Genomic DNA, 67,539 nt, shown 5'->3' on the forward strand with positions numbered 1-67,539 from the left:
TTTGAATTCCTTTGGCCTTGTGATGCGGTTGTAGGCTACATCAACGTGTCTCTTGTCGTTCTCTTCATGTGTTCTATCACAACTTTGTCTGCCCTCATTGACATGCAGTAGCTCCGTGATGTCTGCGTCTTTCCAGGTTGGAGATTTTCTGGACAGCACTATGCCACTCCATCATGACACTGGCATTTAAGCAGAGACTTTCTAATGAGGAGACACAGCACTCAAAAAATCCTCCATAGAAATGCATGGGGTTAGTTTGTAACGCCAATATGGCCGCTGTCTACACATATCACACCCCTTCCTCTGCAAAACATCGACATGTGAATACATTGAGCCAATCATGTGGTGTGATGTGAATACATTGAGCCAATCATATGGTGTGTTGTGAAGGCATCGTGTCAATCATGTGTTGTGAACTCGCAGCTGGAGCAAGATTGGTGTCGTGAAGCCTTGCTCACGCGCATTTCTGCCGAAGAGGATGCCCGATGAGTGCCCAAAAAGCGTTGCTATATGGCCGCCGAGTGGAGGGACTTGCCTAAAAGGACTTTGATTTAAGTCAGATTTAAGTGCCCCCGCCACAGGATGCACGAAAGAAACGTCATCGACACAAGGCTGAGCCGGACGCCGGACGCCGGACTGGGCGTTTAAAATCCGGACTGTCCGGCCAAAATCCGGATGTATGGCCACCCTATCTACAATCTAGCCTACAGCCTATGACGCAAATTGAATAGCCATGTCTGCTTTAGTTGACAGCATGGTAACTAGATTTTAACCGGCCAAGTTGAAGAGCTGGTGTCCGTTAATGTTCGTACAAAAAGGCTGATTCATGTCCCTTGTATTCATAAATTGGGCCTATAACATAAATTGTGCTGGCGACCCACCCTTTGGGAACCAATGCCCTAATAGGCTAGTGAATGGCCCCAAATTTTTCAGATACCCCTCATCTCTAAGGTCTCCCATATATGAAATAGATTCTTGGCTAAAAATATTTGTCACATATCAGCCTTTGTGTCGTGATGTCTTTGGTGTTATGAAATGTATGTTTCTGTGTAAGCTATGATTGGGGTGGGCTGAACTCTGAACGAAGCGTCTGAATGCTGATTTTTGGGGATAGGAACTCTGCACTGATTACACGGACTAATGGACTGGTGTTGGGGTTAATTGAATGATTGGGACATGGGCGGGGATAAGTGCTTTTATACAGGCCCACGAAGACAGAGGAGGGAGAGGAATTGGCTTCCCAACTGGCAACGGAGGGGGACGCGATCCGAGATGCAGCAGCAAGCAGATCGACGGGTGTCTGCAGGATGAATGCATGCGTACATGCCACAGAACCACAGAAAGTGGACGGATCGCCCCTTCTCTCAACTTCGGTTCGTGATTGGCCTAGAGGGACTGAGTGCTTTGTGGGATTTATGTGTTTTGGTCGGCGAGGACAACCGCCGACCAAGTTGTTTTTTTCTCTCTTTATGCGGGTTGCGCACGCGCCCATCTAGCGGACAGCTGTGTACTGAGCCTCTCTTATTGGGGTGACTTGAGTGGCAGAACAGACAATACCCTTATGAATGGACTACCATTGATTAAGAAACTTCCATAGTGAGTGTTGGGTGTGATTAGTAGTGTTCAGTGCTGTGTGAACATATTTGTGTGAATTGATTCAATGAATTGTGGGCTGCTGTGGCAACTTTATCTGCATGTCATATTCTTATGGGGTGTTAATGCTACTTATTTTTCTCATTGACATTATCTTTGTTATCTGTGTGATTGATTCATTTCCTATTATTCGGCTGCCAAAATTGTGAGGTTGTATTGCCTGCCTGCTCCTCCTTAAACCTGGTGTCTGTGTGGCTATCTGTGTATCGGCCACTTCTGTGTGTGGGATTAGCCGGGGTGGGATATATTGGTGACGTGCCTGGCCCGGCTGTGTATCACCTGCTTAGACTTAGTGGCTGCCAACCCGTTGTTCAATAAAACCTGTAAAATTTAACCTTGTCTGGTGTGGTGTGTCACAGAGAGGACTGAATTTGAGTACTTGCTCGGGTAGCCCGGCACGACATTTTTTATTGCTAAGATTCTTAAATTAACAGATTGTTATACACCCCAAAACCAAAATGGCATGTTTGTAGTCAGGAAGTTGCTTTACCTACTAGAAAAGACTGGATGTGAATATTGATGTGCAAGATTTGATGACATGCAAAAAAATGAATATCTATGCAGAACGTTTTCATTTACTTTGTGGCTGCTTTACCAGGGGCTGCTTTACCAGGGGCTATCATAGAAACACATATGATGGCTTTTTGGAAAGGTGGGGTTGTACCGAATCCGACAGAGCTGCCAACTCTCACGCATGGGCCGTGAGACACACACATTTGATTAGTTTCACACTAAAAGTGTCAACCCGGTCGGTCAGATGCCTGAAAAATGAGCTTAGCCTATCTATAGAACTACCTGTTGAGCCACTGATCGACTAGTTATGCTTTCAGAGACGGTAAGAGGGTTCAAGAGCTGTGTCTGTGGAATTTTCAAAATTTTCTCTCATTTGCGATGCTACTTCAGAAGCCATCCCAGGCGCATTTCCCCGGCTTCAGGTATGCTTTGAGTATTATTGAGTATTTTTCACGCTGAAGTGTCAACCTGGTAGGTCAAATACCTGGCAGATGAGGTTCAACTAAACTAAACCTATACATATGATATCACACATCATGTGAACGTTCGGAATCTAAGCTTTCCAATGATATTAGCGCCAAGTGATAAATGGTTCGCGAGAAAATTAACATTGAACCGACATGCAATTTAGGCTAATCATATTTGCATTTTGCACACAGTGCACACCCATTATTCTCGGTTAAATATCTCACTAACCCTTCACACAACACGTGGCAAACCCAATATCACAATAAACAGCAAACCGTAGCCTACCGAATATGAGGATATAAAGCATGACTCTGTGCAATAAGTGGTTCCTGAGTAATCCGGTTTTGAAATTGCAACACATTTCTACATAGCCTCATTGCGGCGAAATTATAATGTATTCTAATGTAAACTATTTGTCAGTACATACATTTTTGTAAATTGCTCAGCCATAGATTATCCCACTATCATGGTTCTTATATTGTCAGGTTCCAGTGTGCGTACACATTTTTGAACATTTCTGAACTGTGAAATGTAGCATATATGTTTTAGTGGTTGTGAACTTATTGCAATATCACCTCAACTATTCCACCTGTGTGTGCATGTTTCTAATTCTGAAGTGCAAAATAGCTTAGGCTACAGCACAAATATTTCCATAAAAATAAGCAAGTCTGACCTCTGAATTTATTTTGAAAGTGCACCTGATTGATGCATTTAAAAGTTAAAATATACAAACATTTCTTAAATTCTTACTAAACACCCTTAGGACGACACAGCATCAGATGAACGCAGGTTCAGGCCGAGGTCCTAGTAGTAGATCCCTTTGATACCAATGTTAATTAACCTCTGGGACCCTGATCCCTACACCTGAGAACCACTGATGTACGTTTTTTTTACTGTACGGTAATGATGCTGAATGAGCCAAACAAAAATGTCCGCAGCAAAATTTTGGTTGGCCACACCAAATCTCACTCCAAGGTTTTTTGAAAAGTTGGCAGCCCTGGAATCCAACAATACCAAATATGTAAATATAGCATGACGAATCAGGGTGTTCTGTCACTCAATGTTAGCCTGACGAGCCAGACCCACATTAAAATGTAGGGTCTGGGCACTCACCGTTTGCAGTGCTCAGTCCGAGGGGCGGGATAATCGGTTGTCTTTCAAATTCCCTCTGCCCGCAATAGGACAGCTATGTCCCATGCGTTTCCCACCAGTGGAGCTAGTTGGCTAGTTCAAACTTTTGCCAACTTAATAAAAGCTTAACTCGTGTCACACTGTTCGCCAACAGCAACATCCATCTTATTTGTTTTCAAGTAGCAGTGAATTCAAGCCAAACCGTTGCAACTCTGCCATCAATCATTTTGTTAAGCCCGCCTAACGACTCTATACACGATTTGATTGGCCTGATAGAAGTTTAATTTTTCGAGCTCACAGGCCAACGGAGAGTTGCTAGACTAGCCCTGGCAGCAAATGTAATAGATTTCTCGGCTAACTCAATGTATGAGGTGTCCAAAATGAAAGAAAACAGAACACTGGCAAAATACAGTCTGAAGTCCAAATCACATTATCAGTGGTGAGAAGAATGTATTGTTGACAAATTCATTGTTACTGCAAGGTAAGTTACATGAGGTAAGTGCTAATCTATATTACATGTACATTTCATATGTCACGGTATTAAACAATTCATATGAAACACAGATCCAATTGGAACACTGGTAAAATACAGTCTCAAGTCCAAATCACATTATCAGTGGTGAGAAGAATGTTGACAAATTCACCAAGGAAAAGATGAACTGTAAAATTTCACAGTAAAACAGTTTATAGTTCTATCATTGCCTTTACAGTTCGACCATGAACATATTGAACATGAACTTGACTATGAACTCTCGCATTACTATGAATTTCTTGGTCACCACCTCTGATGCGTACTGTAAAGTTTACAGTTAATAAGTAAACATGATTGACTGCAATTCAGTTTATAATCAGACTGCAGTATTCATAATTGTGAGGTTTACTATGAAGTTTACAGTTCAACTATACATTTACAACTTCAAAAGCAAATTACATTTCTGGGATAATACATGAATTCACTCTTTTTATATCCCTTACATCCCTGTGCCTCTACCTTTAAGCCTATGTGTGCTCATCAAATGGTACTAGTTTTGCTATGTTTATGCCTTACTCACATCTTACTTGTAGGCTATGTACTAAAGTTTAACAACATGACAGAAAAACAAACTTTTGATATTAGAATGCAGTGTCATCCATTGACAACGCCACGTCATGGCTTGAATAGGCTACTCTATACTTATCATGAACACACCACAATCAGTCATAACTGTCAATATAAATACTTAATGGTTGACAAAGTTGACAGTGTTACTATGAACTATATTAGTGAATTTTACAGTAGAACCATCAAATTACCATCAAATACAATCAACCATCAAATCACAAACTAGAGCATCAACATGTTGGCTTCTAAACAAAAGGATGTAGGCTACGTCATTAGGTTAATTTATGCCTATCAAATATTAGCCTAATTAAATGTATAGAGATTTTATAATAACCATATATATAGTTTTATAGTTGTAATATAGCCTAGTAATGAAACCATTTTAGCTTCCTTAGTTCTAACGTGTCTCTCTGAGGGTTGGGGTTGGGTACATTTGTTCCCTCCTCCAGCACAAACAATATTTTGAAGACTGCACGTCATCAGTACTGGGGTACTGAAATTAGTGTGTGCGTTATGTCAAGGATTAAGCTCTATGCACAGGATTAAGGTGTTGTGGATGGTAATCTACTTAATGGTTTGTGGCACCAATAAAAAATTACATGACAACATGACAACAACAATATTAGCCTTTAGTGTCACTGTCACTAGTTGTATTATGTCAAGATTACATTTCAGTAAGGCTTTATATGTGATATCTTTAAGAATATGTTGACTGGGGCTGTTGCATTCTGGGAACAATCTTCCGCTAATTGTTTTTGTTTTTTAGACTTAGTCCTTAGATTAGTTGGTATAGTTTACAGTGCAAATTGCTGGCTATTAAGTTGCATTACTTTTACAGTAAAACATTAGATTTACTATAATTTACTGTGAAATACCGGTAACTCACTGTGATAGTAATGCAATTAGTAGCCAGCAATTTGCTGTGAATTTACAGTGAAAAATGTTAAAGTGCAGTAATTCTACAGTGTATGTAATCTACAACAACAGTTTATAGCTGTAAACTGTTGTTGTAGATTACAGTAGCTATACTGTAGAATGACAGTATCATGCTGGCAACTGTAGCTGCCAGTAGTTTACTGTAAACAGGGAAATATCTTACAGTGTGTGTGTATAAATATATTAGTTATATAGAATGTCTATTTATACTCTATATGTATACAGTACTCTACTTATCTCTGTAGACAGACAAAACCTGTATTTATCCAACTATACATGTACATTATGTAAGGGATAATGTATAGAACGCCGGTCATTATTGGGAAAATAAGTCCCGACAGGGCGAACCGGACTCTTGTTTCGCCCTGAAGGGACTTATTTTCCCAATAATGACTGGCGTTCTAATAATAAACTCCCCACGATATGACTTTAGCCTACATAGCGTAGCCTATTTGTTACCGTTCATCGTGGCATTTGCTGAAAAACAAATAGTTCGCAACAACACAAGCTGCTGAACTTGAATCAAACATTCTTTAGAACACGGCTGATGAACCGTCTGCTTTCACGCTTGAATGAAGTTCCAGTCCTTGCGTAGTGATACGAAAGACGTATCAGAAGCACAAAACCTGTTGCCATTGACAGCGGTAATTATATGTTTGCAGCGGTAATTACATAAATTTATTTTACCGTAGAACGTTGGGAAATCCCATTCAAGTCAATGGAGCGTTCTACTAGCATTGTGAAGAGCCGTATAATAATAATCCCTATTGTCTACACAACTGCACAGAATACCATACTCAACCTGCACTTGGTATTTAATGCTTCTTTGCATTTCTGGTTGGATGTCAACTGCATTTCATTGGCTCTGTACCTGTACTCTGCTAAATGACAATAAAATTGAATCTAATCTACAGTAATCTAATGTAATTTCTTTCTATTAAGGATTGGCATGCAATAGGACTGGTTGCCGATGTCGGCCCCCTTTGCTCTGTGAACTTGCACAGGCAAACTTGCTCATCGCTAAAATACCGTAAAACCATTGTTTCCTAGTCAACAATTAAATGTAGGCTAGTGCTTACTTTTTTGTTTTCAGTGTGCCCACACTCCACACACTCACTACATTAACATGTGCTACATAATTCCCACATCTCTGAGGCCAGTTGGAGCAGTTTCATTTCTCAGTTTTATGCACACAACAACACACAACAACAATCTTGTTTGGGCTGTTATTAATTATTGGGCAAGGTGTTTGGGTGCTCTAAAAATGAGAACCAAAATGATTGTTCAGACTTGTGAGGTCTGCTGTTCAGACCCTGAAGGGATTTCTTTTTTGTTCATTGCTTTTTGTGAGAGTGTTTCTACTTATCTCAATAAGGAAAATAAATTAAGAGCCTATGTTGAGTACAAATATGTCTTCTGAAGGCCTAAACAGAGCCCAGCCAAAAACTCTAATAAAATGTTGATAAACTTTGAGGGACAGCTATGACCATGCAGGATCATCCAGATCAAACGTGACGATTTTGCTACATACTATTCCTATTTATGTACCAGTATGCAAAATTTGAGCCTCCTACATGGTTTAGTTCTTGCACTATGGGCTTGTGAACTTTGACCAAAAAAAAAGAGGCCAAACAAAATCGACACCCCCTTCCCCCCGTAAAAATGTCTGTATCTTGAAAAATATTGATCTTACATAAAAGTAATTTTACAGTGTGTCTCCATACGTACACCTGGTATTTTTTTCTGAATTTTTTGAGACCTAAGTGCGTGGGCCCTGGTTGAATTGACGTGGAATGACCCCATAGCTATCAGTGAAAGAGTAATCAATGTCTTCAGTGAGCTTAATAAAGAGCTTAATATATTTTGTTTAGAGATGTAGTGTGCAAGGCACATTTTATGGTATTTGGCATCATATGCAAAGAGATCTGGGCATGAAAGAATTTGAAGATGTACATCCTTATCAAGCCTTTCAGAAGCTGCCCGAAGGACCTTGTCTCTGGTACTTGTACCTGTACCAGTCGAAATGGCTGTCAGAGGTTCTGGTCTAGAGCTGGCCTTCCCACAAATGAAACAATCTCTCCATATAATATTTGAAGTGGTGTTGTATCAGCCCTACTCAGCCTTCTTGGACATCTGCAACTTGCGCACTGATTTTTGTCTTACTGCAGTAGTTCTCTCTACATGATACATGATATGAAACTTTGATTTTGGAGGAAATGTCATCTGTATATGGAGCCAGAGTTGTATGGACATCACCATCTCTCTCTCTGCTGAGCTAGGGTAAGTATGCATTGGAGGCCTTCTACAGTGGGGATTTGGACATAGGGGTCTTATTTCTTGCCCATTTCAAAATGTTTCCCACAAATTATACAAAGTTTTGGATCCAATGTCTGTAACATTCAAGAGACTAGTGAAAAGGGAATTATATACATTTCAGCATTTTCATTGAAATGCAAATCAAGTTGAATCATACATGCAACATTAGTCGGCTACTTTCTTAGCTAGGGTAAGTTGTTTACTAACTATTTAGCTACTTAGTCAACTCACTAGACAATACTCTTATCAAATGAAATATATCAAATATTCTCATTTAATCAAAGATCACACCAACGAGGTGAAGTACCCTAAGCAGTGTAGGCTCTACTGTCCACTGCTGGTCTGGACAGACAAAAGCTAACAATATTATTTTCCATTATTCAGTAATGACTTGACCAAAACAAAATCAAGTGAATATAAATACTGTAATAAAGGTGTTCAATTCGAATGTTCACCTGATTCAATTGGATCTGTGTTTCATATGAATTGTTTAATACTGTGACATATGAAATGTATCTAAATGTAGATCAGCACTTACCTCATGTAACTTAGGCCTACCTTGCAGTTACAATGAATTTGTCAACAATACATTCCACTGATAATGTGATTTGGACTTGAGACTGTATTTTGTCAGTGTTACGTTTTCTTTCATTTTGGACACCACTGAGTGACAGAACACCCTGATTTGTCATGCGTTTCTATGATAATCCCAGGCAAAGCAGCCACAAAGTAAATGAAAACATTCTGCATAGATAGGCTATTCATTTTTTGCATGTCTGATCTGATAGCCCTTGGAACCAGTACATTAGCATTTCATTGGGGGAGGGGAGGGGGTCTTTTGTTTAATGCCAAGAGGGGCCACATGGCTAACTAAACCCTAAAATAATTGCTATCACCCTATAAATGTGGGAACATGGGGCTAACCCCACTGATACAAGGAATTTGTGCTCTGCATTTTACCCATTCGGGGGTAGTGTACAACACACCCACACAAACAGTGTACACCCATTCAAACACACACACACAGTGAGCACACTAGGAGTATACATACACACCCTTGGATATGGATGTGGGAGAGCGCTGTTAAGTCACTCCCCCCACCCACATTTTTCCTATACCAGTCGGGGATCAAACTGGCCACCCTTCAGTCACAAGTCCAATTCCCTAACCAGTAGGCCATGGATGCCCAAAGTAATTGACATTAATGCTATGGCTGCAAAATTACAAGACAAATGTTATAATTTGTTGGCTGTTCATGCATTGTTTGGTTGTGACAGTGTGTCATATCCATATGGCAAAGGGAAAACCTCAGCAATCAATTTGATGCTCAAGAGGAATCTTGATTTGAAGAATTGTACATATGTACTGTAGAAGCTGATGAGCATGAAGGCAGGAATGGATTTCCTTTCTTGCCTCTACTGGAAAGACTGTTGAAAGCCTCAGTAACTTGAGATGCATGCTATTCACCAAGAAAAGAGACCCTCCTAAAATAAAGAGTCTTCCTCCAACAAGAGAATATGCAGCTGAACACATCAAGCGTGCACGGCTGCAAGTCCTTCTGTGGAGAGCTGCTGACAAAAAAACACCTCCAGTGTGTACTGATGATGTATCCCTGTTTGGTTGGAAAATAGAGGATGGAATTCCTGTGCCTGTTCATGGCAACACTGACATTGCACCCAAAACAGGTCTACAGCTTGTTTCTTGTGGATGCAAGGCAGTGCCAGCATGCTCCAGGGCCTCTTGCAGCTGTCAGTCAGATAGACTACCATGCACCACCTACTGCCATTGCAAAGGTGGTGAACAGTGTGCAAATAAAAAATGGCTACACTTTCAGGGGAGGATACTGATGACAGCGAGGGAGAAATGTCTGATTGAATTAATGTTTTTTGGAGGAGACATTTGATGTTTGTGATGTGTACAAGGCCAGCCTGGCAACATGTTCTGTATATAGTTGCTTTCAGAATCTGTGAGAAAGTTCTACTTTGTTCCTTATAACTTTGTCTATTTGATTAATTGTTGATGGTTGATACAATTTGTTGCTCAGCCTACCATTTGAACGGTGTGACCTTACCGGACAGTTATTAAGTTCTGTGGAGGGACTTGAAATCATTTTTAGCATGTTTTTATTGACATTGATTTCTGTTCGAGAAGAGCTTTCATTTGATATCATACATGATGGGTTTAAACAGTAATGTGCATCTAGTTATTTTTTTATGGTCAAAAAAAGGGGGCGTGGCAAATTATGTCATTAAAAAACCCCTAAACTATCAATTTATGCAAAAACATTAGTACCTTATGTCACACCTATCCTGGGGTTCTACCTGACTATAGTAGTAATTTTGCAACTCAGCGGCGGACTGATATTACCAAGGCTACTACACTTTACTGTTTACTTTTCGGCGCAGTACTACTAACCGGAGCAAGTATAATTCCGACGCTGCTAAGAAACTAGTCCTTCAAAGTGTAATGCGATCGTTGAAATGCAAGGATAGAATAATGTTAGAAATAAAACTATCAACACAGCAAGGCCGTAGCCATGATGCCAACATTGGGGGGGACCAAATCTGTGGTGCGGTGTGAATTTCAATAACAGAATTTCAATTCACATTTCCTGCCATGCAAAAATATTATTAAAATCACAAACAAGTCATTAGTTAAGTCAGTCAATTAGGATATACCAAACTTTTGACGGACATAGGCACGGATGGATTATGAACCTCTGGGCATAGATGCAAAAAAAAACCCTCCCCTGTTAAGATAGGGGCGCCCGGGGGATACTGCCCCGGAAGACTTAAAAAAAATGACCCTTTATATTATGACGACTTGTGAGTTTTGTGGAAATAGAAGAGAAGGGCGGAGAAGCAACTTCACACAGTCTTAGGCTTCAGGGCCCCCTGAGCTCTTGGGCCCAGTAGGTCCATTCAATAATCCATCCCTGGATATAGACCTGTGGTAGCCTATGATTCCATTTGTCTCCAAAATGTATATTTTAAAAGAAAATACAAACTAGAGTATCTTTGATAACCTCTATATTACACTGAATGCTTACTCATAGGTTTGGACCTATAGCCCAATCATATTTTGTATTTTGATTTTATTATTCTGGCAGCTAATCACACAATTTTAAGGTAGTTTGAAAGGGATGGGATTCAAGATAGGCTATAGCCTACTAAGTCAGGTCACTCTTCTGTCTGACTCACCTCAAGTTACCCTATGCATTATAGGCTGGTTTCTGACAGAAATTACGTTTTGTGTTAACATGTAGAAACACAGCCTTTATTTGGTGAATGGATGGAAATTCCTTTCTTTGGTTATTGTCCGCGATTCACATTAACTGTAGGCTATCACCGCCATAAACGTTTTTTCAACTTTTGTGCCGTCGCCACATTTGAGTGCTACGTTATGCCGCATCTAAATGTAACATGCAAGATGCAACAACCATTTCTAAGAGGCTTATAAACCGGTTCATTTCTGACATTACTACTAGCATATGAATGCATTATTTATGTTGTAAGACATGTGAAAGAAATTAATGACACAGGCAAGCACACATTCAAATAAAAGGACACTTTCACTTTTTCACTTTCGCTATCATTGCGAGAAAATAGGCTACAATATGGAATAGCTTCAAAGTTCCCTCTGAGTCTGATCAGCTTCAAAAATGAATGGGGTTTCCTTAGACAGTGCTACACCTTTCCAACAAGTTTTGTGAGAATTGTACCGGTATCTTTTGCGATATTGTTGACAGCCCGCACCGCAGCAGGGTGCAGGAAGCTTTTGATAGCGCACGCCTCAAACGATAAACACAAAACCTCCAGGACAAACCACTCACAGTGTAGGCTACTCTCTCTGAAACCATCAACAGGTCACTAATTTGTGCGTTATTTACGTTTGATTGCATTTCAGATGGCGGGACTTGTTGGTTTCCTGTAATAGCCTATAGCGTTTTTTTCTTTATTTATTTTTCTATGTCCGAATATTGGGGGGGACATTTTGGTCAAGTCTGAATATTGGGGGGGACACGTCTATGGTGACTACGGCCCTGCAACACAGACATTTACATCGATAGTCTGGCGTTGTAATTTATTTGCCTCGGGTGTAGCCTACTTTGGAGTGGGTAAGACTGTTTTTAGTGGCAGGCTAACACATACCGTTGACTTGCGCTAGCCTAGCAGCTGTGAACTGCAATTAGAAGGACTGGATGAAACGTGTTGAAAACGGTCTCCACTGATAAATATCACACTTGTTTACTTGGAAATGAGGTCCTATGTCCAAAATCCTGAACCACCCCTTTAAGTGGATGTTGCCGTTTGTATTTTGAAAACGCGATACATTTGTCCCTCAGCACATTCCGTAGTCGCATGCGCCTTTCACTGTGAAAGACTTCGCGGGAAGACAGCAAATTCTGTGAGGCACTTGCAGATAAACATATTGTGAGCTTAATGTAAATTAATCTCAGAATATAGGCTAATACAACATCAACATGAGTTTATGGGTGGATAAGTACAGACCTACATCTCTAGCAAAACTGGACTACCACAAAGAGCAGGCGAATAAACTGAAAAACTTGGTAAGCGTAACGTAACGTAAAGTGTTTATGACAGGCTTGCTAGCGAAATAGCCACTAGTGCTGCTAATTGAATAGTCTACGCATTGACTATGAAGTCGTGTTAAACTATGTAATCAGTATTAGAGCATTTCCTCATTGATTTTGCTCCTACTCTCTGGTGGGTTAGCTAACCAGCTTGTTTTGAAAGGGAATTTAGCATAACGTTAACTTGATTAGGCCCTACCTGATGGTCATCTTAACGTAAATGTTAACTTTACCAGTAGAATAAATAGCTGCTGTGATGAAGAGTGTGGCTTATCTTGAATAAGTTGCATGAATATTGTTTGCTTTCATGCTAAGTTGCATTCCTGCTCGTATTTTAGGTACACTGTGGAGACTTTCCTCACCTCCTAGTTTATGGTCCGTCTGGCGCCGGAAAGAAAACTCGCATAATGTGTTTGCTGCGCGAATTGTATGGCGCAGGTGTGGAGAAGCTCCGTATCGAGCATCAGTCCATCACAGCGCCTTCAAAGAAGAAAATAGAAATAAACACAATAGCAAGCAACTATCACTTGGAAGTGAATCCTAGCGACGCGGGCAACAGTGACAGAGTGGTGATACAGGAGCTGATAAAAACTGTGGCGCAGTCTCAGCAGATTCAGTCTAGCACGCAGAGGGATTTCAAGGTGGTACTGCTGACTGAGGTGGACCGACTCACCAAAGACGCCCAGCACGCGCTGCGCCGCACCATGGAGAAGTACATGTCCACGTGCCGCCTGATTCTCTGCTGCAACTCCACATCCAAGGTCATCTCCCCCATCAGGAGCAGATGTCTGGCCGTGCGGGTTTCCTTGCCCAGTGTGGAAGAGGTGTGTAGCGTCCTGACCAGCGTCTGCAAGAAGGAGGGGCTGCTGCTCCCCACCGAGCTGGCCAAGCAAATCGCAGAGCGGTCGGGCCGCAACCTGCGCAAAGCCCTGCTGATGTGTGAGGCGTGCCGCGTGCAGCAGTACCCCTTCTCGGCCGACCAGGAGATCCCCGAGACCGACTGGGAGGTGTATGTGCGGGAGACGGCCAACGCCATCATCAGCCAGCAGAGCCCACAGCGGCTGCTAGAGGTGCGCGCCCGACTGTACGAGCTGCTGACCCACTGCATCCCACCGGAGGTGATAATGAAGGGGCTGTTGACGGAGCTGCTGAGCAACTGCGACGGGCACCTTAAGGGCGAGGTGGTTCAGCTGGCCGCCTATTATGAGCATCGGCTTCAGCTTGGCAACAAGGCAATCTACCACCTGGAGGCCTTTGTGGCCAAGTTCATGGCTATCTACAAGAAGTTCATGGAGGACGGCTTGGATAATTTCATGTTCTGAGTTATTGTGTCGCAGCACTCAAAGACTGCATTCAGGTCACTGGAGTTAAGCAGTGGTTGCTGTTAGCACTTGTCGATACGAATGGGAAAGAATGGAGCTAATGTCACATCCCACATCAACAAGCAGCCCCATCATCCTATCCACAAATTATTAATTGTTAGTATATCCTATCCACAATTTGTTCATCATAACGGTCTTTGTTGTGTAGTGACAAATGCCATTAACTAGCATTTTCTTCCATTGTAATTAGGAAAAATATATTCATAACATAACCAAATGTTTTTTTTGAAGGTCAGTCTTTCATCAGGCATTCAACCAAATGAATGAAAACGGGCTTTTAATAGTGTGCATTAAGTGATACAAATATGTATTTCTCATGTGTTCATGTTAGGCTGTGAAATTCAATAAACTGAGACCTTTTCCCACTGCATGGCCATTCCATCCCTGCTCTCTAGAAAGGTTTTGTGATGGTGTTAAATACTTACCAATATTTTAACCTTCTTAAATAAGGTAAGAACTATTGCTAATCTGGATTAACCCCTGCAGTCATCAAATCAGAGGTTTAATCATTTAGCAGCTTTACACTGTTGATGATTACACTGATGTTACATGGATGAGACGCTCCCTGGACCAGGAACTAAGTTCTTGCACCAGGTTTGGTCCACAGTGTAAACGGGACTATTAATTAAATTGCAGAACGACACATGTCGAATAAAAGTGCTTGAACTGTATATTAGAGTATACCTTACACTTCACACCTTACTCAGTAACTAACATCATGTTGAATACTGCTGAGCGCAGTGGCTTTCTGCCCAGATCCACTATTTCTCAAAGTTTGGGGCAGGCCCCACTATTGGGGACTAGAAATGTAATGTGAAACCAAAAATGTGAAAATAATGTTTTAACATTATTATTTTGCTGGGGTGATGATGTCAGGTGGGCCCTGAAAATTCCCCACCTCTAAAGTGGTGAATGACAGAAAAAGTTTGAGAACCACTAAGCTAGAGGAATGCACCTGTGAGTCTTATCAGGCTACACCACCCAGGTTGTAGGCCTATTCTAAGGATGTGGTTTAGTGATGAACCTGGGTTGGTGAGTAAGTGATAACTCTTCAAGGAGAAGTGCCCTATCTATGGCTTTGTTTTGCTAAACAAGAACAAGAAATCTCATTTTATAATTCTGTTAAAACAAGTTGATAGACATGTCAGTCACTCTGCTAGAAGTAGACAGCCCATATCTTAGCTGGTGAAAAAAAGATACATGTTCATGTTTTGAGCAGTTCAACAATCTACGTCAGAACTGTCCATGACCGCAGCTACGAAAAATGCTGTGTGTGTATATGATCAGCTCAGTTCGTCAGTTCGGTACTATGGAACTTTATGGTGCTCGATGTGGAACTCGTACATGACTGTTAGTAGTACATAATAACAACACTCCTTCACTGTAACGGACAGAACCAAGTACTGGTCCCGTTATCTTAGTCGTCAGAGTCAGAAGTTTACATACAACCTGGTTAAATATATTCAAATTCACTTTACCACTAGTCACTTAGTCCACCTACTTCTTTTTGATGACCCATAATTCCAGAACAGGATTTTTTGTAAATGTTGTGTGATGGTGTGAAATACAGTACTTACACACATTTTAACCTTCTTAAACAAGGTAAAATCTATTGCTAAACTGGATTAACCCCTGCAGTGCAGTCATCAAATCAGAGCTTTAGCTTTACACTGTTGATGATTACACTGATGTTACCTGGATGAGACACTCCCTGGACTAGGAACTAAGCACCAGGTTTGGTCGACAGTTTAAACATATAGGAATGTGTGTGATAGATGAGCCTGAGACAGCCTGTTAGGAGGCTGGGAGCACCCAGACGTGACATGATAACACACACACACACAGAAAGGGCAGGGAAGAGAAGGAGCAAAAATAGGACACTGGAGTAAAGAATTGTCAAGAAAGAGTAAGATCTGAGCTTGCTGTGTGTGTGTGTGTGAGAGAGAAAGATGGAGTTCTCCATTATCACTTAAAGTTCCTGTTCTTAATCTCTGGTATGTGTGAAATGTTTTTGTGTGCATGTGTCTCTGAATGTCTATTTGTCAGAGTGTAAGTTTGTCCTCTATATATATTAGCGTGGTCTGCAGAGGTGAGGGCATTAGGAACAAAGGTTCTTTTTAACGCTCTAATTTAAGCTCTACAATGCTGACTCTGGAGGGAGGGTTAAAATCACATGCCCCCTATAAAATCCACCACCATGAAGAATCATTCAGTCACTAAAAGTGCACAGGGAATATTACTGACCTCCTTATCAGCAGCAGAACTCCCCTGCGATCTGGTGATGGCCATATTGGAGCAGTTCTGTAGACTTACCATTACCAGTTCTGTAGGTTTACCCGTTTTTTTTTTTTTTTTAATCATTTTTCAATAAATAGAACTAACTGGACTCGTGTTTTGGTAGGCCTATCTTGTTCAACTACTGACATCACACTGTATTAACACAATTCAATATGAGCAACATTTACATTTAAATAATTTTGTGAAAACTATTGATAAATTCAGATTATTACAGTATATTCATACATTTTAGCATATAACAAGTTTAAATGGTGTGTTCAACTGCCCCATGCAAAGTTGACAGAAAGTCGATTGAAATCTGACTCATAAAAGTTGTCAGTTGACCATCTCTCTGAGTCTCATTATCAGCTGGGTCGAGCAGGGGACAGCAGCGACATTAAACAGCCTTGTTGTCAGATCTGAATGATTGGGCTTCACAGGTCCTGGGTAGGAGGCATTCCATCAGCCCCCCAATCTCAAGTTCAAAGGGCATGTCAGAAGATCACGTAAACACATGGCCCATGGTCCCCCACCCAAACTGCCCCCTCCTCATATGACCAGTGTTTGAACACAATCTGAGAGAAATGTGCATTCTTTACGAAACACAAAGCCTGTAATGTTGTGGGCTATTTATGTTTTTTACAAAATACAAAGCCTGCATGTTGTGGACTATTAATGGTCTTTGGGTACTAGGTGCACATGCAGTAGCCTGGCTACAATACAAGTGATCAAATAGACACACTTAACCAAAATAATTAGAAGTGTTCACTAGAAAAGGTAATATTCTCACATAAAAATCAATAGGCCGGTGAACATTTTCTTAACTTTCTTCATGCTTTAACACCAACTCAACAGGTTCGAATTAACACGTTACCTGAAAGACTCCAGCTTACAATGAACAAAGTGAATAACAAAAACGTATATAAAGCCATTTTAAGTATGCCAATATTATCTGGAGACTTTTGGGGGTTCTTCCGCGCATGACATGCTGTTTGAGATGCGGCATTACATTAGAGCTCGGATAGTCACATATAGGCTATAACCAAAAGTCATTTGAATGCACCAATTTTGAATGTAGCATTGTAGTAATAAAGAATTACATTAAACACCTACGATGCAACAAAGCCAGGAGCACTGGAAATGCCAAAAGCTGCGTGCTGTCCATCTTCGTTCGGCCAGGGTCAGGTCCGTAATTGTAAAAGCTGATGAGCTGCACTCTTCCTTCAAATGATCATGTACAGTCCAGGTTGTAGGCCTATTCTAAGGATGTGGTTTAGTGATGAACCTGGGTTGGTGAGTAAGTGATATCTCCAAGGAGAAGTGCCCTATCTATGGCTTTGTTTTGCTAAACAAGAAGAAAACAAGTTGATAGACATGTCAGTCACTCCGCTAAAAGTAGGCAGCTGGTGAAAAAAAGATTTATCTTCATGTTTTGAGCATTTCAACACTGCTAAACAAAACAGCTAAGAAAAATGCTGTGTATGTGTGTGTGCTGTGTGAGATGTTCAGCCTTGCAGAACTTGCACAACTGAATCAGGTTTGTGGGGTTCCTTGCATGATACTTTCATTTCAGCACACACATTTTCTACTGGATTAAGTTGAGTCACTTTATCTATTATGTCAATCTTACAAGGGGACATACAAGCAGAATGCGTACTGTATTGAACATGCCAGGCACGATCCCATAATGGCAGAATCATAATAATGAAGAGACATTGTATGTATAAAATAGAAAATGTTTTATTAAAGAATCTCATATAAAATTATTCACAGTTCTTAGGTTATCCTGACACTTAAAAATGTTTCAGTATTGGCAAAACAGCTGCACATCATCGGCACCTTTCTTTGGTTATGCCAAAGCCCAAACAAGAAAACACAAAAACGCCTACTTCAAGCAGATCACTCAACAATCACTCAACAACTTATGATGGCTTTTTCACACAACAGATGGTTAGAATGGAGTACTGAAAGTTAAGATCATAACTTAAAAGTGTATTACAGCTTTAATCAAAAGGCAAAGTCAACGTAGTTACTTAGGTTAGAGGTACTATCTGTATCTTGGTCATGGTCAGTTCACACAGAATAGCCAACCTCAGTAATTCATGCCAGTGCAATTCATAATGTCTCAAAATGTATCAGGATGCATATTTACAAACGGTAACTCTATCAAAGAGTCCAGTGTTGGGAAGCAGTAGTGCACTGGTAGCATCGACGTCCTGTGGGGCTAGTGCCAACAGGGGACCCAGGTCCTGGGGAGACCACTTCCTGTCTCTTCCTCCCACCCAGGATCTAGGTTCTAGGAGTCTAGGTTCTCTTCGGCTTGGTGTTGTCATGTCTCTCTCTCATTAGTGAACTCTGTCTGCACTGGATCCTTCCCCTCCACTTCCTGGAGAGGACTTTCTTCCGTTCCATCCGTCTCGTTCCCGTTCCCGCTCCCAGCACCGCCAGTACCCTCCATTGTCTTGCGCTAATTGCAACAAAGGCAGACCACAAATGTACCGAGTGGGATAACGAAAACCAGGAATGCAAAGCAAATACCTGTACTGACAGGAGACTAGATGGATAAAGACATCCACTGTTGTTATATATACTGCTGATGGGGTAACACCTGAAAAAGTCACCATTCTTTCTAAGAACAGAAAACATTCATATGAATTAAATCCCCTACCCATTTCTCATGCATTAGTGCCCTTGGAATGGTGTTATCTGTACATCCTTGTGACTCTTGTCATGTCATTTCATAGGGTAATAATGCATAAAGGTAGAAGCCATAAGGGATGCACAACATTATTCGGCAAACCCTGTTTGGGTTTCAGAGGAAGCACAATACAAATCTGTTCAAGCAGGATGAGATCTACATTTTTATGTGAAAATGTGATATGCCAATTGTCAAAATTTCAAATGTCAATTGCATATTTTTTGCCTACACTAATTGGTATTCGCCAAAATGAGTCTGAAGATATCGGCATATCGAATATAGGCAGAAATCCAATATCGTGCATCCCTATAAGCCTTAAAGTGTAAGTTTACACTATATACAGTGTAAGTATATAGTGTGAACTTACAAAAAAGCTTAAAGCAGACCCATGGGGCAGTGGGGAGTTACTTTCAGTTTCAGTTTTAATGCCCCATAGGTCTGCTTTAAGCTGCCTGTCCATAACTTGGCCTATGTTGTCCCAAATGTCTCATTCTTTTTCCGATGGGCTGCATGTGGTGAGCTTATACAACAGGGCTATGGGTCATTTTACACCGAACTTACACTTTAATGACATAATAAGAAGACTTACTTTCCGACAGTACACATGCAGCACACATACAGCAAGTGCCGCTATCAGGATGATGAAGATGACCCCGATTGGTACCCCAATGGTCACATTGTGTTCTCCCGTGCTTGGGCTGTCTGAACAAATATTAAAGACATTATGTTAAATGTTAGAACACATTCAGGATCAGAAAGCCCTTGGGAACAGATTGAAAGGGTCTATATTTTAGTTAGAAATTGGATTAAAACAGTGATTACCTCAGTACTCAGCCGGCCAAAGACACACAGATGCATATTTCTGCATCTGTCATATAAATGCATGGTGACGAAGGAATATTCAGAGTAAACTGTCTTATCTCCTCAATGCCTGTAGCTGTATTTTGTTAGGTTAAAAAAACTAATTACAGTGGGCCTACCTTTTCATTAGGGTAGAGTATCATTAGGGTAAATCAGTGTCAATATGATTATCGGAACGTCACATATTACCAACCGTCACGTATGAACCTCTTACGTGTATGTGTCACTTAATATTCATTTCTATACAAACCAAGACGGCTGATTCCTAAAGAAACGCAAGCACCCACACCATAAGTTTATCTAAATTAGCTATGTAGTGCTACCAATGCTATGTAATCGTGACTCGAAGAGCTGTAAACAGTGTTGTAAGGCTGCGTGTACAAATCCGCTTGGAGCTCCAGTGGAATTTTGAATTGCGACGAGAATTCTCGGGCTAACCGTTGATGTACCGTGAGAAAGGTTGGGAATAAGTACCCACCAGCCCAGCACTAAAATCTGAGCGTGGTAAACAAAATCGGATATTTCAGGCAGTAAAAGCCCCGGTAAGAACCAAACTAGATTTTGTTCAAATCTACACTATGGCTACTGAAAAATGTAAGGTTCATTTAGCAAATGTTATTTTAAAGTATTAAAAAACATCGTTGTTTTATGAATTTTCGAACAACTACGCTACACCATTGCCATGTCACATTCCATTTCACTTCAGAAAGCCATTCATCTGGTCAAAGTCCTTATTCTTCCTGAAGAAAGTTTCCACTGAACAAATCTTGTCACTGCCATAAACGTAAACAAAACCAACACAGTATCGACACAATGACCCAGCCAGAACTGTGTGGGTGTTAGTGTAGCTTGGGGCCTTGTTCAGTCCCTTTCAATCTACATTGCTTAACGTCAAGGAGAGCTGATTTAACCTGCATGTTTGTGCATGAAGGCCACTGCCCAAACCTAATTGAGTCACCACTCAAGAATGAAGGTAGCCGGATGTCCAGGCTCAAGTGTTTTAATAACCCGATTTTGTTTTTCATTTGCATCTTCATCATACATAGTTTTCCTACATGGTATTAAGTGCATCCTGAGATTGAGGATGAAATACTAGTCACACAGACTGGCCAGCTTTTAACTATTGTGATGAAATCACCTTTTAAATAACCCTTTCATTTGGTAAGTGATAGCTGCTTTGAACTTATGAATCAATAGTATCTGTTTCCAACTAATTGTATATCTGTTGTGACACTTACTTGTAATCTCAGAGCAGTTTATTGTGATGGTCTGACCAGGTATCTGAAGAACACACTCCGCATATCCCCTGGACTCCTTCAGGTTACTTGTCAAATTGTAGAGTAGGGAGGAAGCATCTCTGTGGCTACTGAATGGAACACTTGGGATACGCTGACCATCTCGCTGCCAATAGATCTTGCCCTTTGGGTATCCACCACTTGCCTCACAAACCAGCTCTCCAGATGATGATTTATTAGTACAAGAAGCTGCATAATTTGCTGTTGAGAGACATGGTTAACAGAAATCAGAGCAGAGCAAAATGAAGGCAAAACATAGGTGAGATAGAAACAATGATGAATGTGCTGACAGAGGTACATGGGTAATTCTTCAACTATGGTACTTTTCTTGTCCTTGGAAGAAATAAGAAAAACTAAAAAACATGATGATTCATATGGGGTGATATCAGGTAAAATGGGCCATCAGCTAAAATGGGCCATTTAAGGTTTGGGGGTCCCAGTCCCTCTGGAATGTAGAGCCAATGACCAGCAAAGGATTTCAGACTGTTGTCATAACTGTACTTGACAAGTAACAGGTGATTTGATTGGTTTATGGTTGCTATGGTGGGCGGGGCAATAGTTCAAATCAAGACTGCACCAGAAATCTGCATGGTAAGTAGCCTGGCATATCAAATCTAACTAAACTACTGTAACGTCGGCGCAAAAAGACAGTGTTAGCGTTCTCCCGCGCAGGGGATCCTGGGATACGAGAGCGAACATTTGGGGGGTTTATGTCGTTATTCTCCTTAGTTTTGTGTGTAATGTTAGCGTCTTTATTGTAACATGTTTCCCTTTTAGTTCTCCCTCGTGTGTGATCCTTTTTGTGTGGGAGGCTGCGTCCTCCCCTGTATGTGTAGTGTGTGTGCGTGCTTGACCTGCCCTGTTTGCATTGTGTTCTGTGTCTATCTGTGTCCCGGCTCTCGTTCCCAGTGAATAAACCTTTTGATTGGACAACTGTGTGGTTCGTTATCAAATCGTTACATTGGTGTCAGAAGCGACTTTCGAACATGGCCTCCACTCAGCGGGAGCAGCTGGGAGCGGGAGACCTCATCACTGGGTGGAGGCCCACGCAAGAGGATGCAGAGAGAGCCCTTGTAAGGGCTACTAAAAAGCTCGGGGCCTTCTATCGCTACTGCCGACGGAGGAGAGGAGCTTTCGGTTGGAGCTGCCTGCGGCCATGGGAGAAGTTCTTGCCGGAAGAGGAGCCTGAAGAAGCGTTCGCGGAGAGGACGGCGATGGCCTGGGCGCTGACTCCACGGCGAGCCGCGACGCGTGAGCAGAGAGGGAGTGCGGCGAGGAAGAGGTTCCTAGACGATGGACGGTTGGCGGAGCCGCTGAGGGCAGCGAACTCACGACGGTGGGGCAGCTTCGACGGAAGGGCCCTCTAGTGTGTGACTGTTTTGGTGTGTGCTTTAACTTTTGGGTGCGTGTGAGGGGCACCGTGCAGTGCTAGGCGCTAGTTCTAGTTGGCCTGTTGGCCGGCGCCTTTTGAAAAAAGTTCGTTGTGTGGAGTTCGATAGCACGACCATCTCGGGGGTCGTGCCTTCGCCGAGGCCGCGAAGGAGTGGAACGGGCCGGGAACAGAGCAGTACGGCTCTGCGAGATGGCAACACGAGGAGGGACGCCGAAGACGGTAGCTGCAGCGGGAGAGCTCAGCGCGGTCCGGTTGCTGCGGAGTCGGTGCCTGTCTGTCCTGGTCGGCGACTCGACGGAGCGGAGTGGCGTTGGCGCAGCTTCATCTGGCCCCCCTCGAACCCCGGTGCTTGGTACAGTGTCGACGGTTGTAAGGCCACCTAGGGCCCCGTCTGGAGAGGAGGAGTGCCGTGGTGACACGCCGCGGAAAGTGCAGCCTGAGGGCGGCTGCTGAGAGGGAGCTGGTGACGAGCGGGTCGGCCACGTGGCTGCTAGCACGCCCGAACTGGATTGCTGGCAGCGTGGCGCCCCGTTGAGTGAGCTCCTGCGGCGCGTGCACCCCACGTGAGTTGGCGGTACTGTCGCACTGAACTGAGTGGCGGGCGACGCGCGCCGACGTTAGCATGTGGCTACCTCGTGGGCATTGCCGAGGACGGCAATGGCTTGTTGGGGGAGCTGTGTAACGTCGGCGCAAAAAGACAGTGTTAGCGTTCTCCCGCGCAGGGGATCCTGGGATACGAGAGCGAACATTTGGGGGGTTTATGTCGTTATTCTCCTTAGTTTTGTGTGTAATGTTAGCGTCTTTATTGTAACATGTTTCCCTTTTAGTTCTCCCTCGTGTGTGATCCTTTTTGTGTGGGAGGCTGCGTCCTCCCCTGTATGTGTAGTGTGTGTGCGTGCTTGACCTGCCCTGTTTGCATTGTGTTCTGTGTCTATCTGTGTCCCGGCTCTCGTTCCCAGTGAATAAACCTTTTGATTGGACAACTGTGTGGTTCGTTATCAAATCGTTACACTATTATAAGGATGATAAATCTATAAAAAACAAACATGCACATAAAAAAACTGTGCATAATATCTGTCTTGATGGCATCCACCAGAAATAATGCTGTTAGTTTGGTATATGAACTTATTTTTTGTAAAAGTGATGTTTTTCTTAGCGGCCCAATTTACCTTAACCCACTGAGGTAAAATGGGCCACATGGTTTCAGCTAAAATGGGCCATCCTCTGTGTCACTCACAAACACACATACACATGTGTGTGAGGGTGTGTGTGTGTGTGTGTGTGTGTGTGTGTGTGTGTGTGTGTGTGTGTGTGTGTGTGTACACACACCCATGCACATACGCATTCACCCACACACTCGCACACCAACCAACGCGCACACATGCACGGACACAAACACACGTACACACACACACTCACCATGACCCCCCGCCCCCCCAGTAATAATGGTGGTTGATATTTTATTTACAGTGAGTACATGTATGGCAAATGCAAATGAAGTGAGAGGAGAGAGGGAGAAGGAAAGAGAAAGGAAATAAGAGGAGGAAAGATAAGAGAGGAGACAAGCAGAGAGGAGAATAATGATATCAATGTTTTAATTTTTAATATATCAGTTACCAGTTTTGTATGAATTTTTGTAATTTGTGCATTTTGTTCAAAATGTGTTGTTCACACACACACACACACACACACACACACACTGATCTGTCACTGATCTATTCACTGATCTGTGCTGTTCCAAAATGGTCTTTTTTAATTGCACATTTGAATATGTGAGTTTGCACCCAAAATGTGTTTTTTTTAATGGCACATATGAATATTGTGTTTTGAAATTAAAATTGATGATAAATTACCATTCCCTTTGCATTTTGACTGGCCGAATGCTTACCTAAAACAGCTGGCCCATTTTACCTTAGATGCTGGCCCATTTTACCTGAAACTGCTTATGCAAAAAAAGTTGGCACAGTTGATGTTTCAAGAACTGTAGGGCCTAAATAATTATATTTTATGACATAATTTCAACACAAAATGATCAAAAACAGTCATTAGTAATCATAAAAACAATTGGAAAAGGCATATATAGTATTATATTATTTTCCCAACTGATTTACCAAAAAGTGGCCCAATTTAGCTGATATCACCTTGATTCTTCTTTTTTTGTTTTTGTCGCACTTACTTGTATTATAAAAATAATCAATGCATAATCATTCTTTTTTATATATAATGAGGTAATTGCTGCATTGTAGACTAATAGAGTAATACAGCGAGTGAGGATTATTTAATTAATTATTTATTTAGTTAATGTGGGTTTATTTGTTTTCGGGACACCTCTCACTGCCCAGTAGCCTATAGTAGGCCTACATTTATAGGAAATAAACCAAACTAACAGTGACGTATTTAATTTAAAGGAGGTTTAAGATCCAAAGTCTGCCTTAGGACAGAGGCAAAACAGTAAAAACACTGCATAAAAAGCCTCATATTACATAAAAAGAATGATTGAGCATTGATTATTTTTATATAATACAAGTGTGACAAAAACAAAAAAGAAGAATCATATGAATCATCATGAATCAGAATATGCAGCATGCCTAAACGGGAATATCAAGGGAATATTAACTGATGTAAACTCTACATTTGCAATATTGTCTTATTCTGATTGGCAGAACAAAATACTTTAACAACTTTTATTTACTCACCCATAACTGTAAGGTTGATCGTCTGATGCGTCCGGTAAGGCTTAAAAGTACTGCATGTATACTGTCCTTCGTCTGCAACAGTAACTCCAAACAACTGTAAGGAGCAATTTCCTGTCTCGCTTCTGAAGAGGTGAGTCCTGTTTGTGAATTGAGGATCACCTGCGCTATCTTTGTCTGCGGTGTATTCATGGCAGACAAGTGTCTCTGTCTTTTTCTTTGTCTCCCAAACAATTCTCCCCCTGTTCTCTCCACAGCTACAGGGTAAAAGGACATTCATTCCAACAAATGTCTGGACAGTGGACTGGTTGGCAAGGCATCCTTAAAACAGAGGGGTGGGAACAGTTAGTTTAATGTCACCATATAAGAGGACATAATATTAGCATAATCAGTTTGATTCATTTGGAATACTCAGGGCCGGCGGAAGGCATGGGCATTCTGGGCGATTGCCCTGGGGGACAAACTACCAGGGACGCCACCAGTGTTGGGCAAGTTACTTCAAAAGTGTAATGCATTATTTATTACTTGTTACAGTCATCTCAAAGTAATTTGTTACATTATAATATTACTGTCTTTGAATTGTAAGGCATTACACTACGTTTACATTACTTCACCAAAATAACAGGAAATATGGATTTGGTGTTCTCAATAGATCTTCATGTGTTCAATGCAGCTCATTACACGGCAGGAGGTGATGTGGTATGGCATAATGACTGAGATAGGCTTAAGGCTAACAAAAGAACAATATAATGGTTGCCGTAATGGCTCATGGGACAATGTAGGTAGGCCCCAAAGGCCAAAGGTCACTCACAACTTAATATAGTAAAATATAGCCATAGTGAAATTGTATGTTGACTTTAAATGGTTCTCATCATTGCTGGTTGCCTTTCCTTCCACTTACAGTGGTGTAGACTTAATGCAAATAGTTTGAGAATAATGGCTACGATCTTTGTCTGTAAAAGCAACATTTTAGTTATTCTCACTGCTTGAAATGAGAAGTATAGCCTAACCATGTTAGATCTGTTCAGGTCCGGTTCTCCCTATACGCACACTACGCAAGTTGCGTAGGGCCCCGCAAGCTAATGAAGGCCCCCTCCCCCGTCTCCTCTTCAGTCAAGCTAGTGACAGACAAGTCAGTAGGCGCTATAGGCCTACAGTTATAGCCTCATACATTAAGAAGATGAACATGAAACCGATACCATTTAGGGCATGAAAAACGTTAGAAACGCCACGAGAATGACAGCGGGAACAGCAGTCGGGTAAACTTGCGTTAGTTCCATGGTTTGATGTCAACATGCGTCTCTCCAGCGCGTGTTGCTGGTCTAGCATAGGCCTACCTAACAGGGAAGTGAATCCCCTGATCTGTCTGCGGCTTGCTTGTCCGCCTTTTCCAGTCACGGTACTTCGCAAAGTTGTGAAATATAATCGCATATTCCGTTTGTTTGAATGCGGGCGACTGGCTAATTATTTTTTTTAAATGACCGCATCTTTAAATGCGTTCGTAACGTGCAGCTCGGGATGAAACTAGCAGTTTTTCAGCAGAAACATGCGAGGACCCGTCGAAACTAATAGTTGATTTCACTCTTCTCATACATTAACTAATTGTTTTACAATGTTTCAGTCAAGCTTTAGGCTATAGCCTACAACTGAACGTATGCAAAATGGAAAGTAGTCCTAGCCTAATGTATTAACTTTGATTCGCTGTGCTGCATGGACAATAGATACACATCGTAAATTAGGCCTATATGAAGTATTAAAATGATTGTTTAAAATAGTCTACCTTTGAAAAAAATATTGAAATAATAAGAGAATCAGGGGAGCCAGTTCATTATTAGACATTCTCTGGTAGCACACAGTCGAAAGTGACATGTCCTATTTCGCCCAGGGCGCAGGATTGCCTGCCGCCGGCCCTGGGAATACTTCAATCAGAGCCAATGAGTTGCGGCTATGAGACTAGCATAGGCTTTGACACTTTTTTCTGCAACTTTAATTTTACATGGGAAAGTTCCCTACGAAGGCAGGGATCACACTGGCCAGCGGATCAAGCTGAGCATTGAACTGTCATGGACTGAGCATTGCGTTACGACTACCGCTGCCACTGCGTTATCTCCAGTGTGATCCCCGCCTTATTTTCCAAAATTCCTGTCACATTGGTGTGGTGGTACAACCAGAATATTTTGAATATTTAGCTTTTTATACAGTATATATATTTAGCCTACTTACCGATGAGCAATCCAGTGAGAAATGTAACAATCCTGAGCCACATCACAGTGCACCTCGTCATTACGGAGTAGCCTACAGAAATGATTTGGTCTAACTTCGTTACATTCGTAGTCTTGCCTAAACTTTATTCTATTATCTGAATACTCTACACATTCTGGTTCTGTCCAAAGCAAATGTCTAAGCCGCCGGTCCTCATCTGCGATCTTTTACTTGACACACTAATGCAATACTTTCGCTACTTGCACTGTAGGCTAGTGTGAGAAGTGAAATCTTAGCTTTCCTTTTTAACATCGCCTACAGTACACCAATTGGGGGCGTGCCTCTCGGTGGTGAGTGTTCACAAAACTATGTCGAGCCAATAAGCGCACATGTTTTTACAGTTTTTTTACAAACATTACTTTACTGAACACTATTCAGTAATTGTGTATAGGATGTAAATTATAGGCTATAATACATATACACCCAGCTGCCCTCCCCCCTATCAAAACACACACACACACACACACACAAACACACACACACACACACACACAAATATACAGTAATTGCTTTCTTTGGCAAAATTACACACTTTTTCAAGTGTTCACAAGTGGACGTTGTATTTTACTTTTTTTTTCTTTTATCTTTTTGGCTGTAAAATACTGTATTCACAACAGCATTTCAATATTGCTTACATGTTTACTGTGTATATTTCAACTTCTCTCTGTAGATGACTTTCACTTGATGGTAGCCTAGGCCTACTGTACATAGAAGCCCATGAAAGACAGAAGAGCTTTAGGTTTTGAGCAACAGCGTGTACATGATGCAAAACAGAGGCATATCGTCGGTCGGGCACACCTAAAATATTTTCGAATTTCACGGCTACTTCGTCTGTTCTTATCATTTTAACCTGCTGCGCTGCGGTGTCAACACAATCTAACCAGTAGGCTATAGCTTATCCTAACAAGCCAAACATTTAAAGATTTTAATCCCCCCCAACATGAATATCTTACCTAAGGCACTCCTTAGGCCTACTCCTTACTTTTACAACTCACTTTACATGTTGCAACGGTTGAGCGTTTGTTTTCTACTGTTAACGGGCAAAAACACCCATCAGGTCCTCAATGCTAACACGGCAATTGAATGGCGTACTGTCTTTTGAAAGAGTTGACAGAACCATTATGAAATTGTTTCCATGTTTGTATCCAAAAATCCAAGCCCCGTCGTCTTGCATTGTAGCCTCACATACCCGTCAATCGCAGCCAGCGCGCATTATGGACTCGCCATCGGAGACGATGAAATGACTGTGTTTGCGCAACAAATTAATAATAATAATAATAATAATACATTTTATTTATAATGCACTTTTCATCAGAAGATCTCAAAGTGCTACAGGTTAAAAACACACACACAAAAAGGTGAGCAGTTTAAGGAAAAAGAAAAAAAAAGTTTTAAAAAAACATCTAAAGGGGACCAAAAGCTTTGCTAAAAAGAAATGTCTTAAGACCTTTTTTAAGACAGTCAGTGGATTGTGGTGCCCTCAAGGTGTCAGGGAGGGCATTCCACAGACGTGGGGCAGCAGCACAGAAAGCCCTATCTCCCATGGTCCTGAGTCTGGTTCTGGGTATGTGGAGGAGGTTTGAGTGAGTTGAGCGGAGGAAGCGTGTGGTGTTTTGTGGGTTGATAATTTCTTTGAGGTGGGGGGGCATGTCCATGGATGCATTGGTGAGTGAGGAGGGAAACAATTGTACTCAAGCCAGTGGAGTGAGTGGAGAATGGGGGTAATGTGCTCATGTTTCCGCACTCTCATCAGGATCCTAGCTGCAGAGTTTTGGCTGCAGACTCTACCAGGGATCCTAATGAGACGTGCGTTACAGTAGTCCAGTCTGGAGGAGACAAAGGCATGAACCAGCTTTTCAGCATCTGAAAGGGAGAGAATGGGGTGGAGTTTGGAAATGTTATGGAGGTGGTAGAATGAGGTCTTGCAGAGGTGATTTATATGGGCTTCAAAAGTGGGAGTTGGGAGACCATTTTTACACCAAGATCTGTGACTGTTGATGAGAGGGGAATGTTGGAGCGTTGGAGTATGGATGATGATTTGGTCTGGTGAGGAGTGCCAATTAGTATGGCTTCAGTTTTGGAGCTGTTGGAGGAAGTTGTGCTCCATCCATACCTTTATCTCCTCCAGACAGTTGGTGAGTTTTGATGGGGATGACTGTGAGGATGGGGTTGCAGCTGTGGCATTTACATAGAGCTGTGTGTCATCAGCATAGCAGTGGAATGAAATTTTGTGACGACTGATGATTTGGCCATGGGGGGTGAGGTAGAGGATGAAGAGGAGGGGGCCAAGGACTGACCCCTGGGGGACACCGCAGGTGACTGTGTGTGGATTTGATTTGGAGTGGCCCAGGGAGATATTCTGTCCGGTTTGTGAGGTATGATTTGAACCAACTGCGAACACACAAACACGATCACGTTAATTTTGAGAGCACTATAGGTCACTCTAGGCTACACTGATAGGCTATAGGCCTACAGTAGCCTAAGAGTAGTGTTTTACATTTCCATGGCATTTGTACCCCACCTGTCATGTCTCTGCGCCCCTCACATTTACTGGGTTGAGGCCACCTAAAATCTCACATACCTTAATTATAATTTCTAGCTACGCCCGTGATGCAACATGTCATATTATGACAAAAGTGTGTACAATGTGAGACGAACGAGATGTGTTTATGCCATGAATGCTGTGTTTCATTTTGCTGGAGATTTGAGGCATTTTGCATTTTGTATGAGCAGTAGTGGGATTTGTGTGTAGCGTTTTGAAAATAGACATGTAGAGCTTTGAAAATGTGGGTAGAAGCTGTAGAAAACTGTCATCTTTGTGTGTGCATGTTTTCCTTTCTTGTGCCCTAAAGTAGCGATAGTCTCAAAGTATTTGCGATCAAAATGACATAATGACATGTTCTCCTATAACTTGGTCATCTGGCTATACATTTCCCAATAAAGTTTACGCAAGTCATCTTTGATGACGAAGACTGTTAGCCCTCAATATTCTTAAATACCCCAAATTCTTACAATTTTTCACAATTGCTAAAACACACTTTTTTTCAAAACTACACATACAAATCCCAAATCTCAGACTACATTCCCAAAACCTTTGTCAACCTCTGCAAAACTGAAAAATCGCCCCATAACGAGTTACCTGTGCTCAAAACCAAACACTGTCTTCAGATCATCTCAAACTGTCAAAATGAAAACACTGCTGAGCACTGCAGTCATTAGACACTGCATCAAAAAATGGAAAACAGTGTTCAGGATACCTCATATAGCTCCAGGAGAAATGTTCATTGTTTACAATAGGCTACAGGAAATGCACTTTGCATCTTCAAAACAAAACAAAGTAAAAAGATTTAATAACACAGTGGATTCAACATTTACTCTAACTCCAGTAAACATAAAGTATTGAGAATGTGAGTTGTGTTTACAGTTTTGAGAAAAGGGTGGAAGCTTTCATAATATGTGTTTTAGCAATTGTGAAAAACTGCTGAAAGACAGGCATTTCATACTGTAAATGAAAAGTATATTGCAGTCTACAATGTTCTGTCCATTGTTGTTACCTGTTTACACTCTGAACTAGCTTGGTTGTGTCACATTATTTGAAATGTCAATTTTGAGTAGTTGTGTTTAACTTATGACATCCATGCTCTATTTCTGTTTACCTTTTACCACTTGTGATATGATAGTATATTTTTTACTACCATATTTCTCTTGAGACTTAATCAGGACGATGCAGATCAGGATCCAGGCTTTATTCTTTTCAATGAGGGGTCAGTGGCCCTCAAGGGAGAGAGGTACATGTTTGTGTCACCCCATCATGGATTTCACCAGTATCTCAGTATTTCTCTTCTAACTTCTCTGACTAACAGAGACCATATTTAAAGTTACACACAAAAAGAAGGAGTGACCTCTGGTATGAATATGCAAGGTAAAGCTGTGGTGTATGGGGGATGTGGCCTTTTGGGTGACATCTGGCCAGCTTCTATTGTCTTTTAATTAAAACTACCCCCTTTCCTGGGAAGTCCTTCATAGGCTTGGACACATGCGGTTCTACAAACATCAACATTTCACACCTGGTGATAGGCAAGGGGCTATAGACAGGCTTTCACTGAATTCAAAGGATGCTTGCATACAGACCAAAGACACACACACAGGGTACACATGGGTACAAAATCACAAATGACCATAAGAACTACACAATATTCAAGTCATAAAGACTTGAATCATTAAACCATTCACATAAAATATGAATACAGAATTATTCCCTTCAGATACCATTATGCATTACAAGTGCATCACAATGTCTTAATGCATGGAAATGTGTTTAGAATATTGCAAAAGTCTATGAGATCTGCAAATTGTGTTTTATATGTGAAACGGTAAAACTGGAGTTTAGTGTTTTATAGCCCAAATAGGGCTTGTTATAGTTGTTGCCAATATTTGGTTATAGGTCATCCCCAAACCAAAGTAGGGTAGGCTTCAGTATCTCCTATTGTGATTTATGTTTTGTCGTTATTTAGTGCAAAAGTTATATTAATTAATTCATTATGAATGAATGATGAACTGGAATGTGTCCATCAGCCTAGGCCTAGCCTACTTGTCATATCATCTCCTTAATTCATGAAGCCCTAGACTTTTTTTTCGTATCCTATAGCATTATGTGTATTTTAATGTATTTATTTTATTATAATAGCCTAAAATATTAGCTAAGCACTGTTTCAGATTTGGTCAAATTCCGAAAATTCTGAACCAGTTCAAGTAACTGTAAACGAACGTTAGGTGGCACCAAACTTCAAGGAATCAGCTGTTTGGTGTGTATAGTGCAATAGAAAAGCAATGCATCTTTGGAGTGATAGAACAGTGTAGGCTATTTTTTCTGTATCATGGCAAAGATTGACAACTAATTTATTTACATTCTTACACTTCAGACTAATTCATACGGAGTCCTCGGAATAACGTTTCTGTTGTGCACACCAGTCCCACCATGTAGTTTTGCGTGAGAGACATGTTCTGGTGCGCACTGCGCACACAAAATCTCTGATGACATGACATTTTATTTAATGTATTTGCCTTTTTGACATGACTATAGAAGGTTCTCTTTACATCTAGCTGGCTTGAAATCTATGCATAATGACACAGCTGTTCAAAATAGATTTGTAATAGGCCTTTGTGTAGCCTACAGCGAACAGCTGTTGTAGGCCTGGAAAAATATGCCTATGTGGACGTTATGATGCCGTTGCGCTGGAAATAATTGGGAACATTTGTATTTGATTGATAGATAGATAGATAGATAGATAGATAGATAGATACTTTGTTGATCCCCAAGGGGAAAATTATTTTATGCTGCTTTTATAATGTGCATATTGATGTATGTCTGTCCATCCGCGCGCGCGTGTGTGCGTATGAGAGAGAGAGAGAGAGAAGGCTATACAGCTGATCCACAACCTGAACATAATCGCCCCCACCTCCTTCTCCTCCACCTCCTCCTCCTCCTCTGCCATTCTCTCGTCGGCAGGTCAGGTGACCAGCGCTGGAGCAGCTGTGCAGCCTCGCAGTCGTTCTCCATCACACATTACACACTGAAAAGGCATTCGCGTCTAAGAGGAGCGGAAGACAAACCAGCAAAACCGCAGAATAAACCCCAACACACTCCGCAGTGGACGTGTTGCCACAGGGAATAGCCTAGACATGGGCGACCATACGGCACTTTTGCTGTTGATGGTAGCAACCTTGACGTTTGCAATCGAGGTAAGAAAAACGGCTTTTCTCGGGTCGACAGAAGCAGCAGCAGCAGCCATTTCCCTCTCCTTGAACTAGCAGCTTACTGTAACGGTGAGACCGAGAGGGAAATCACAGTTCGACAGAAGATGTAATGACACCGATTGTTACACCATTAGACGATGCAGAAATATCGAACACGCGCGCGTTTTATGGCCTTTTAATTGACTAGTTGGCTTACTAATGGGAATTTGTGCTTGGATCTATTTCCCCCTGTATAGCCTAAAGAGCTCTGAGCTCTGGAAAAAAAAACTTGTCTGAGGCTAGTGAGGTTCCCCCCGGAGATGGAAGACTGGTGATATAATGCGACCTATTAGAATTGACTAAGTGCTTTTTTTTTTATATGATTACCAGCAGCTCATCCATTAAATGTTGTCGTATAAGGCAGTCATCTAGACACCGATTTAAATGACAAGGATCTTATATCTTCTTTACCTATACCTATACCTATATCTACTTTGTAACTCTTCTTTTTTATTATAGCCTATGTCATTTTCTCTCTATATATTCCCCACCTGAACACGGGAAAGCGTGCGCTTTTAGGGTGGTGCTGAACCGCATTTGTAGTGCGTGAGCTGGCGATGGATGAAAATGCTGATTTGGTTCTTTGCACGGGGCGTGTTGTGTAGCCTACGTGTTTTCTGGAAGACCGCACCGATTTCAAAAGTTGATTTGAAGGGATTTTGATAAGATCAGGCTGACTCATAACTAATTAATCAATCGTCAATTGACAAGACGAACAATGGCGATAGCAGCCTATGCCCACTGTTTTGAAAAAGAGATGACTATAAACAATCACTCATAGACAGCCGAGGCCATTTGGGAATAGTTTTGTCTTTTCCTGTGAACAACATTGCCCCATAATGTATCAGCGTGGTGTGTAGTTTTTGACAAGTCAGTGCTGTGGGTAGGCCTATGTAGGCAATTGTTTTAGGCCTACAAGGTTATTTCTCGCAAAGGAAGTGTTGGTCAGTAGCTTGTGCATTCTTCAAGTGCCAGTAACGTTTAGATGGTAAATACCGTTAGTTAAATAAATTTGACACAAAAAATGACTGCTGAATAGACCGAAAGAGCAGCGCCCTAGTCAAACTGGTGCAAGCTGAAGAGCACAGACGGAGATGTTGCTCGACAGAGGCAAGATGGCGTCTGTTAACTGCGGAGTTGCAGTAACGCAATAAGAGACAGTGCTATGAACCTCTCATCTCACGCCTGATGGTGGTTGCGCCCAGGCATGAGGCAGATAGTAGATTGAAAGACACATTGTAACATAATTAGCCAATTCTAACTTTCTGCAGTTATGCAACGGCTCCAGAAGCTCTTTGGCGGCCTAACCTATGTAGGGTTTTTGCAGAATCACAGTGTAAAGTAGGCTACCGGTACACAGATGTGTCTATTAAGATCGCTGTCAGGTGAAAGTGAGGTATGTGTTTTTATTTAAACAGATCTGCAAAAGGAGGATAAGGCCTATCAAATGTAACAGTCTCCATCAAAATAATCTTAACATCCTTCATAGTGTTGCTGGTGAGTTTTGGAGCAGTTATTATAGGGCAAAAGAACTACATCGTGTTGCTTTGAATCACCTGAGACTACACGGAGCTACAGAAAACCCAGCATGCCATAGCAGACCTGGAGAAGTTGACAGTTTGACGGAACGCTTCCTTCGCCCTATCATTTATTTATGTTTTATGATGTGCCGTCTCACCTAAACTCTCACCTCCCCCTTGAAGAAATTAGCTTTTTTAATGAGAGCCTTAATTTCACACTGTGCACACAGGGTCTATCTAGGCTAGAGCAGACAGAATCGTTTCAATGCACGAAGGCCAGTTCTTTACACTCATTGGCACTTTTCCTTCAGAGGCTAATGTCTGCGCGTTCAACATTTTGCTCCCTCTTGGGTACATTTGACAAACCGGCTTGTCAAAACACTCAACTTTTCTTCTGGAGGCCATTTGTTGGTGTCAGGGTGGAAGACTTCAGAATACAAGCACCTCTCGTGCAACAAGACTGGTTATCTACATATAGCAATAAATATACACACTGCTGACTCCACTCCCGACATCGACTGTCATTGCGGCCTTAAGACCAGAGTGGATCACCCTGGAGTATCACATTTATTTAAATCACTTTGAGGGAATACACATAAGCACCAGAGTGTTTATAAATGTAAGCTCATCTAAAGGTTACCCCCCCAGACAGGTATCTGTGTGATATGTAGGGTGGGATCCAGACCATGTGTGTTTCCTACTGACAGCCCTGGGTCAGGGACCGCAGCTGAGTGTTTATGCCTCTATGATTTGTAACACTGAGGGCAATAATAGGCCTAGTGATTTTGTAGAAGGGTGTTTCTGCTGTCAGCTGTGATGTCTCATGGTTGTAGATGAGCCATCACCAGCACCACCGCAAGGTTCTCAGAGGGACTGTAATGGGGCGTGTTGTGCTGTTTGTTTGAGCTGTTATTTGCGTCCATCTTTGATATTTTTTCTTGCCTATTTGTCAGAGCCAAGAGTGCCAGACGCCACAGCTTCCCCTGTTTGTGTTGTGTTACACAAAAGAGGAGGGCGAACAACAATTCCACAACCGCTCTCTGACCTGTGCTGCAGGGGAGCAGGGGTCGCTTTAGACGGGGGATTCCTTTGTGCTTGTTCAGGTCAAGTCGAGGTCACACACTCTCTCTCTCTCTCTCTCTCTCTCTCTCTCTCTCTCTCTCTCTCTCTCTCTCTCTCTCTCTGTCTCTCTTCCCTGTCTCCTCCTCTGTTTCACTTTCTCACTTTCCCTGTTCTCCCTCTCTCCCTATCTTGCCCCTTCTCCCTCTTTCTCTCCATCCCTCTCTCTTTCTAATATCTATTCTCTTTGCACCACAGCAGATTAAAGCTATGTTTAAGGCTTTTCAATCAAGAGATGGAAAGAGCAGCGCTCTTGTACATTATACCTTACATAACTAGTTCTGACCTCAGCAGCAGATTAGTGCATGTGTTTACAAGTGGTCCTTGATGCCGCAATCTGCCTTTGAAGGCAATATACTGATGTGATGGGGCTGGTTGTGCGTAGTCTGTGTACCACATTTAGCACACTGTTGAAAACGTAGGCTGTAGGAATACTTTCTTTGTTTGTTTTTTTGTTTTGTTTTTTGAGGTTTTTGTATCCTCTGCTGGATCACACTCAGGTCTATTCCTGTAAATGGAAGCTTTTTCTTCACACGCCTGGCGGGAATGAGCAGTGTGGTAGTCATGTCTTTTGTGTTCAGAAAAACAAGTGCAGGCCTAGGCCTACATTTTGAAAATGTCATGTTTGCAAGTGTACCTCCTCAAAGGTTCTCATTTGTGAAACTGAAATTGCCTTCTGTAGTGCTCTTTTAGATAATATGAAATGAGGTCCTTTACTTTGGGCACCATTATTTTGTGGAATAAAATGGAAAACCACACACACACATACGTAGATTCACACAGAGAGAGAGAGAGAGGGAGATAGTCGGCCCTCTCTCCGGCTGCGTGTTTGGCGTTGAAGGTGATTTGTTGCAGTACGACAGCTCAACGGGTTGCTGAGCTGAGTCAGGCCGCCATGATCAATGCAGGCTGGCTTGAGTCTCCATGAAGACGATATGTTTCCTCGTGTTCAGCCCGTCTGTATGCCACTCACGCCCCAGTATTGGATGCCAGCAGCCTGAGAGAGTAATGAGTTGAGCTGTGAGCCGGCTGTCAGAGTAAATGATTGTTCAATTGTGCATTATGGTGCTAGTTTCTAGGATTTTATGATCTCCAAGCTTGTCTTTGAAGGGTTTCTACCAAAGCTATGTGCAAATTACTTTTTTCTGTAGTGGATGCACTGAGTGAATATGTCCACTTTACTACACCTGGTGTGGATTGCAATGTCCTGTGGCAGCTATTTCCATTGTCTCAATGTGATCCAGTATAAACTGCTGGTCAGCATGAATCATTATTTTCAAATATACAGTCAGTGACCAAAAGCGCAAATGCTCTTGCCCTTTTTTACTTGTTTTTTTGGTCAACTTGTCAATCTTGTCTGTCTCTTTCCTTCTCTCCATCTCTCTCTTTCTCTCTTTTGCTCTCTCTTTCTCTTGCTCTTTATTTCTCTCTCTCTCTATCTCTATCTCTCTACCCATCTCTCTCTCACTCTCTCTCTCTCTCTCTCTCTCTGCTGCAGGTGCCATCAGATGAGTCTGTGGGTTTGCTGGCGGAGCCCCAGGTGGCCATGTTCTGTGGGAAGCTCAACATGCACATGAACGTGCAGACTGGCAAGTGGGAGCCCGACCCCAGCGGAACCAAGAGCTGCATCGGCACCAAAGAGGGCATCCTGCAGTACTGCCAGGAGGTGAGAGAGTGAAAGAGACAGAGTGACAGAGAGAGAGACAGAGAGAGAGAGAGCGTTGCATTGAGGATTAAATTTGGAATAAAGAAGGGTGAGCAGGCAGAGGTGGGAGCCATAGAGAGTGCGCCTAAAAGATGGATGAGGCAAATAATAATTGGGTTCTCAAACTCCACCCCACTAAAGGCTAGAGTCCCCTGTGATGTGATGAAGTGATAAGCAGGAAGGGGTTGAAGAAAGGGAGGAGGGAGAGGAGAGGAGAGGATAAGAAGGGGTGAGGCGGAGCGGTGCAGCTGCAGAACTGTAGAGAGGAAAATTTCTGCTGAGTCATGGTCAGAGGTGGGACGTCCAGGTTAGGAAATGAGACGTCCTGGATTAGCATCAGTCCTGTTTAGAGCAGCCAGAGCAGAAGCCCGAGGAGTTGTGGGGGAACGCAGCTCTGTGCTACCCAGCTAGGCCCTGCTTTATACCCACCGCAAGGGAGTGTTTTTGCACCGTAAAGAGGTTTTGCATTGTCACCTTTATGGTTGCCCCACCATTAAAGATTTTCGACTACTTTGGATTCTGCACAGTAGGCCTACCTTGACAGAACACTCACTTGTTTATGATGTGACCATGCAAATTTGTTCCATTTGCTGGAGCCCTGCTCTGTCTGCTCTGATGGTTGAGAGATATGATGAGGAGCCTGCTCTTTCTCACGCCCTATCTCCACCTCCGTCAGGTCTACCCCGACCTGCAGATCACCAACGTGGTGGAGGCCAACCAGCCGGCCAGCATTGAGAACTGGTGCCGCAGGGGCCGCAGGCAGTGCCGTGGCCACGTGGTTATTGTGGTGCCCTACCGTTGTCTAGGTGTGTATGTGGGTGGACGTCTGTGTGGTAACTTGTGTGACGTGTCTGTTTTTAATGCACCATGGAGGCGAATGAATAAATGAGTTTATTGGTTTATTGATTTATTGGTAATAGTTGCTAAGTTAAGGCTTTATGTTTGCCATCTGTGTTTGAAGATAATACCAATACCGTGTTAGTGTGTGTGTGTGTGTGTGTGTGTGTGTGTGTGTGTGTGTGAGAGAGAGAGAGAGAGAGATAGAGAGAGAGAGAGATAGTTTGTGTGTGTGTAATTCTTTTTGTGTACATTTTGTATTGTTTTGTGGCCATATGAGTCGATTTGTTTGACACACGGGCTGGATTAAGTTAATTCATTTCAGCATATGGTTGCGGTTTGTTGATAAACGCATTTAATTAACATTTGTGTGTGCGTTTGTGCATGTGTGTGCGTGTGTGCATTCCTCTCAGCTGGAGAGTTTGTAAGCGACGCACTCCTGGTCCCGGATATGTGCAAGTTCCTGCACCAGGAGCGTATGGACATGTGTGAGAGCCATCTGCACTGGCACACTGTGGCCAAGGAGGTGAGGGAACGAGTGTCACTGCAGTACACACACACACACACACATTATGCACACACTATGCACACACACTTATTTACATACTCCCTCCAGCATCCATGATATGCAAGCGAGATGAAAGCAGATAGCTCCAACAGCTGTGTCTCCAACTGCACATATATCCTGAGGCCGAGGCTGTCTCCCCTCTGCTCTTGCCTTGTAGTCCAATAATCATATCATTTTTCTAAACGATGATGGTCCATTGCAGTTCGAATTTGTACTCAGGGTATCACATTTCTGTTCTGAGTTATCTCTTAGTGTTATCCATAGTGCACCTTGTGCTGAATGACAGTTACACACCTTCAAAAATTAAATCTATAGATAATTATGATTTCTCTGGTTGCATGTAAGCGATGCTTTGAAGTATTTTGAAAAGCTCTGGGGGAGTCATGAAATCTGAACATGTCACAGTTGCTTGTACATACCAATATTGGGTTCACTCATATATTCTGCCCTCTCTGTCCCACCACAGTAACTTACCAGTAGCTCACAACAATTCAGCTTCCACTGTTAGATAGACCAAGCTTTACTTTTTTTATCTTGTCATGCTGTGTCTGTTGGGAATTTTGATGTTTTGTCTTATATCATGATCGGCTTTCAATTCCTGACCTCTCTCATTGCGATATTGTATTTATCAGAATGTTTGCTGATCTTTAAGACAGTTTATCACATTTGCCAAAATTGATATATGGTCAATAAATAAAAAAACAATACCCACTATACTTATATGATAAATCTCCATCAATGTCATTCCAGGTTGTCATAGAGCAATGCCAAGCATTTGATTCATGGCAAAAATAATCTAATGTGATAAAGTATTGTTGGGCATTGCCAACAACAAAGATAATTCAATTGACAGCGCATGCAGGCATCAACATGGTGCACCATAAATAAGATGACATATTATACAACATGACATGATTACATGTTGTACAATGTACGCTACATCATTCCATGAATGTGGATATCTTTTCATGCAATATGTATCATATACTATTGTGGGCAGCCGTGGCCCACTTGTTAGCACTCTGGACCTGTAACCGGAGGGTTGCCGGTTCGAGCCCCGACCAGTGGGAACGGCTGAAGTGCCCTTGAGCAAGGCACCTAACCCCTCACTGCTCCCCGAGCGCTGCTGTTGTAGCAGACAGGTCACCGTCCCCTACCTCCTTTCCCTCATCCTGCAGTCTTGTGTCGACCGTTCCATGAATCTCCATGACTACGGGATGCTGTTGCCATGCGGCATTGACCGTTTCCGTGGCGTGGAGTTTGTGTGCTGCCCACTGGAGTCCCAGCGCAACTCGGACAGCGAGGAGCCCGATGACGCCGACTCTGTGGTGTGGTGGGGGGGAGCTGAGGAGTACACAGACAATACTGATGAGAGGTATTCACACACACACACACACACACACACACACACACTCACAGACATATACACACACACACACTCACAGACACACACACACACACACCCGATACACTGGTGTACCTACAGTCCCCCCCCCCCACACACACACACAGAATTATGCAAACACATGCGAACAAAGATTAGTTATATTCATGGTGAAACACTGAAACTGTGTGTGCCTGTCCCTGTCCCTGTCCATAAAGCATGCCCCGTGAACAGGCGCCTGTAGAACAGCAGCAGGAAGAGGAGGAGGAAGAAGAGGAGGGTGAGCCAGCTGTGGTGGAGGAGGAAGAGGAGGAGGAGGAAGACGACGACATCATGGACGAGGAAGACGAGGAGGAGTCCTGGGACAACGATGAGGACGGCGACGGAGTGGAGGACGAGGATGAGGACGACGATGACGAAGACGATGCCACAGACGAACGCGACACCAGCGAGCAGACCTCCATCGCCATGACAACCACCACCACGACCACCACCACTGAATCTGTGGAGGAAGTTGTGCGAGGTGAGTGTGCCAGAGAGGCATGATCTCTTTTGAAAGGCTGGCATCTGTGTGTGGGGGTGCCTGTGTCTGCTTGCCTGGTGTCCATGAATTTGTTGCCCTGAACACACCCGGTGGCCATGGCAACCTATCACACCTACAGGGTGGTGTAGGGTGGAAAGATATGGCTTGTTGGTGGAATAAGTAGATTCAAAAAGACATGGTAGAATGGAGATGACTGATCCTAAAGCCAACATAGTGGTTCTTCTGTGTCCATGGTTTCTCTACTAGTTCACTCCCATGAAATATCCTGTGCTGATCCTGCACATCTGAAATGTCAGAATCCTCCATTTTGGGTTAGGCTAGCATCAGTTTTGAGTTGTTTCTCTTTTTAAGAGGATATTTAACAGATTGAGTGATGAGAGATTGTCTATTCAAGCCTGTTCCAAGTATAAAGGAACAATCAAGTTGTTCCCTTTTATTCCATTTGGTTAGCCATGAAGCTTTTTGTATGTATGGGATTTTTGTTTGCATGTGGTATATATAGTACTTATGTACCAGGAAACAATGTTCTCATATTTACTTGTATTTACTCTGTATTCTTTAAAGATGTTCATCTTTGGCTGCGATTGGCTGTTTATTCGGAAATGGATTGAGACATTAATTAGGTACAATACAATTCAATACACATACCAGGTTGTTGTCATTATTGTGTAAGGACAGGTTGTTATTATTGTGTAAGGACAGTGGGCAGTATAGGAAGGAACCAGCTATGCAGTCAATATGGGTAGATGGCATTGATGTTGATGTTGGAAGCAGGTTTAGTTCTTAGGTCAGGTGCTGTGTGTTCCCATATGGATGTGTGTAAGCTGATGCCTAGGCTAATGTGGGCCTTGCCTTGGTGCCTGTGGTAAAGCTGTACTGGTATGTCGGTCTATGTTGGTGAGAGTGAAGTTAGCATCTTAGCATTTAACTCATGTTTGCCATTAGTGGTACTGTGTTACTCCAAGTAGGGATGCAGCAGTTTGTGTGTCTGTGAAGGGTTATTCTGTGTTGTTAGGGATAACTGTGTCTCTCCATGGCAGAGGTTTGTGTGTGTGTGTGTGTGTGTCTTAAGGGTCGGTGTGTGTTAGCATAATAGTGTCTCCGTGTGCCAGAGGTGTGCTGGGCTCCAGCTGACAGGGGGGCGTGTTCGAACAAGCTGAAGCGCTGGTACTTCATTGCGGAGACGGGCCGTTGTGCGCAGTTCATCTTCGGCGGCTGCGGCGGCAACCGCAACAACTTTGACTCGGAGGAGTACTGCATGTCCGTCTGCAGCAGCAGCCTGCGTAAGTCCCCAACAGATAAGGAGCTCTCTCTCTCTCTTTTTTCTCTCTTTCTCTCTCTCTCTCCCTCTTTTTGTCCCTCTGTCTTTCTGTCTCCTCTCTCTCTCTGTCTATCTCTCTCTTTCTCTCTCTCTCTCTTTCTCTCTCTCTCTCTCTCTCTCTCTCTCTCTTTTTTTTTGTCCCTCTGTCTTTCTGTCTCATCTCTCTCTGTCTATCTCCCTCTTTCTCTCTCTCTCTCTCTCTCTTTCTCTCTCTCTCTCTCTCTCTCTCTCTCTCTCTCTCTCTTTTTGTCCCTCTGTCTTTCTGTCTCCTCTCTCTCTGTCTATCTCTCTCTCTTTCTCTCTCTCTCCCTCTCTCTCTCTCTCTCTTTCTGTCTCCTCTCTCTCTCTCTCTGTCTCTGAGCTCCAAATGCGCCCTCTCCTCGTCTCTCTGCGTCCACTCGGCCATCTCACCCGTCTGGTCTGCTGCAGCTGGACCAGCTCCCTGTCTCTGTCCCTCTGCTGCAGTGGGACTCTTCTCTCAAGTAGCTCTAGTGTCTAACCTGCCACTCTTCAAGGCTTTCCCCGTCTGTTATAGCAAGCTGAAGCTCAAACATCTCTCTCTCTCTCTCTCTCTCTCTCTCTCTCTCTCTCTCTCTCTCTCTCTCACTCTCTTTCAACAACATTATTGGCAAAGCTCAATTACATGTACACATAGATACATAAATGTAGAAACTCTCTCTCTCTTTCTTGCTCTCTCTCTCTCTCCTTGGTCTATTGTCTGTCTCTTTCCCCCTCTCTCTCTCTGCCAGCTCTCTCTCTCTCTCTCTCTCGGTCTGTCTCTCTCTCTCTCTCTCTCTCTCTCTCTGAGCTCCAAATGCATCCTCTTTTTGTCTCTCTGTGTCCACTCGGCCATCTTGGCCCGTCTCGTCTGCTGCAGCTGGAGCAGTGATCACTCCAATCTCTCTGGAGCCCAAAGATGGCAGTCCTCTCCTATCCACCATCACTGCTGCTAGTTGTTCTCTCTCCCACACACTAATGCTCTGTTTGGCCAATTGCTATAATCAGCATGCCTGGCCTGAGGGGCTAATTGATCCGTGTTTGGGTCTCTGTTGCATGTGATTCGGTGTGCGTGTGTGTGCGTGTGTGTGTGTGTGCGTGTGTGTTTACGTGTGCATGCACTAAATCACTACTCAGCTAAATCAGGCAGTGTGACCTTTGAGCTTTAGGTGATATTTACTGTGCTGCAGTAAGGATGAGGGAGACTCAGCTACATAACAGTTGAAGTGAGATAAGTGTGTGTGTGTGTGTGTGTGTGTGTGTCATGTGGGTGTGACCTTGTGTCTGAGTACACCAGTGTCAGCGGGTTCACCTGGAGCTACTAACCTGCTGACCTCCGCTATGTGTTTCCTCACTGGTTTTATGCCTCCTTTCTTCCTTTCTCTAACTTTATCTCTCTAACACAAACACGCTCACACATATGCAATACATCCCCTTAAACACACACACACACACACACACACACACACTCAAACACAGCGACAGACACACACATACAGCTCGTATGGCTGTCAGATGTGGGCTCAGTAGACAGTGGCTCTGTGCGTGTTCCAGAGGGCCTGCGGTAGTTTCCGCTCAGTTAAGCACAAAGCGCGGCCTCTCTGTCGGAGAGCGTGGCTGTTGTGCCCCCATCCTGGCGGGGATCTGCGCCCTTATCTGATCGCTGTCAGCCCGCATCAATACACTCACTCAGCACGCCTGCTGCTGCTAGAGACAGACACACACACACATGCACTCACATACACACACACATGCACTCACATACACACTCAGAGATATCCACAGAGACAAATACACATATTCTCTCTCAACACATTTAGACACAAAATACCCACATTTGGAATGAATCTATCTGACCCACACAGACACACTCACCTACGCACCCACTTTCAAAAATTAATTATAAAGCCTGCAGTCTGGCCTGTCTCTGTTGACACAAGCTCTTCCTGCACCAAACCTGTTGTCTGCTTTCTTCTCTGACCGGTCGTCTTCTCATGCTAACCGCCACGCTCACATGCCAGTTGATGACTCATGGTTTTTTCTTCCTGTCCCATCCAATCCCCCTGTTCTCCCTCTCCCTCACCCCTGACTGTTTTTATCACCCCACCACACACACACACACACACACACACGTGCACACACACACACACACACACACACACACACACACACACACACACACACACACACACACACACACACACACACACACCATTATCCCATCTCCTTGTTTCCCCTCACACTCACCACTGACTGGTTTCATAACCTCCTCTCTTAAAACACACACACCATTCCACCATTCCACCCCCTTCCAGTTCCCACAATGGCCCCAAGCCCCCCCAACGCGGTGGACCGCTACCTGGAGGCGCCTGGCGATGTGAACGAGCACGCCCACTTCCAGAAGGCTAAGGAGAGCCTGGAGGCCAAACACCGCGAGCGGATGAGTCAGGTGAGCCGGGGTTGGCAGACAGTGAGGTAGCAAAGGTGTGGTGTTGTCAGGGAGAGTGTGAGAGAAGTGTAGGAACAGAAATTTGTCTAGAGATTGTTTGAGAAATGAAGTCTCAGTCAGCCAAGAGTAGAGTCAGAAATCTCAGAGAGCTTTATTCACGAATATCCGGAGACCTACGTCGTGTTGCTAACAAACGCAGTCTGAGGCAACAAACAAGGAAACACAATTTATACCCCCCTGACAAGTCAGACAAGACATGACATGTCCATTAATGGTACGCAAACCTGTTTACGACTTAGTTACCCAAGAGTTAACCATATCTATAAGGTTGTATCCCATAACGACCGACATCTATGGAATCCAGTCAAGATTGACCCCAAGACAGTAAATAAGGGCCTACACAGCCTCCTTCGAGGACACACACGCACACAGCATGGCACACACACACACACAGCATGGCTGCACAAACACCCTGAACATGGCATTCCACAGATGTTACCTCATAAATCTCTCCTTCACTTTCTGCTTACCGCAGCGTCTCTTTCTTCAACATGTGCACAGACCATTCCAAAACAGTAAATGGTTGAATGTAGCACACACATATACGGTGAACACCTTTAAGGCCAAACTTTCTTACTACAGAAGACAGGTTATAAAGTGACTAGAATAGTCCCAAAGGGCAGGTGTAAACACTCTGAGGCCTACGTGGAGGTCGCTCACTCCATTCTGGGAGAGGGTGTCAGACCCTTTCAAAACACATTTAGTCATACGTGTGAAATTAATGCATCCATAGCTCCCAATTTTGCTTTTCACAAAAATGAGAGATAAGTGACTGTGTGCAGTGTATAGCTTAAGTCCTACCTAGAGTAGAATATTGGCTGTCACGCATGCTTACAATAGATGTCCAACGTCCATTGACATAATGAATGTATTGTGTGTGTGTCTCAGTGGTCAACATGAATGTGTTAGTGATTAATGCAGGATGTCTGTGTGACAGCATGATGTCTGCGGTATCTGTCAGCAGGAGAGGAGGCTGTATTTAGGAGTTGACCTGATTCATGGGCACCGTAGGGAAAGTAGGACAGGATGCAGTCAGATTTTTGTTTGACCGGGGCTGCTTTTATGTGGCCAGGTGTTATAGCGGTGCAGATCTATAATCCGGATGAGATCATCAATACAACTGTTCTCATGTTGAGTAGCTCTAATGGTGGTACTATAGTGTCAGATGTGGTTATACCAATTCTTTTTTGTACTCATATATTCTATTCTACTACAATGCAAGTCTCAAATTAGTTGTAGGTATGTTGTGCATGTGCTGAGCCCTTCAACCTTCTCTTCTCTGTAGGTGATGAGGGAATGGGAGGAGGCTGAGAGGCAGGCCAAGAACCTAACTCGCGCAAGCAAAAAGGCCGTCATCCAGGTAACATACCTCTCTCTGCTGCTCTAACTCTCGCTATCTCTCTCACACACACTCTCCCTCTCCCTCTCTGTGGTGTTTGGTCTTGTCAGGGACAGACCTGAGTCAGGACTGAGTCAGAAAAGAGCTCTGGGCTGCTGCAGAAAGCTCCAGAAGACTGACCAATGCTCAGTGTGTGTTTGTGTTTGTGTGTGCGTGTGTCTTTGTGTGTGTATGTATGTGTGTGTGTAGTTTATGTGTTTGTGAGTGAGCACAGGCAAATGTGCTTCTCAGCCTCCAGCCACTGCTCAGTACTCGGGCTCTGATATCCATTTTGTGGAGATTAAGGTCAAGTCACTATTGTCACTTGAGGTTTTTTTCAGCAATCATTCCCATTCTCCATTAGTCTGGGGCAGTGCTAACATAATGTATTATATCAGAGCAGCTATTGCATAACATTGGACTTAATCATGTGTGAGTGTGTGTGAATGTTACATGTCTCTCTCTCTCTCTCTCTCTCTCTCTCTCTCTCTCTCTCTCTCCAACCCTCTCTTTCTCTCTCTATCACTGTGTTTGCTGGCTGTATGTGCGATGTGACCCATGCTCCTCTCTCTGCAGCGTTTCCAGATGAAGGTGGAGGCCCTGGAGCAGGAGGCAGCCAGCGAGCGTCAGCAGCTGGTGGAGACGCACATGGCCCGCGTGGAGGCGCTGCTCAATGACCGCCGCCGCCTGGCCCTGGAGAGCTACTTGACCGCCCTGCAGGCTGACCCCCCCAGGGTAGGCCACTTAACATGCCACAGTATAGCTCTCCCACATCCTCATAGTCAGAGTCTAATGTAGACTTATGCAATGGGACAAAGGTGCATCATTCCCAATGGCATGCGACACATAACAACAGCACTGTGCCAAGCTTAACGAAAGTGTAGTGGCGGTGTTCAGCAAACTCGACTTCTTCTGTCAGCGGTCAGTAACCAATAAAAATGCACATACACTCTCAATAGAGGTGTACTGATTTTTGTGACTGCACAAACACATGGACAAAGGCTGTGGAATCTGACCTCGCCCAGAGAATACACACACCACCTTTGTTTGTGGCTTCAAATAAATAAATATATACACACACAAACACACACACAGGTGTGTAAACACGCGGCACAGCTCATGCCAATTCACCCACTTCCCTGTGCCTTTGTTTCGCACGTCCTGTTGTGTTTTTTTTCTTTTGTTCTGTTACTCTTTTCTCCAAAGCTCTCTCTCATCCTCCTCTCTTCTCCAGCCCCGTCAGGTGTTCACCCTACTGAAGAAGTATGTGCGCGCGGAGCAGAAGGACAGACAACACACCCTAAAGCACTTTGAGCATGTGCGCATGGTGGACCCCAAGAAAGCTGCCCAGATCCGACCTCAGGTACCCCCGGGCCAGCCATGCCCAGCCCTCTCTAATGTCCTGTCAGATGTAATAAATTACTTATTAAAAAAATGATAATTAGCAGTTAAAGATAATGAGATAATAATTAAATACACACACGGTCATAATGCTTCTTTGTACAAAAGTAACATTTTCACACATTGAAATTTAGATTAGATGGATACCATGTACGATATGTGTTTTTTTGTAATGGATAATAAGGCATGGGTTAAACATAAGAAGCAAAAGTCTGTTTTGATGGTCATTCTTGACCTGTCCATTTGCCCTGGTGTTCTAGGTGCTGTTCCATCTGCGTGTCATTGAGGAGCGCATGAACCAGTCTCTGGGCTTCCTCTACAAGGTGCCCAGGGTGGCCAGTGAGATCCAGGACCAAGTGGGTGAGTGTGCGCACACACACACACACACACACACACACACACACACACACACACACACACACTCACACTCACACTCACATGTGTGGTATGCTTACACAAATATTAATAGCTGTGAAATGTTTAGCCACAAGGCTGATGATTTATATTTATTATATCTCAAATTCTGTACATACAATATTCTCTCTATCTCTCTCTCTCTCTCTCTCAAATCAAATCAAATTATACTTTATTGGTATGAATGAATAGTCATTGTTGCCAAAGCTACGACATGTTAGGTACTGACTTAACATTAACATGTTTGTATTGATTTAAAGAAAAAATATGAATTTATCCACCCCCCATCCCCCAGCGCTGCTGATGCAGAGGGACCAGTCGGAGATGACCCAGCAGGTGTCATCCCTGCAGACGGAGAAGCGTGTGAGCTACGGCAACGATGCCCTAATGCCTGACGCCCAGATTGACAGTACCACCGCGCTGGACGAACTGCCCCCCGAGCAGGACGGCCTGGGCTTCATCCACCCCGAGAGCTTCAACCAGGCCAACACCGAGAACCACGGTAAACACCTAACCAGTCACTATACCTGCGTGGAGAACCAATACAAACACCTAACCAGTCTATATACCTACATGTAGAACCAATGTTAACACCTAACCAGTCACTATACCTACATGGAGAACCAATGTTAACACCTAACCAGTCACTATACCTATGTGGAGAATCATGGTAAACACTTAACCAGCTACCCGAACACCAAGAACCATGGTAAACACCTAACTTATCACTATACCAATGTGGAGAACCAAGGTAAACTACACCAATGAAAACACAGAGAACCACTAACAGTAAATAGCAGCTACCACTCCCAGTCCACTAAAACTAGAGCTTTTCTCAGAGAGGCTGGTGGGTAGTATGTGTATGTAAATATTCTGACATGATTCTCTTACAGTTGAACCTGTTGATGCCCGCCCCATTCCCGATAGGGGACTTCCCACTCGACCTGGTATGTAAAAGAGGCTGTGTGACTATGTTGTTTTTGACAGGGATGGATTACTGCACGGGCCTACCGGGCCCAGGGGCCCAAGGGGTCAGGGGGCCCTGAAGCCCAAGCCTTTGCACGGAATCATTGCCTCAATATCAACAAATCAGGATAGGCTATGAATCTGATTGAATTTAGTATTGGCCATCAAAATGCACCAGAATACAGGAAATCACATCAAACAAATTAAAAAAATTAACGATTAACATAAACGACAGTGATGTGATGTGATGTATGCGACGATTAGTGGGGGGCCCTTAATACATCTGGGCCCAGGGGCCCAAAAGTTCATAATCCGCCCATGGTTTTTGATGTTATTTTTCTTTGTGAGTGTATGAGAGTGGAGTAATGTGTGTAAGAGTGATGTCTTTGTCCTTGAGTGTGTGTGTTTATGTGTGTGTGTGTGTTTATGTGTGTGTGTGTGTGTTCTCCTCTGCTTGTGTGTGATGTGATGTGTTGTGTTCTCCTCTGCAGTGTCTGGTCTGAAGCCGGAGGAGATGCCTGAGGTCCGCATAGACACAGAGGACAGACATGGCGTCGGCTATGAAGTACATCACCAGAAACTGGTCCTCTCTCCTTCTTTGCCCCTCTCTCTCTCATGCACACATTTCCTCCAGCAGCCTGCATGTGTAGTGTAGACACTATGGTGTAGTCACTAGTAGCTTCACAGTCCCTGCTAGTTCTGTGCAAGCTGTGCAGTGTGATCTGTATTTGCATGGTTTGAGGAGTGTGTGATCTGTTTGATACAGCAACATGATTGGTCATCAGGGTGATTGACAGGCCCCTCTGCCCTTTCAGGTGTTCTTCGCTGAGGATGTGGGCTCCAAAAAGGGAGCCATCATTGGGCTGATGGTTGGTGGTGTTGTCATAGCAACTGTCATCGTCATCACTTTGGTTATGCTGAGGAAGAAGCAATACACCTCCATCCACCACGGAGTCATAGAGGTGAGACACACACCAGACACACACACACACACACACACACACACACACACATATGTGCACACACACACACACACACACAAACACACACACACATATGTGCACACACACACACACACACACACACACACACACACACACAAACACACACACACACACACACACACATATGTGCACACACACACACACACACACACACACACACACACACACACACACACACACACACAAACACACACACACACACACACACACATATGTGCACACACACACACACACACACACACACACACACACACACACACACACACACACACACATATGTGCACACACACACACACACACAAACACACACACACACAAATTGCTAACAGTGTGTATTAGTATTTACATGGATGCTGTAACGTGTTCTTCTTTCTTTCTTTCTCCCTCTCTTAGGTGGATGCTGCCATCACTCCAGAAGAGCGCCACCTCACCAAGATGCAGCAGAACGGCTATGAGAACCCCACCTACAAGTACTTTGAGCAGCTGCAGAATTAAGCCCCCGCCTGCCTGCCGGCTCCCCAAGCTTTACACATGAAACCGCACGCGCACATAGCAGCCCCCGTACCCTCTCCAGTGCTCCGCACTCCTCAGACCTCCCCCATGCAACCCCCACCTCCCCCGCCACCCTCAGACCCTCCCCAGGGGGCACCAACAGCACAGCCGTCTGACCAGTCACAGCACCCCCGGCGGGCAGCCGCGGTCGCCTGACTGCTTCGCCGCCCCCCCCCCCCAAATCACAGACAGGCTTGAGATGCCTTTCTCCCGTCGCACACACAAGAGTCGGAGGTGCTGATTGTAATGGGAAAAGAGCCAGCCGAGGTCCCGTCTGTCTGTCTGTCTATCGGTGCACTCACACGCTGTGCTGAGGCGCCCAGTGCTGTCACTCCCGTTGCACTCTGGGTAAGGGAGGTGTGGGGGAAGGAAGGGGGGTGCCAGCTTCAGCTTTCTTTTTTTCCCTCAACCCCCCCCCCCCCCCTCCTTCCTCTTTCCTTCCTCTCCAACCCCAAAAGCTCTCACCCATTCCACACAGATGACGGCTGTGCTATGTTTGGGCACGGCCTGCCCCGTCACCCCACTCTATCCCCCCACCCCCCCACTTCACTCAGGCACGCTCCACATGAGGTCATCCTCCAGCACATTTCAAGAGAATTGCTCCAGGTTTCCTTTTTTTCCAAGAAAAAAAAATGAAAAGAAAAAAATATATACAGCAACACTTATGGAGATAAGCAATGAATGTTTCTTTTTTATTTGGTGTGTACTAATGTATTGAAATAAGGCAGAAACCTTAGCTGTTTATCTATGTAGTGCATGACGATTATGACGGAGAGGCGGCCTCAGGGCTCACACACCCGTCGGCCCAGCTCCACGGCCGCCTCCCGTGTAGAGTTTAGCAGGATTGTACATTTTTGTGTCCTCTTGTGATCACGTGATTTTAAAGCGAAGAAGAGAAGAAAAAAAACGAGAAACAGAAAAAAAATCCTGTAATCCTGTAATTCTGCTTTTCTCATCACGGAGACGTGGCTTTTGACATGAGGTCTGCGCTTTTCTGTTGGTTTTGTTGTTGTTTGTTTTCCTTAAGGACTGTGCTACACACCCCCTTGCAGCATGGGGCTGGAGATCCTGTAATGTAATATATATATAAAAGGAAAGCTTAATATTATCTTAAGTTTTAGGCTTCTTTTTCTCGTCTGAGAGAAAAATGATTCCTGCGCACGCTGTTTTCTTGAGAGGGAACGCACAAGTTACTCCGATTCGTTTTCATTCCACATTAAGATTTTTTGAGGGATGTGGTTTGGGATGGGTTTTACAGAAGTAAAAATTGGATTGTGTTTCAAGAGTGAGGTAAAAACTTAATAATGCTCCATTTTGGATTCTGTATATTTCATTTCCCTCAAGATTTCAAAGCATTCTCCTTAATAAGAAAAAAAATAAATAAATGAATTTCCAGTGTCTGTGATATTCACGAGCACGGAATGGGATAGTGAGTTGAGCACCCCTTAATCAGACTTTTTCCCTTCTACCTACTACTCTCTGTGTTCTTTCACTTTCACTGGCCTGGTTCTGCTGAGTTAGCAGTTGCGGTGTGCTGATGGATTCACCGGAGAGTTAAGAGGAAGTAGACTGTGAGCTGGAAGGTTGACGGATTGAGTCAGTGAGCGAATCAGACATGCAGCCTTCACTCTACAGTGTCTCAGCGCACACGCAAACACGCACGCACTAAACTTACACATACACCTTCTGGTGTGTTTGTGTGTGAGATGCTTGATTCAGTTGGAACGGAGGACTGTATGCTCGTTCTGCTGTAGGTAATGGATGACCAAGATCTAGCAAACCCGAAATGAAGAACGTGGATTCACAGTAGTTGGTAGATATGTTTAGCAAGTGACTGGAAACCATGACACACGTCATCACTGTAGCTTCTGAGAGGAAGTGGGATTGGCGTTTGAGGTTTTGAATAATAGTGCATTCCAGAATTTAAGTCAAGGGCAGGGCCTTCAATCATAATGAATGTGATTTCAAACATTAGTGCAATTAATAATGCACCATATGGACCGACACTATATATAGAACACTAGCACACACTCGACAAAGCACTTAAATGGTCTCAGTCTGTGTTCTTTTGTAAAGAGTCAAGTCCAAGCAGTGGTTTAACTGGACAGGAGGAAGTGAAGGCATTCTGTCTTTTTTCTTTTTCTCTGATCTTTACTTCTCTCTGTGACTTTTTTCCCCTCTGTGTCTGTATAAATCATCAGCTTAGAGAGAGGGGGAAGCTTTCTACACTGTATCCCATGAATAAAGTTTTGAATGTACATACAGATTCCCAGTCTGTTGTTGTCACTTCCAAGAAACTGTCAATGTGTGTGTGTGTGTGTGTGTGAGTGAGTGAGAGAGAGAGAGAGAGAGAAGACTGGGAGAGAAAAACAAGAATGAAGGTGTTACACAATTCTCCACACACAAGATTCAAAAAAACACTTGTTGCTTTATTGCCCCCTAGTGGCCAAGCCTAAAGGCCCACACCTCAAGGAAATCGGACACTCAACATAATAAAAAAAGGAAAAAGGGAGAAGAAATTGATCCTTTACAAATGGAAAATATCAAAATACACTGCCCTCATGGCTATCAAAACACAGATTATATACAGTGGAAATGCAGCTAACGCTAGCCTGCAGTCAGAACGAGCATACAAACTCATAAGCGCACGCTAGCCTGCTGTCAGAGAACGAGCATACAAACTCATAAGCGCACGTATAGAGCATTTATGCTGCCTCTCACACAAGTGTACACATTCACACCCCTAAGGAGGGCATAATCAAGCACCCAGCCACACATGCATACAAACAGACACACACACATGCATGCATACAAACACACACACACATGCATACAAACACACATACACGCCACCACGCCTTTACACATCCACACACTCATTCCTTCCAGAAGCTGCTTGTAACTTTTGCACAAACATCCCTATTCCCCTCAGTCACCATCATTTGACCACCCCCAGCCGTCTCCTGATTGGCTGAGAGAAAGAGAGGCCCTGCTGCTCCACATCCACAGCTCAGCTGTCGGAGGTGGCCAGGGTCACCGTGGTGACGGGCTGGCTGATGCCGTGCAGCTGCACGCGCGCCAGCTTCTTCTGCTCGCATTCGGTCACCAGGCTGTTGAGCTCGGCCGCACTGTAGCCAATCAGCGTCCGCAGGTCGCACACAAACTTGTAGACGAAGCGCTTGCCCTGCACCTTGCTGATCATGTCACCGTCGTAGTAGTACCTGCCAGGGAGGAGGAAGAGGAGAAGCGGTCAGGGTGAGAGGTGGACGCGGGCACTAAACATACAAACAGGCCGAAGAGGCAGGACGCATTCATCACAGTGCAGCTTTAAAGGATGGAGCTGCCAAATGCTGCTGCCGCGTGTGTGTGTTGTGGCCCTGAGCGCTGATGTGCGGTTCAATTATTAATTACATGTTCCATAATGTGACTCGAGGTGCAGCTCAATTATTCATGCCCTTGCGCTGTTGCATAATGCCAACAGCAGCACAGACTTTAATTTGAGAGAGAGAGAGAGAGAGAGAGAGAGAGAGAGGGAGCGGGCATGAGTGAGTGAGTGAGAGGGAGCGGGTATGAGTGAGTGAGTGAGAGGGAACGGGTATGAGTGAGTGAGTGAGAGGGAGCGGGTATGAGTGAGTGAGTGAGAGGGAGCGGGTATGAGTGAGTGAGTGAGAGGGAGCGGGTATGAGTGAGTGAGTGAGACAGCAACACAAATATATATATCAAACAAATATAAATCAAACCGAAAATGTTAAGCTGTGCTGAATGTGAATATTTTACTCCCTCTGTATGCATTCCAACAGTTTTTAATCTTGGTGCACTGTACAGAACGGCAGAGAAATAGAGAAAGTATATTTCTTCTGTCCGAGTGTGTGTGTGTGTGTGTGTCTGAGACTGAGTGACCGTGTGTGTGTGTGTTTGTGTGAGTAATGACTGCAGCCTGATGGCACGTGGCGCTCCTGTGGTGTGCGGTCAGTACGGACCTGAGAGCTCTGCTGAGCTTCTCGTAGTTCATGGTGGGCTTGTTCTTGCGCTGGCCCCACTTCTGGGCCACCAGCTCGGGCTGGTTCAGCTTGAACTCGCCCTCCTCGCCCACCCAGGAGATGCAGTCCCGTGCGTCTTTATCCGTCAGCAGCTCCAGCAGGAACTGCCACAGCTGGATCTGGCCATTGTTACCTGGCAAAGGGGCAGAGAACACAGTCAAACAAACACGCAGATACAGTACATCTTCCAGACCTCTGTTTAGAATGTGTGCATCTGTTATCATTAACTTTAAATTGCAGACGAGCTGCATGGTGTGTGTGCGTACACACACACACACACACACACACAAACACACACACACACACACACCCACACACACACACGCACACGCACACGCACACGCACACGCACACGCACACGCACACGGCATGGCCTTCAGATCCCCTAACAGTACACAGAGGTCCTCAGGTACCTGTGCGGTTGCCTGGTGAGCTGCGTTCCTCTCCACTGATGCGCGGTGCGCGCGGGCCTTTGTTCTGCTTCAGCACCTTGATGGCTGTAGGCGTGGTCTGCATCACAGGGGCCGGGATTATCTGCACCGCTGCAGGAGGAAGTCGGGGGAAATGGAGTCTCAACACACGGAATGAAGAAAAGCTACTATCACAGATGACAAAATTCTGAACTGAACTGAGAACACTGCATAGAACTGAGGAGAGGTTAAAGTGAGTGGACTGAAGATTATTAGGTCATGTGTGAAACTCACGCTGGTCAATAGTCACGGTGGCCTCTTGAACAGCCTGTTCCTGACTGGCCAACACATCTGTAAGTAGAATCCATATTTGATTAGTTTAACAGAAAATAAGAAAAAACAGTAACAACTTATACAGTATATATATATATATTTATCAGACAGCTTTGTGAGTCCAGACAGAACAAGGACTCACAAATACCCACAAATACACACACACAGTCACACACACAAGGAATGCATAACACTCACATTTGCGCAGCAGTTCCAGGTGGCTCCACAAGATCTCTCCGTTGGGAACCCGCTGCAGGAACTCGTCCTGGTTCAGGGAGCAGAGGTCACGACCCGGGATGTGGATGCTGCCCACCTCCATCTCCTCGATGCTGAACTCCTTCATCACCCAGACTGCCCAGTGGATCACCTGGTCAGCTGTCCACTGCACCGGGTCTGAAAGATGAAAACACTGCTTAAAAGTCCACTTTAAACACTTCCACTGAAGCCAGTGGTCAATACAAGAGAAATTAAAATACAGGGAGTTATTTCATATCCTAGTGTGATTCCATCTTTCAAGCATGCTATAGATATCATATGTTAAATGTATACCATTTTCCAAATAGACATACTATATCCATTATCTTCCTATATCTCACAGCTTGTCACAGCTTAAAGGAGAAATCCAGCGATTTTTCACATAGATCTACAGTACAGGCCAAAAGTTTGGACACACCTTCTCATTTCAATGCGTTTTTTACATTGTAGATTCTCACTGAAGGCATCAAAACTATGAATGAATGCAAAGTTATTTGGCCCACAGATGAATATTTGTCAAGTTATGGCTTGCTGAATATGGTACTAAATAAAAAAAAAAGCAACTTTAAAGAAACTAGAATTACTAGAACTAGACATGTTTTTTAGTTATTTCACACTTTTTTGTTAAGTACATAATTCCACATGTGTTCATTAATCATTTTGATGAATCTACAATGTAAAGTTTAAGGAAAATAAAGGAAACGCATTGAATGAGAAGGTGTGTCCAAACTTTTGGCCTGTACTGTATGTTTCTCGAGGTCACCGACTACTGTCGGTATGGAAAATGGGTTTTATCTAGCTCAAGCTGCTAGTTCCAACAGCAAAAGCAACCAGGCAGCCACAGCGCTACACTCTGGGAGCATGAACATGGAGGCTCACATACATGCCCCCAGAGTGTAACGCTGTAGCTGCTAAGACATGGGTGACTAGGTAATACAAATGTTGCTATAGTTTTGACTATTGTCGTAGGTTAGCACACACTGGAGTAAAACCTTCCATACAAGTTCCTGTGGCTGCAAGTCCACTCACCGTAAGGGATGTTGAGGCGGACCTGCTCTTTTCTGTAGCCCTCCAGAGCAGCCGCCCACCGCGTAACCTGCTCCGACGTGTCGTCTGCGATGGCCGAACGCTCCACAGCGATCATTTGACCGTCCTCCATCAGATGGGCCTCCTCGCCGGCCGCTGCGTCTGGGTCGATCACCACCTCCACCGTCTCCACCGGCTTGACGATCTCCAGAATGTTGAGCTTCTGCTCATCTGTAGGGCAGTGGCAGGGATATGGAGAAAATCAACAAGGGTGCAACAGGAAGCACTGCCTTCCAAAAGAACAATATTCCTATGTTTGTGCTTGGGCATGTCTTGTTTGTATGTGTGTATCGAGTTACCTGGTCTGGAGATGATCTGCACACTGAGCTGTACAGTTCCATCTGTCTTCACACCTTGATCAAACAGGCTGTGCTCTGCTGATAGCTGAAAGAGGCAAAACAAGAGGGGGAGAAGGAGAATGTGAGGTATACACCCATACAACCACTCTCATTTACCACAGGAAAAAACATGCTTTTCACATCACCCACAGAGTTACATACATGGATGTCTTGCAGACAGATCTCAAAGCCTTCCAGCGGGATCTGGAGACGGGGCTCCAGAAGCTTCTTGAGATTCCCAACTGGCTCATTGATGTCAATGTCCTGAGTGATGAGCTCAGATGTTGTGATGGTCTGTTCCTCCACTCTGGACACCCCCAGACACACACACAAAGTCACAGATTAGATCATAACAAGCTGACAGAGCAGCAACTGAAAATTGTCTGTTCTTGCGATGTCACAAAGGGCCCCCCATTAGTGGGTTAGACAGTGGGTCTTGCAAGTCTGACAGAATAGGGCAATACAATGGCCACTGTTATAATGACATCAAACTTTACCAGACAAAATATTACACTAATCAAATCATTATATGACTATTTGACACACAAATCCTGTAGTGTATGTGCACAGAACTAAGAGGACTCATGTGACTCACCCCTCCTCCACACAATCCTGTTTATCTTGACCATCAATTTCAATTTCTATCATCTCTTCTGTTTCACTTTTTGACATCCCCCTTTAAATTTATTTTTGATAATCTAAAATGGAATAAAATACATGTTAAACATATATAATATAACTTTAAATGGGCTTGAACAACATGCACGTATTCAGTAAATCAAAGCATTTAATATCAACTAGCTAAGTTCCCAGGAATGTATACAATCAACCCTATGTAACCTGTGGGCCCATGTAGCCATCACGCAACACCGAGGCCTTGTCCGAGTGTAGGCCCTAACGACGTAACTATAATAATTTGCTAGGAAATCATTCAGGCATTTAATATAGATACAGCTTATAATCACTGATTGCAATTGCAACATTATTACTTGATCTGAGAAGTTTGATGGCTACGTACGAGCAGAAATACCTTCCTAGCTATCAAATTGTTCGCAGACATTTCACAAGAGGGAGACGCGAAGCGACGCAATCGCAGATGATGATTGGAAGAAACCTTTTTGTTAGTCATTGTTTTGCGATAAACGAAATCGCAGACGTTACTCTATAACTTTAATCGAGTTAACTTCTTAGAAGACTTTTGATTCTGGAAACTTAAAACGGAAATGGAAGAAACGGAAACAAAACAACAGAAGGGCAATGTAAAAGCAGCCGGAAATCCTGGCCAAAGTCACGGTGCTGTCAAGACTTCCGAAAAAATGCTCCGTGAAAACGAATGGAATAGTGGCTTGAATAGGGGGTAAATACTCTTGTTCTATCGCATTTCTGGTTAAATAATTACATTTAAGCCATAAAAAAATATTTTGTGTGTCAGCTAGCAACAGTAAGCTAACGTACTACAGGCTCACGGCGTCGAAAACTTCGTGGTAACGTTACCCAAGTGGCTAACTGCAGCAAGCTAACTTACCCCACTTACGCACAAATGTTTTTTGTTGTAGTCCAGTAAGATGATTGCTGTAATTAAAACTTCGGCGTATTCTTTCTTATTAACGTTAATTAGACACGCTCGCTGTTTTGATTACTGAAATAGTTTCAATCTATCTAAGTAGACCAGCTAACTCCGCACGCTCGACATTTTTCTATTGACTGGTAGAGCTTTCAGATCCCTTGCCAAAGTTAGCTATGCTAACCAACATATATTCTGCTTAGCCGCATCAGATATGTAGCAAGTTAGCATATCCCCCCCATCATTTAAGATGGTGCATCAACGGTAGCATGCGAGTAGTTCCTTGGGCCACGTTAAAAAAGCGGGAAGTTTGTGGAAAGTGTAAATACGCATCATAGACCATTAAACGATGTTTGGTGGTTCTTTGGTAGAGCATTTAACTCGTACAATTGACAACAGTGGTGCACATACCTTTGTAATCGAACGACCAGTGAAGTTGAGGCCGAAAAAGGTTCTGGGTGTAGCCTGTAGCTTGGATGCTAGCCTTACTCTACGTTACACTTCTCATGCTGGCTAGTTTTTGGTCAACAACAGGGGGCGGGGATGAATGGAGGAAAGTTGTTGCGAGGATTTCAGCGCTCAATAATCAAGTCCTTCTCTGACATCAAAATCGTATGTCTTGTAAAGTACATATAGGCTAGTATGTTTGTACACTCCAGGAAAATTGCATCCATACTAACATTTCCGATGTTATGGTAAAGTCTCTAACCTTACTTTAAAGGCATTTCCGATGCTTGGCATTTGGTCATAAAGCAGAAGATAGGCCACGGGCCCAGCGAAACAAACTTTTTTTGAAAGGTCTGGCAATGCCGAATGTTCTTTGAACGTTAACATTGAACCTTTTGGGATGCGCTACATATTGCCGCCCCGTGTACCTTGAAAATCAATGCATTACTATACATTGGAAATACAGTACAGGGCTATGTATTGTGGAGGAAGGTCAGGACATCAATGCAAGTTAAATCTTATCTAGAGGTTATAGGCTTTTAGAAAATATATAATTAAGGCCGTTTTAACTGTTTTCCCTTAACAGGGAAAGCCAACATGTATCAGCTGTGTGTACAATTGGTTCACTTACATGCAAAACAATACAAAACTATGCACCTATGGCATATTTCAAATGTTATCACATCTAGAGGGTACATGCGTTTAAAACATTTTAAGTTAAAAGGCTGTTTAATTGCTTTGGTCCTGGTCTATGACCCATACTTAGGCGTGTATTGTATATTTGTAAAACGTGTAGCCTACATTGATACATTTTGGCCTCTACCAAACTGAACTGAACAGCCCTCTGGCCTATAGCAGTCAGAATGAATTCAAATCCCTCATTCTGGCCAACTGGACACTTACTGGATCTGCACCTTGCTATTTCAATTCCACGATCCATCTCTCTGTCTCCTCTTGCCCACTCCTGATGAACATCTGCTATGTCAGCCTTTATTAACGCTAAACGGTCCCAGTCGAGAATCTTCTGTGATTCTTTGTTGGTGGAATGATTTAGTATATCGGTTTGGCCGATATATCGACCATTGTTTGCCATTTTTAAACTTATTGGTGCATATTGAAATCAGCCAACTCATATTGGTTTTGCCGATATTTGTCCAAATGTGCCTTTTTGTGTTTAATCCAACATCACGCTGGTTCAAATTTACTGTCACAAATTTTTTTTATTATTTTTATAAATTACTTGTTTGTTTTGTAGCCTAATTTGAATACTTGCAGTAGCATTACATTAATACACAGGATTAGATGTTAAAATCCCTTGTGCCAAAATCCAAGGTAAAAACACATTCAGAAGCCCCTGCTCAAGTTTAACTTTAAAAAGCACACTACCCACAAATCCGCCAACAAATGGTCACAAGCACAATACAAATGACCCATCCAACAGCAGTATATAGTATGCGGCATGTCATTGGGGTTATCAAGTGGGCACCCTCATTCACCGATGTTTCGTTAAGTTAGGCCCACGACACCTCATGAAGGCTTAACAGTGAAACCAGCGTCCTGGAGACACTCCCCTCCATGCTGCCACCATATTACCACATTGAAATATCCAGTACCCAAAATACTCTTAACCAGCCCAGGCATGGTCAAGGTTGGCTAGGTTGGTCCGTCCCGTTGATGTGGACTGAACCATCGCCATAAAAACCCTGGCCAACCAAACATCAACCTAGGCACAGCCCATCACAAACACAAAACAAATTAGCCGGTTAGCTTAGGCCCCATCGCAAACACAAAACAAATTAGCCAGTTAGCTTACGCCCCATGCTGCCACCATATTATCACAACAAACATCCAAATACCCTTAATCAACCTAGGCATGGTCTAAGTTGGCTAGGTTGGTCGGTCCCGTTGATGCGGTCTGAACCATAAACCATAAAAAACCTTAGCCAAGTACTATCAACCTAGGCACAGTCCATCACAAACACAAAACAAATGAGCCAGTTAGCTTACCTTAGCTTGCGCCCCAGGAAGGGTAATTTCTCCTTACCCACAACCATTCGCTTGCCCCTTCTGCTGCTAAAGACATGTTACTAACCACCTGCCTTAGACTTCGACCACAAATGCCCAATTCAGACAGCAAGCCAATAGCAGATCTGGCCACAAACCCACGTGCACCGATTTCAATAGGCCTTAATCGTGCACTCCAACCTCGCTTAGCTGCCTCCTCTGCTATTTCAGTGTATTTAGCTCTCTTCAGCTCATTGGCCACTTCCACTCTGTCATCCCAAGGAACAGTGAGTTCAATGAAGTAAACTATCTTCTCTGAATCCGACCATAGAATTACGTCAGGTCGTAGCTTAGTACTCACTATATAGGCAACTCTACCTGTTATTATTATTATAAATTACTTGTTTGTTTTGTAGCCTAATTTGAATACTTGCAGTAGCATTACACTGATGTTTCTCACGTCATTTCCTGCACTTCTCTCACAAAACGAGTCAGCTGTCAGCATTCAAGGTTTGCATGTCGTGCGTGTTATCCAGACAGTGCATCCCTGTTCTCTCAGCCTGTCAGTGTGGAGAATAGCCTAAAGCCTGGAAGCCTAACCTATATCAGCCTATTTGTATTTAAGGTGTAAAAGGATAAACATTTACTCAATAAACCATCTTTAACTCCGTATTTTGCCCTTTTCTCTCATAGAAGTATTCAAATCAAATTCAGTATGTCATTTTGTTATTGCAACAGATCAATGAATATCGGCCCAGAATATTTGCCAAATATCAGTTATCCGCCATGCTAAATGATAGATATCGATATCGGCCTTAAAAAATGCATATCGGTCGACCCCTAATCTTCATATAGTCTAACTGATTAATTAATTTTCTTTACAGAGTCGCCGTTTGTATGTTTATAGTTGTCGTTATTCTGTTGATATTCAATTTGGTCTATTACTAGACCTAAAATTGTTTTTTTTTTATTACTTTATAACTTTACTTTAAACTGTGAATCTTTCTTCTGCTTGTCCATTAAGTAATAAAACATTGAATGTGTTATTAAAATGGTGGCTCATGGTTATAATTGTGCAAGGTTCGTGAAAATGAAACCTACCAAATATAGAACTTACAACATTTGGTTGCTATACACTAGGTTAAAACACTCAAACATTGCCATTGCATTGGAAGCTTTCCAATGATACTTGCACACATTGATCCAGATTTTACTTATCTGACAGTCTGCTACAAAAGAATGAAAACAACATTTCTTCAATAGACAAAATCATCATCATATAATCTTAAAATATTCACATTTGTTAATTACATTTGTCACATTTGATGTCAAGATATTTAGCACTTTGATTATGAGTTTATTCTTGGTAAAAATGCTTTGGTCCTGGTGTTCCATAATCGAAATATGGTAAGGAAATGGTCAAATACAGACCAAGTGAGTAATAATGTAATGTATGACCAGAAACCAACCTTGTATTCATATCCAAATGTAATTTAATAGAAAAGTTGACATATAAAACTGGCCAGTTACAAACAAATATGTGATAAACTTAAAAAAAAAAAAAAATACTAGTGCATTTCAGGGGTTCTTGGCAAGACTTACATGGAGGTTTTAGAGGACCTGAAAATGACTTATTTTGAGATCTGACATGCATTATCATAGTCTGAACACTAGAGGGAGGAAAAGAGCTCAATTTCAAGAAGCTATCAAAAAGCAGGCCAAGAAGGGCATAGACCTGAAGTTCGCCTACAAAAAAGAACCAAAACGGCCATCTTTGCCCATATAAGGAGGTCCGGTTGTTAATTGAAGCTAACTACCTATGGCAAGTTGCATTGCAGGTTAGCTCTGGGGTAGCAAAAATCTAAGTGAGCCGCCTTCACGTACCGGAGATCACAGTATCCACTCGAAGGCAGAGGACAAAAGTGTGTTCAGGAAAACGTCTGCATTTCAGACTTTTTCTTCCCGCTAGAGTTTAACAGGTGCGATAATTCAAAATCCCCATGTTATTTTCCCATAGGAAAAATCGCCAGATACCGGATGTCAAAGATGGCTGCTTTTTTGTAGGCAAACTTCAGAGGTCTATTATGGACAGTGGCACACAGGAATATAGTGGATAGAGTTCATTGGAGGCCACCATCCCAATAGTAGTGCAGAATAATTCAAAAGAAGATTTGGGTCGACTCCACCTCTATTCCAGTATTTTGGAAAAGGCACATGATTATATCATGAAGGACTTGGTGTGTTTGTAGAATCTCGGCTGTAAAGAGAAGTTAAAATGATTTTACTGACTTACTGTAGAGTACTGTATGATAAATGCATACAAATTAAGTTTCTGAAGGGTCACTTACATCTTGCATTGGAGGGCTGTAGTTGGGGTGGTTTCTAAGGCAACAACAGTTAAAAAAAAAAGTAAATTTCTGTCCTCAAAAAGACAAGTCTACCTATACAACACATTAATACAATATGCTAAATAGGGGTGTAAAGGTATACATATTCATACCGAACCGTTTAGGTACAGGATGTTGGGTTCAATACAGTTCTGTACCGAATGTACCAAATGCAGTCTTTAACAGTAATCAACAGTAGGCTTTTTTGCGTGCGGACCATGTTCAATTTTAGTTCCCACGCAAACATATTAAGAGTGGCGGACCATATGTCCGTTTAGTCAACTGACGTCAAAAAACATTTGACACCTTTTCAAAATATGCCCGTTGCGCATCAGAAATATTGTCAGTGAATTTTAGGTTACTGTACTGAAAATGAACCGAATCGTCACTTCAGACACACTGTACACACTGAACTGTGTACTGTTACACCCCTAATGCTAAATATCTACTTAACCAATAATGACTACACGCAGCCCTACACTGCCTTATACATTTGTGTTATTCCACAAGAGCAATTCTGTGGTCTAGCCTACTCACCGTCTTTGTTTGTTCTCTTCTGTAGAAAAAAACAGATACGACAATTCAAATTTATTTCTGCGGCATTCAGTGTTACAGTGTCTGAGTCACATTTCCCTATGTCTGAGACTGTTATTGTGTCGTTCACATTACCAGATGAGACTAAGTTTACACACATACATAGTTTCTGTATAGGAGACATGTTAATGGAATCTACAAGTTAAAAATTCTTAGCTATAAGCTTTAACATTTTACTGTGGTTTTACCACTCAAGTTTAAAACCAGTTCTGTTGTCTGTGCTGGTCTGTTGTATCATCTTACTGTACACTATGTAGAGTATTTGATGAGATGATCAGATATTTTTAATGTGTCTTGTCAGATATTCGAGTTGTGCTTCAAACAGCAACATTTATCTTTGATGAGAGTACCACTGGAACAGTTTATTCTGCATAACCTCATTTCAAAGACGCCTTCCCGAATGACCAGCCTTCCACACAGCTGATCAAATGCGCCACGGCGCAAGACTCCTTCCCGAATGACCAGCTTTCCACACAGCTGATCAAATGCGCCACGGCGCTCTGACGGCTTTGGTTCGCCTGCGCTAATGCGGCAGACGCTGGCATGGCACTGGCCGGGCCTTCAGAGATGCTGCGCTGCTGCGGCAGACGCTGGCATGGCACTGGCGGGCCTTCAGAGATGCTGCGCTAAAGCGGCGAGTGTGTGGGCAGCTGCCAGAGAGAAAGCGGGGCATGATGTGGAAGTACTCACTGGGTTTGCGGCGGCGGCAGCAGCAGCAGCAGCCCCGTCTGTAGCAGAGGCAGGCCCCCAGACAGCACAGGACAAGCAGGAGGAACGCACCCGCCCCAACAGCAATGAGCAGCGGCAGACTCAGCTCAACTAAGAGAGAGGGAGAGAGAGGTTTATCTAGTTAGCTAACACACATGCACCAAGAGGGCCCTTCAGGGCTGTGTTACACTCCCTCATTACATCTGGTCATCATGCGCAGGGAAAGCTTCAATAAAGCATCAGATTGTCTTTGTCAGATTATCATTACAACCATTTGTTGTCAGCGCCATACACCACTGTACCTACACTCCTTGACTTCCATTTTGTGTCCTGGACAGCTTTTGGGGGGCCCCACCTCATTGGAGGATTCACAGCGATAATGTCCAGCATCAGCTTTAGAAACAGCTTTAAACTTCTGCTCAAAACAAAGGATTGTATTATATCTACTTTCTGTACAATGTTGTTAGGATAAATTCCAGTAATCACATATATGAGACTGGAATAGAATATTCCCTTCTAAAGAAAAAGAGGAAAGGAAGGAGAAGGACTTGAGACAGATTATGGAATGCATTATTGAAGCATTACAACAAGCTGAGTGACATTAGCCATGACCCATTAGGGTGTGTGGTGGTGTGTCTCTCTCACCAGTGTTCCACTGTGTGTGTCCAGGTTGTAGTGGCTGTCCAGTGTGTGTCCTGCAGCCATGGCCTTGTTGTCTTTGTACCAGCTGTAGGTGGCAGCGGGAATGCTCAGTTTGTCCTTGCAGTGCAGCTCCACAGCTGAGCCACTCAGCACAGTCTCAGGGACCTCACAGGACGGGGTGTGAGGAGGCACTGCACACACACACACACACATGAGTGGCAGAAGAAACTGTGTCTCGGAACTTTGTCAGTAATTCTTTGTTTAAAGCTAATTGAATAACTGGTCACTAACCGTCTCGGTTGATAACATTAAAAAACTTCTGTTTTTAACTAAGTGGATTTATTAGCAAATGAAAGTGTCTGCTTGAATCTGTCAGCTGTTGACAGAGGCGGTTGAGACTTGATTATCATGTTCACTAGCCCTCTCACAGAAACAAACTGGGTTTTGTTTGGGAGGGACAAAGCCAATGGCACACCAATAAAACTTTGAAAAAATACTGATTTGAAGAATCAGAAAAGCATGACCACTAGATCCCCGAAAACACACCTAGTACATTGAGGGTAACGTTGATCTCTCCCAAAGGGACATGATCCATCTTGGCAGTGACCTCACAGCGATACACCCCTGTGTCCTTCTGGGTAACACTGTGCAGAGTCACTGTAGCACCGTCAATGGAAGCTCGACCTGCATAGGGCTCTAAGAATGGAGAGAATGCCAGGATGCAGTTTTATCAGTGGGAAGGACAAAAAGGATTTGACAGGAGAGATGATGCGAAGGGAAAGAGGTTTAGGAAGCAAGATCATTTCTCACAGGGAAAGTAAGAAAGGACCTCATCTACCTCTGAAATTGCCCTCAAAATAAACAAAAGTGATCCCCTTCCCATTCTTCTTCCACTCGATACGAGGGTTGGGGTCTTTCTCTGTCTTGAACTCGCAGGACAGGACAGCATCTGGGCCAGAGAGATAAGGTAGGGGAGATCAAACGATCACAGAATCTTCTCTGACACAGTGGATCATGTTACGGTGGCTCAACCCCATCCTCCTACTTACTGGCGTTCTCATGGGCCACCACCTTTGCCTTGCTGGTGCTCACAGTGACTGAAGCTGTGGGTGAAGCTGAGAGAAAAGTAAAAATATGATTGAGAGTACTAAGCACAAACAATCACAAACATAATTCAACCAAGCATTATTAACAATATTTTAGTAAGTTTCAGAGCAAGTAGCCTATGTTCTATATGTACTGTCTTACATAATCAGCTTATCTGCTCTTTTTTATGAGATTAATAAGAATTGTCATTGTATAAATGTGTGATGTTACATATTATATTATATATATGTGCACATGACACATACTCCCCTCTATTCATGACCAGCATTCTTAGACTGATCCAAGCCCATTCGTACCAGGAGCGGGCTTGTACATATAGGAATGTGTATGATGGATGAGCCTGAGACAGCCTGTTAGGAGGCTGGGAGCACCCAGACGTGACATGATAACACACACACACACAGAAAGGGCAGGGAAGAGAAGGAGCAAAAATAGGACACTGGAGTAAAGAATGGTCAAGAAAGAGTAAGATCTGAGCTTGCTGTGTGTGTGTGTGAGAGAGAGAGAGAGAAAGATGGAGTTCTCCATTATCACTTAAAGTTCCTGTTCTTAATCTCTGGTATGTGTGAAATGTTTTTGTGTGCATGTGTCTCTGAATGTCTATTTGTCAGAGTGTAAGTTTGTCCTCTATATATATTTGCGTGGTCTGCAGAGGTGAGGGCATTAGGAACAAAGGTTCTTTTTAACGCTGTAATTTAAGCTCTACAATGCTGACTCTGGAGGGAGGGTTAAAATCACACTGCCCCCTATAAAATCCCCCACCATGAAGAATCATTCAGTCACTAAAAGTGCACAGGGAATACCACTGACCCCCTTATCAGCAGCAGAACTGCCCTGCGATCTGGTGATGGCCACATTGGAGCAGTTCTGTAGACTTACCATTACCAGTTCTGTAGGTTTACCCTTTTTTTTAATCATTTTTCAATATTTAGAACTAACTGGACTCGTGTTTTGGTAGGCCTATCTTGTTCAACTACTGACATCACACTGTATTAACACAATTCAATATGAGCAACATTTACATTTAAATATTTT

The 67,539-nt window shown here is 43.3% G+C and overlaps 5 protein-coding genes across 11 annotated transcripts; 2 read left to right on the plus strand and 3 right to left on the minus strand.

Moving 5' to 3' along the window:
* The first annotated feature begins 12,070 nt into the window (after positions 1-12,070).
* Positions 12,071-14,463, plus strand: rfc3 (replication factor C (activator 1) 3). The gene is made up of 2 exons (XM_076263897.1): positions 12,071-12,689; positions 13,052-14,463. Exons 1-2 carry the CDS (start codon positions 12,603-12,605, stop codon positions 14,033-14,035), a joined length of 1,071 nt encoding a protein of 356 aa, XP_076120012.1. The 5' UTR covers positions 12,071-12,602; the 3' UTR covers positions 14,036-14,463.
* A 3,624-nt stretch (positions 14,464-18,087) lies between these two features.
* On the minus strand, positions 18,088-27,803 carry LOC143100577 (cell surface glycoprotein CD200 receptor 1-B). The gene is made up of 5 exons (XM_076263898.1): positions 27,536-27,803; positions 25,316-25,633; positions 21,170-21,427; positions 19,660-19,772; positions 18,088-18,839 (listed from the first exon to the last, which is right to left on the minus strand). Exons 1-5 carry the CDS (start codon positions 27,594-27,596, stop codon positions 18,702-18,704), a joined length of 888 nt encoding a protein of 295 aa, XP_076120013.1. The 5' UTR covers positions 27,597-27,803; the 3' UTR covers positions 18,088-18,701.
* A 5,318-nt stretch (positions 27,804-33,121) lies between these two features.
* Positions 33,122-52,855, plus strand: appb (amyloid beta (A4) precursor protein b). Of its 3 annotated transcripts, none has more exons than XM_076263900.1 (17): positions 33,122-33,316; positions 37,508-37,675; positions 38,391-38,520; positions 38,965-39,077; positions 40,298-40,494; positions 40,722-41,026; positions 42,160-42,330; positions 44,681-44,814; positions 46,160-46,234; positions 46,829-46,987; positions 47,487-47,615; positions 47,914-48,013; positions 48,363-48,569; positions 48,961-49,014; positions 49,525-49,598; positions 49,849-49,995; positions 50,431-52,855. In XM_076263900.1, exons 1-17 carry the CDS (start codon positions 33,257-33,259, stop codon positions 50,530-50,532), a joined length of 2,325 nt encoding a protein of 774 aa, XP_076120015.1. In that variant the 5' UTR covers positions 33,122-33,256; the 3' UTR covers positions 50,533-52,855. The 3 variants fall into 3 exon arrangements, with proteins under 3 accessions (XP_076120015.1, XP_076120016.1, XP_076120014.1); XM_076263899.1 differs by having other exon boundaries at positions 33,123-33,316; positions 49,525-49,616; XM_076263901.1 differs by lacking the exon at positions 42,160-42,330 and having other exon boundaries at positions 49,525-49,616.
* A 142-nt stretch (positions 52,856-52,997) lies between these two features.
* On the minus strand, positions 52,998-59,149 carry gabpa (GA binding protein transcription factor subunit alpha). Of its 5 annotated transcripts, none has more exons than XM_076263903.1 (10): positions 59,027-59,149; positions 57,647-57,749; positions 57,214-57,358; positions 57,013-57,097; positions 56,657-56,884; positions 55,571-55,765; positions 55,334-55,390; positions 55,043-55,171; positions 54,570-54,762; positions 52,998-53,810 (listed from the first exon to the last, which is right to left on the minus strand). In XM_076263903.1, exons 2-10 carry the CDS (start codon positions 57,721-57,723, stop codon positions 53,600-53,602), a joined length of 1,320 nt encoding a protein of 439 aa, XP_076120018.1. In that variant the 5' UTR covers positions 57,724-57,749; positions 59,027-59,149; the 3' UTR covers positions 52,998-53,599. The 5 variants fall into 5 exon arrangements, with proteins under 5 accessions (XP_076120018.1, XP_076120019.1, XP_076120017.1 ...); XM_076263904.1 differs by lacking the exon at positions 59,027-59,149 and adding an exon at positions 58,586-58,789; XM_076263902.1 differs by lacking the exon at positions 59,027-59,149 and adding an exon at positions 58,577-58,789.
* Positions 59,150-63,284: 4,135 nt separating this feature from the next.
* On the minus strand, positions 63,285-67,386 carry jam2b (junctional adhesion molecule 2b). Its single transcript, XM_076262818.1, has 10 exons — positions 67,308-67,386; positions 66,447-66,512; positions 66,236-66,346; positions 65,944-66,093; positions 65,401-65,588; positions 65,062-65,170; positions 64,585-64,866; positions 63,991-64,009; positions 63,415-63,448; positions 63,285-63,323 (listed from the first exon to the last, which is right to left on the minus strand). The coding sequence occupies exons 1-10, from the start codon at positions 67,384-67,386 to the stop codon at positions 63,285-63,287; spliced, it is 1,077 nt and encodes a 358-aa protein (XP_076118933.1).
* Between the last annotated feature and the right edge of the window lie 153 nt (positions 67,387-67,539).

Source organism: Alosa pseudoharengus, unplaced genomic scaffold, assembly GCF_046254945.1.
Source record: "Alosa pseudoharengus isolate Yale_2024_CS ecotype anadromous, Long Island Sound unplaced genomic scaffold, YU_APseudo_1.1 YU_APseudo_1.1_scf_3, whole genome shotgun sequence".
NCBI classification, from domain to species: Eukaryota; Metazoa; Chordata; class Actinopteri; order Clupeiformes; family Clupeidae; genus Alosa; species Alosa pseudoharengus.

Coding starts and splice junctions, on each gene's coding strand:
- LOC143100577 (XM_076263898.1), bottom strand. CDS start 27,596: ATGACGAGGTGCACTGTGATGTGGCTCAGGATTGTTACATTTCTCACT. Junction 25,634..27,535: donor TCTCACTGGATTGCTCATCG/GTAAGTAGGCTA, acceptor CTCTGTTTTAAG/GATGCCTTGCCAACCAGTCC. Junction 21,428..25,315: donor GATCAACCTTACAGTTATGG/GTGAGTAAATAA, acceptor GTCTCTCAACAG/CAAATTATGCAGCTTCTTGT.
- appb (XM_076263899.1), top strand. CDS start 33,257: ATGGGCGACCATACGGCACTTTTGCTGTTGATGGTAGCAACCTTGACG. Junction 39,078..40,297: donor GGCACACTGTGGCCAAGGAG/GTGAGGGAACGA, acceptor CTCATCCTGCAG/TCTTGTGTCGACCGTTCCAT. Junction 47,616..47,913: donor CTGCCCAGATCCGACCTCAG/GTACCCCCGGGC, acceptor CTGGTGTTCTAG/GTGCTGTTCCATCTGCGTGT.
- gabpa (XM_076263903.1), bottom strand. CDS start 57,723: ATGTCAAAAAGTGAAACAGAAGAGATGATAGAAATTGAAATTGATGGT. Junction 55,766..56,656: donor CCGCCTCAACATCCCTTACG/GTGAGTGGACTT, acceptor TTCATCTTTCAG/ACCCGGTGCAGTGGACAGCT. Junction 54,763..55,042: donor CTCACCAGGCAACCGCACAG/GTACCTGAGGAC, acceptor CCCCTTTGCCAG/GTAACAATGGCCAGATCCAG.
- jam2b (XM_076262818.1), bottom strand. CDS start 67,386: ATGGTAAGTCTACAGAACTGCTCCAATGTGGCCATCACCAGATCGCAG. Junction 66,347..66,446: donor GGTGGCCCATGAGAACGCCA/GTAAGTAGGAGG, acceptor TCTCTGGCCCAG/ATGCTGTCCTGTCCTGCGAG. Junction 63,324..63,414: donor ACAGCCCTCCAATGCAAGAT/GTAAGTGACCCT, acceptor TTCTCTTTACAG/CCGAGATTCTACAAACACAC.
- rfc3 (XM_076263897.1), top strand. CDS start 12,603: ATGAGTTTATGGGTGGATAAGTACAGACCTACATCTCTAGCAAAACTG. Junction 12,690..13,051: donor CGAATAAACTGAAAAACTTG/GTAAGCGTAACG, acceptor CTCGTATTTTAG/GTACACTGTGGAGACTTTCC.